Here is a 56,734-nt window from a genome sequence, read left to right on the forward strand (position 1 = left end):
AGTAGGGCTTGGATTGCCCAGCCATGCAGCCCTGGGCTGGGGAAGAGCCTCTTCAGCCTTCCAGGCTGAGCCACAGCCTCAGCCTGGCACCCCCTGCGCTTTTTGTGGGACGGTCACTGGATCCCACGGAACAGGGATCTGCAGGAGCGAGGTCTGCCCCCCCAGAAGCAGCTGCACCTGCATTCCGCAGCCTCACCTCCCCCAGGTGGGACGTACCGAAGTCCAGGTGCTCGGCGAGCTCTGCGGGGACAGTGTAGGGCAGTGGGGACCGCACCAGGCTGTGCTGGCCCTGCACGTACCGGTGGAACTCGGCCCCGGGGAGCAGGCGCTCGGCCGTGCTGCAACACAGGGACAGCCACTGTGGGATGGGACAGTGCTAGGACACAGGGACAGCCACCACAGGACAGGACAGGGCTGGGAGAGAGGGACAGCCACTGCCGAGTGGGACAGCACTGCAACACAGGGACAGCCACCATTGGATGGGACAGTAGTGAGACAGAGGGACAGCCACCACAAGGCCAGCAGAGCCAGTTCCAGCCCTCAGAGCTCACCTTGCAGGCAGGTAACACTCTAGAAAGTCAAGGGTGGTGACACTCCGGCAGTCCTCTACACCATGGCCTTGCAGCCACTTCAGAACTGTCATCAGTGTGGCTGGGGAAGGCTGGACCAAGTCCCTGACCTGCTCCAGGGACAGGTACTGCCCTGGGAGGCACAGAGGGTTAGATCCCCTCACAGGCCCCGGGGGTCTAGGGCCTCGGGGCTGTGGCCGTTACCGTATCGCGGGGACCGAGGGTCCGAGACGGCCTGGACCAGGCGGGCGAGCTGGGCAGTGCCGCGCTGCCGCAGGGCGAAGGTCAGCTGCACCGGGTGCCCGGCATCCACACGGCCGGCGTGGGCCCAGCCGGGGGGCACGCTGCAGGGCGGGTGGTGAGCGGGGCCAGCACCGGCACCTCAGGCTGGCCCGGCCCGGCCCGGCCCCCGCCCCGGACCTACCGGAACGGCTGATCCCGCTCCAGCGCCAGCCCCGAGGCGCAGCTCCAGGCGGCCGCACACAGCGCCAGCACGGCGGGGATCCCCCAACACCTGCAAAGGGCTCAGGGGAGCACAGGCAATGGCACAGCCGTGGGGAACCGGGACCGACCGGGGACCGAGCCCGAAGCCCGTCTGACTACGCCTTAGCCCGGGTCTGGGGAGCCCCTCCGGAGCTCCCCGAGTCCCAGCACCGGGAGCCTGTCCGAGCCTGTTACCCTGCCACTGGGGAGCCCCGCCTGACCCGCGAGCCCACACTACCGGGGAACCCCGCCTGACCCCCGGCCACCGTCCCCACCGCCACCCGGGAGCCCCACGGACACCCTGAGCCTCCGTCACCCTGCGGTCCCCATCGCCGCCGGGGCCGGAAGGCCCCCCCGCCCCGCTACCGCCCCCACCGAGGGGTGTCCCGGTGTCCCCGTGCCCCCGGGCCGGGGTGCCCCGCTCGGTGCCCGTTACCCCCGCGCCATGCCGCCGTGCCGCCCGGTCACGTGTGCTGCGAGCGCGTGACTCCCGCCACGTGGGGACACCAAAACAGCGGCCACGTGATGAACGTCACGTGGTGGGCGGAGCCGCGGCCGCGGCACCGGCCCCGGCGGGGACTCGGGGTGGCACCGGACCGGACCGGCACCCGCACCCGCACCTGCACCTGCACCCGCACCCGCTCCCGCTCCGGCGGGGACTCGGGGCGGCGGGGCGAGACCGTGCCGGCACCGGCGGGGACTCGCTGCTTGCCGGCCGCCCCGAGAGGCGGCTCACGCACGGCCCTGGCCGCCCCCCGTTCTCTCCGCCCGTCTCCCGGCGCGGTGCGCACTGGCACCCGCACCCGCACCCGCACCCGCACCCGCTCCCGCTCCCGCTCCGGCGGGGACTCGGGGCGGCGGGGCGAGACCGTGCCGGCACCGGCGGGGACTCGCTGCTTGCCGGCCGCCCCGAGAGGCGGCTCACGCACGGCCCTGGCCGCCCCCCGTTCTCTCCGCCCGTCTCCCGGCGCGGTGCGCACATTTCCCGGCGGAAGGGCTCGGACGGGGGGTTCCGTGTCGGGCTCCCTGCGGGGCTGGGGGTCCCGGGCTGCAGGGGCGGGCGGAGAGGCCCTCTGAGGCTGGGGGTCCCGGGCCGGGCGCGGGTCAGGGGTCCGTGCAGGACGGGCTGCTGGCAGCAGCGCAGTCGATACACAAAAGTTAACAACCATTAGCGAACGTCAACTCCAGACACCACCCCTCGAACAGCAGACCAGGCACTAAGAACTTCGACACTTGGGACCAATGAACAGTGAACCAATGAATTTCTATGTGTTTTGACTGTATAAAATATATGGAAAATCTAGTAAAATTCATGTGTCATGGAATGATTTTCTCCGCACAACGCAGGACATATGTGGATGAAACGATTTCTGTTGCACATCCTGGCCAGAACAAAATCCTGGCCAGAATAAAGTAATGCCTTGATTCTCTAACAGTAAAAACGTTGTTGGAGAGTTTTTTGGTTTTCCTGCAGTTTCGGTGACAAGCCCAGTCACAAGGCTCATCCCACGGCTCCAGCAGTTCCCAGCTGTTTTCCTGCTGCTGCAGAGCGGGGTGCAGGCCAGGAGGAGACAGGCAATAGGAAAACCACCTGCCCGGCCGTGGCTCCATCCCCCGCGCTGGAGCAATGCCAGAGGCGGCTGCTCCTGCTCCAGCCCCAGGGCTGCCTGGCCTGGCAGCCCCGGCCTCCTCCTGCTGGCACAGACAGAGGGGGAGCCGGCTGGGGCTGGGCTGCTCTCGGGGCTGCATGCCCCGTGCCCGGTTTGGGGATGGACTCTAAGTGGGATGGGATTTGCAGGGGATGCTGTCTGGGTCTGTCGGGACAGCCGGGATTAGGGTGGCCGGGCAGAGCTAATCGCGTTAAGGAGCATCTGCTGCTGGGCGGGAGCCGGGAGGTCAGGGCCCCTCGGCGTGCCCTGGCTCCCCGGGACCCTCGTGCGCAGCTCCCACGGGTGGGGTGAAGCGAGTCCCTGCTGCGGGCAGTTGGTGTTCCCGAGGCCAGGAGCACCAGAGGAGCACAGTGGCACTGGGGGCAGCCAGCATGGCCTCTGTGCCCCAACAGGGAGCTGGAAGGGGTCGGGCTGGGGCACGAAGGAGCAGAGGGAGCCCCAGGGACACCCTCAGGGAGGGGGTGGCCCTTCCCCCTCTGCCCCTGCTGGCTTATGCTTACCCCTGGAGTGCGAGGAGCCCTGTCAGAGCGGGGGGACAGGAGTGCTCCCCTGGTCCCAGAGCGCTGCCAGCAGGGCTGGGTGTGCCTGGGGGGCTGTGCAGAACAGGCTGGGGCTGTGCAGGACTCGCTGTGGGGTGCTGGAATCTGAGAGCTGAGGACAGCGAGTAAACAGGTTGGTTTGGGGAACAACAAAAAAAAAGCAAGCAGGGAAGGCAGGATGGAAGTGGCTGATCATATGTAGGTGGTTGATGGTGGCTGCGTGGGTCTGGCCACATCCAACACCTGACAGCTGCACAGCCACTCCTGGTTGTCCAACTCTGTTTCCCGGGGTTGGGGGGCACTGTTTGGTGAGGGGAGCCCGTGTGGTGTCAGGTCACAGTGTCTGGAGATCAGCAAAGAGCCCTGGGCATGTCTGTGTCGCCCAACGGGATAAGCAGAGCCAAAGCTGCTGGGCAGACTGGTGGGATCACTGGGATCCCCAGGGCAGGTCTGTGTGTGCTGGCGGCTGTGATGAGGCTGTGGCTTGGGGAAGCTGTGTGTGGAGGTGTCCTCAGTGGGGATCCTGGGAATGTGCGGTACCTGCTGGGCAGATGATGTGTCCAGGTGTGGCTGCTGCAGCCCTGGGGGCCTGCACAGCCCTGCTTGCAGCCCTCACCACAGCGAGGGTACCGGATGGGATAGGGATGCCTGTGGCATGTGGGACCAGCTGTGTGCACATGTGGAGACATGCCTTCCGTGTATACCCAGCCTCACTGCTGGACAGCCCCGAGGCCCCTGCTGCAGCTTCACTGCCCTCTCTGGAAAAGGACTTGGCAGGATGCAGCCAAGGATGTGGGTGCCAGAACCTGGCCAGGCCCACGTGAGCCCTGCATGGGGCAGGTCCAGTATCCCCCCTCCCGTCAGTCCCTGGGAACATGGTGCCAGCCTGGCAGGAGCCCACGGCAGCAGGGATGGGGCAGTGTCTGTACAAACGTGTGGTTTATTAAGGCATTTTTGAGACGTTGGCACTTGGGTTCAGGCTGCACCGAGTGGCCCCTGCGCGGCCGTGGGCAGCGCTGGTACATGCAGCTCCACGAGACACAATACAAAAGGTACAAACGAGTAAAAACAGGAATTGTAGTACAATGTGTAAAAATAAATAACTGGGGGCTCAGTGACCCCAGCCCAAAGCAGGGTGCATGTGTCTGGCCCTTCCTGTGGCATGCAGGGTGACCCATCTGTGTCCCCATCCCAGATGTGCAGTGGAGCTGGGCTGTGTGGGCAGCCTGGGCAGCACAGGGCTGGGGGGCACGGGGCACCCCAGCATGGGACTGGGGGGCACCGGGTAGCCCTAGAGTGCACCCACAGTCCTGGGGGACACAGGACACCCCCAGAGTGTCCCTACAGGGCCTGGGAACAACAATGTGTCCCCACAGTGCTTGTGAGCAGGACAGAGAGGGGATGGGGGTGCCCATCCCAAGAGCCTCTGTGGGCTGTCCCTGTGCCAAGGCAGAACCATCTCCCCCTCCCAGGGCACCTAGGCCCCTCTGAGTCCCAGGCAGAATGGGCATGGCCCTTGGTGGGGCCCCCTTAGTGCCCCTGTCACTGTTGCAGATGCCTGTTCCCTGTCACTGCCCTGTGCCCAGGACAGCACCTGGGACCAGCAGCATGTGCCAGGACCCCATGGCACCAGGGGGATGAGAGGCTGACTGTGACACACGGAGCTGCAGCCACAGATGGCTCTTCATGGGAAATGGGGGGACGGGCAGAAGTGATGCATTTGTCTGCTGTGACAACACCTTTGCGGCTGGGGCTGCAGCCACGCTGCTCGTGGGCTGGGTCTGTGTGATGGGAAGGAGCTTCCCTGGCTCTGCTCAGGCATGGGGTGTCCCGCTGACCCCCCGACACCTGTGACCAGACTGGGCGTTCAGGGCTGCTGTGGGGCACCCCATGCTGTTCCAGCCCTCGCCCTGCACCCATGGCTGTGCGGGGATCATAGAGCCCAAGGCTGCGCTCCCAGGGCCCGTGACGTGTGAGCCTGTCCCGGTGAGCAGCTCCCCGTGAGCAGCCGGGCCCAGGGAGAGCTCGGTGGGGTAGGTGTGCTGCGAGTGTGATGCTGCCTGCGTGACCGGCCGTGCACAGTGCTGGCAGGAGATGGGGACCGGCCCCATGGCAGGGGCTCCGTCCAGGCTCACAGCATGCAAAACAGGGGTGCACAGCAGCTCCGCACAGGGGCTGGGGCCAGGAGCAGGGTGTTCTGGCACCTTGACCATGTTCTGGAGGTGGCCCAGACTGTCCTGGGAAGCAGTCATGCAACAGGGCCCCAGGAAAGGCCAGATGCCCAGTGTCCCCACTGTGGCTAAGAGAACATGTTGGGTGACGTGGCTTTTTGGGGCACCCAACAACCTGCGCCCCTGCAGCTGCAGGCTGCCTGCTGGGCCTGAGGCGGGTGCGGGTCACAGCAGCCATCACCGCTCTGCTGAGGCTGGGCTGTCCCTGTCAGGCACACACAGCTCTGCCAGCCCCACTGTGCTGCCTGTGCCTGGGCACTGTCCCTGCCTGGGACCCTTGCCCAGAGAGGCACTGGTCCCAGGAACAGGATTCCCACACTGAGCATGGCAGGCGCCTCCCTCCCAAGAACACAGGAACCATCCTGAAGTTCTGGGCAGGAGATTCCCTGGATCTGTCACCTGCAGTGGGTAGCCAAAGGGTTGGAGAGACCTCAAAGGCTCTCCTGTCCCTTCCTAGCCACAGACAGGCAGCAAGATGTGGGCACGGCTGCCTTCTGCTGCAGCCAGCCCGGTGAGTGTCCCCTCCTGGCCGGGGGCAGGCTCATTCCCAGAGGCAGTGTCCGTGCTCTGGCGCATCGTGCCCTGCCCCGGGACATCACCCCCAGCCATGGGGCATCGCCCCCTGCCCTGAGGGCTCCTAGGGTCACAAGGGAAAGCTCGGGGTCCTCCTGCACCCAGGCTGCTGCATGGCACCCAGAGCTCGGTAGGGCAGGGTCTGGGCCTCCAGCCGCCCTCAGCTCCCCGTCGCTCCCAGAGCACCAAGTACCGTGAAGCACCATCCTTCCCAGCACCAATCTGAGCCACTGAAAGCAGCACATGGACCATCACCCCGGGGTGCCAGCACTGGGGTCAGCAGTCCACAGGGCACCAGCCAGCACAGGATCTGCCAAGCTGTGGGGAGGGACAGGGGCCACAGCCTCCAAGGGCATCGGCAGTCCCAGGGCCCAGGCCAGGCACAGCGCTGGGAGTGGGATGAGCACCCATTTTAGCAGCCCTGGGCTGGGCCCCGCTCCGGCCCCATGGCTGCGGGCTGGGGCAGAGGAGTCCAGGGGCCCAGCTCTAAATCCTGAGCTCGGCCTCCTCAGGGGGCTCCAGCGAGTGCTCAGCACTGATGGTGGAGGCGGATGGCCCCTGTGAGATGCCGAAGGGCGAGACCACAGGGGAGCGGGCGGCCAGGGGGGACAGCGACGGGGAGAAGCTGGGCGACATGGCGGAGGACGAAATGGAACCCTCGTGGCTAATAGGCGAGCGGCGCAGGGAGGATGGGTGCGGGAAGGTCCTGCCTGGTGGTGGCTTGGGGGGCACAGACTTGGCACCTGGATGGGCCACCGAGGTGATGAGGGGTGGGGGATCAATGCGGGGCTTGGGCTCTGCCTTGGGCTTGGCTGGGAAGGGCTTGCGCAGGGAGCTCTCATCCTTGAGGCGGGCGATCTCTGTGAAGACACTGGCCAGTGGCTGGAACTGGGGACACCAATTCAGCAGGTAATCCCAGTTGTAGCTGCCGCGGAGCTCCTCATCGCTGGCCACAATGGCGGTGAGCGAGCCCTCCACGGAGGGCTTGCCGTCCTCTGGGAAGGCGTAGTCCTGGGGCTGTGAGGAGACGCTGAGGCCGCAGCGGACGCCCAGGAAGGCACTACCCCCCCCGTCCTCACGGTACAGCTGCAGGGGTGGCCCCGGCAGCAGCAGCCCAGAGCCCTTCTTGCTCTTGAACCACTGGGCACTCTCCAACGCAGCTGGCTCACAGGAGATGTCGGAGAGCTGGTCAGCATCCTGCTGGATGCCAGAGTCAGGGCCACGGGCAGCGATGTGCTCCTGCATGGAGGCTGTGATGCTGGCCACGCGTGGGTACTCATTGATCATCCGTATCTCGTCATCCTCAGCGGCTTCAGCAGAGCCACGGCCACTGGAATGTGAGGGGTCCAGGGAGCCGCCCCGTGTGTAGGGCCCCGCCGGCTCAGTCCCATACCCTGGCAGCGCCTGGTGGTAGATGTGCTCAGCCCCAGGCAGCGCTGGCTCCTCACGGCCCAGCTTCTGCAAGGACCCGCTCTGTGCACGGGCCAGTGTCCCCTCTCCCTCTGCCTTCTTGTGGCCCCGGCGCTGCCGGGAGCGCACCAGGGCCAGCACGATGGCCACGGCGGCCAGGACCACCACAACACCCAGCGAGGCAGCCACGGCCACCAGCAGGAGGTTGAGGTCAGGTGCCAGGCCAAAGGAGGTGTGTGTGACGTCAATGGTGACCTGCGCAGAGGCCACACGGGAAGCAGGCAGTGGGCTGCGTGCCTGCACCTCCAGGCTCATCTCCCGTGGCTCCCTCTTGGCGCGCCCAGCCCCAGCTTGGGGCTGGCTGTCCACACGCAGGTAGATGGAGCCTGTAGTCTGGTTGATGGCAAAGTATGGCGAGGGCTTTGCCAGGGTGTACAACACAACACCGTCAACCCCCTCATCCTCATCCGTGGCCAGCACCCGCCCAATGCTCTGCCCTTTGCGCGCGCCCTCAGGCACCTCAAAGTTGAAGGAGGGGCTCAGGAAGATGGGATCATACTCATCTTCCCCTGTCACCAGCACCCGCACAGTCACAGTGGCCGAGGCATTGCCAGCGTCGGTGGCCCGAACCAGGAGCTGGAAGGCTTTGGCTCGCTCATAGTCAAAGGTGAGGCGGGAGCGCAGCTCCCCAGAGCTCCCATTGACAGCAAAGGCGTCCCGGCCATCCCCCGTGCTGGGGTCCCCCACTGCCTGCTCCAGCACCACGTACCGCAGCTCCCCAAAGGCGCCGGTGTCAGCATCGACAGCACGCAGCGTGGTGACCAGTGTGCCGGGGGGCAAGTTCTCCCGGATGCTGGCGCTCAGCACCTCCACCGGGAAGTACGGCTTGTTGTCGTTGATGTCCTTCACCTCAATGGCCACGGGGACCAGCGCAAAGTGCCCGCCCGGTGTGTCCGTGGCCCGCACCACCAGTGTGTGCAGCGCCTGCGCCTCCCGATCCAGTGGCCGCGCCAGGCTCAGGGCCCCTGTGCTCTCATGCAGCTGGAACAGCCCGTGCTGGTCACCTGAGCTGATGGTGTAGTGAACGCGGCCGCGCGGCCCCGAGTCGGCATCGTGGGCTGCCACGCGCAGCAGCTCGGTGCCAGGCAGCGCGGCCTCGCTCACCGCGGCACGGTACTCGGCCCGGCTGAACACGGGCGGGTTGTCATTGACGTCCTGCACGGTGATCAGCACGGGCACGGTGGCACTGCGCTGCGGCAGGCCCCGGTCCGAGGCTGCCACCGTCAAGTTGTACACTGGGATGGCCTCGAAGTCCAGGGACTCCACAAGCACCAGGGCTCCCTGCATGCGGAGCTGCCCCCCGGCCCGGGCCACCCGGCTCTCCACCTGGAAGGCGTTGCCGCCGTTCCCGCTGACGATGGTGTAATCAAAGCCAGCATTCTCCCGGGAGAGGTCGGCGTCACCCGCCTCCAGCATTAGCACCGTGGTGCCTGGGCGCAGGTCCTCGGGAACGCTGGCATTGTAGCACGGCTCCTGGAAGCGGGGGCTGTGGTCGTTAACATCCAGAACCTGGAGCTGCACTGTGGCCCAGGATGAGAGGCTGGGAGAGCCGTGATCACGGGCCTCCACCACCAGGTCCAGGGTGGGCTGGCTGGCGTTGAACTCCACCTGCCGGGTGGTGAAGAGGGTCCCTGTGGAGCACAAAGCCAGGGTCAGCATGGGAACCAGTGGGAGCTGGGAAGGGTATCAACTGGAGGAGCATTTGATGGTCACCCTGCTGTGTCTGCTTCACCAGCCACACCAGAAAGTGACCTTGTGAGGGTTTGAACACAGGCAGGACAGTGGTACTCCCCCCCACAGGCAACCTTAGATTGACCCATGAGAGAGGCACACAGAGCACCAAGCCCACGCACCATTGCTGGGGTCGATGGCAACATCAGGGCTAGGCACAGCCAGGTGGAAGGTGATGTCCCCATTACTCCCTGAGTCAGGATCAGTTGCACTCACAGTGAGGATGACACTGCCAGCAGGTGTGTGCTCTGGGAGCAGCACCTGGAAGAGGAGGAAACCCTAGTCAGCATCTGGTTCCCCCCCCCCGCTCAGAGCCCCCAGCATCCCTGGGATGGGGGTCTGGGGCTGGCCAGGCAACCAAAGCCTAGGGCGCCCAGCCTCTCACTGGCCAGGGAAACCACACGCAAGGGGTTTGTGCTCCTGGACCCTTCAAGTATTCCTGGGGCTCCCTAGCCCCTTGCCTGGGCTTCAGTGCTGCAGCACACACTGCCCAAGCCAGCCTTCAACAAGCATCTACCCAGGTCTCGCCACAAATACTTGTCTGGACTGTGACCCATTTCCCACCTTCTCTGGCCTCCCCACTGTGCTCATCCATTTCTGCTGGACCTTCTGCATCCAGCTGTGCCCCTTGCAGGGGCTGGTCCCAGGGTCACTCCTTCTGTGCCACAATGACAGCATGAGGGATGCCAGGATGAGGGTCAGAAAGTGGGACCAGAAGGGGCTCAGACCCATCCTCTGCTTTGTAAGGGCAGGTGGGCCAGGCAGGAGCTGCAGAGGGCTTGCGGGGGATGGCTGGCACACCTGGTGCATGTACCTGATAGAAAACCTGGGTGAAGGTGGGCACATTGTCGTTCACATCCTCCACAAGGACGGTGAGGTTGGCCTCAGTCTCGTGGCGAGTGTCAGAGGCGCGCAGGGTGAGGGTGTAGCGGCTGCGCTGTTCATGGTCCAGTGGCCCTGTCAGGGCAATGTGGCCACCGTAGCGCAGCACCCCAAAGGTGTCTGCCACGTCCCCCTCCAGCAGCAGCGTGTAGGAGAGTGCAGGGCCCGAGTCCACATCGTTCCCAGTCAGCTGGGCTATCTGGGTGCCCAGCAGTGTGTCTGTGGGGAGCAGACAGGTGGGTGAGCAGACCCATCCCTGCCCAGCATACCTGGCTCACTGGTGGGAAACCAGTTCAATTCAGAGCCTGAGCACCAGGAAGAGGGGAAGATGCCACAGGAGAGGGGGATGCCGGGGGAAAGACGAAAGTCTTGGGGGCTTGGCAGGACAGGTGGAGGTATGGCATGGGCACAGGGCATACTGGCTGAGGCCTGTGAGCAGGGAGGGCACGTGTCTGCAGCCAGAGTCCCAGACATGGGGCAGGGGCCAGGGCTGAGTTGGTAATTCAGGTTGCTCCCTCAGGACACAGCAGCAGCACAAGGGTCATGCTGGAGAGCTCAGTGGGTCAGTGTGACCTATCCCCTGACAGGGACTGGCCTGGCCTCCCTGGGGCTCCTCCCCACCCCATGGTGCCCATTGTACCCCAGCTCTGGCCCTCAGTGCTATGGCACTCACTCTCAGGGACACGGATCTCCCAGGGGATCGGGATGGTAGGGCTATTGTCATTGATGTCCATCACCACCACGGTCAGCGTGGCTGAGCCCATCAGCGGTGGTGTTCCTCGGTCCATCGCTGTCACCACCAAGCTGTGGGCAGGCATGAGGGTCAGATGTGTGTCCACACATGTGAGGGAGCACCTCACCTGTGTACAGTTCCTGGGACATGCACTGTACACCTGCATGGCGCCTGGGACGTGAACTGCAGGTGTGCACGGGCCTGGAGCATGTGGGTGTGGTGGGGAAATGCACAGCAGCTCAGACTCTGGGGTGATGGATCTGTGCAGTGCATCCTCTGGAGGTGTTTAGGGAAAGACTGGATGTGACATTCAGTGCTCTAGTCTAGCTGACAAGATGGTGACCAGTCACAGGACGGAGTCAATAATCTCAGTGGTTCCGTGACTTGGACAGCACATGTGGGGCAGTGGGTACATGGAGAGCATGGTGGGGCACAGCAGCAGGTTTTTGCACACCTAAGGCAAGTGTTGAGGTCTGGAAGGTGTGTGGGTGCATGCAGAGCACCCTGAGGGGTGCAGGCAGGTGTCTGGGGCTCTCTGGCTGCTGGGGAACAACTGGAGCCTCTCTGGAATGGCAAGGGGGTGTGTGGATGGAAGGAATACCCCAGTCTCCTCCCATGGGAAAGAGGGCAGAGGAACCCCCAGCCATGGGGGCACATGTGGAGGGGGAGAACACGAACTGGGGGTCCTCATCTGAGCAAGGTGTGTGGGAAAGGGCAGAAGCCTCATATTCATGGCAGGGTGTTCGCCAGCATTTCACATACGTGTGGATGGACATGTCCAGAGCACGCACATATGGTGAGGGGCCCAGAGGACCTGTCTGGATGCAAGGGGACATCTGGGCGAGCTAGTGCAGGGGTCTGCAGCCATGTGGAAGGACACAAGGGTCCTGTGCTTGGAAGTGGAAGAAATTGAGCAGATGCAGTGCGGATTAAGGAGGCAGGAAGGGGAATGGATGAACCTAGGGCCCTCTCACAATCTCCTCAGCTCTGCAGAGACTCGACTGAGCCATATGCAGGCTCATCTTGGCCATCTGGCTCCTGTGTCCTTCACTCCCACTGACCCTCAGCTGTGCTGCTTGATAGAGCCATTTCACAGCCAGGCTGGGACAGCTTTGGGAGCACCAAGAACAGTGTTCCCCATGCCCCAGAGTTGTGCTCCACAGCTCTGTTCCTGTCCTGGCATCCCCTAGCTTGGCTGCACTCACCGGGTCTGGGACCAGATCTCTCTGTCCAGGATGGCAGCAGTGGTAATGGTGCCAGTCTGAGGGTCAATGTGGTACAAGCCCGGCATTGGCAGGGACTGGTTGATGGCATAAGTCACCTGCCCATTCACTCCCTGGTCCAGGTCATCTGCCAGCACCTGCAAAGCCACATGAGATTCAGCTGTGGAGCCCCTGAGGCAGGACTTGTGTGCTGGTGCCAACCCCAGGCCCATGCAGCCCCCATCCCATAACTCCAGCCAGGCCAGGCCTCAGGTGTCCCTGTTTGTGCCCCACCATACCTGGATGACAGGTGAGTCGTAGCTCTGTGACTCCCAGATGAATGCCACATAGTTCTGCAGCTGGAAGCGGGGCAGGTTGTCGTTCACATCCTGGAGGTTGAGGTTTATGGCCATAAAGCCAAAGGAAGCTGCAGTCTCTGCCTGGATCACCAGGCGCAGCCGGGGGCTGGCCTCGAAGTCCAGGCTACTGGAGTCCTGCACTGAGATGGCACCTGGGAGGGGGAACGGAGGGAAGGGGGAGTGATGTACCAGCACCATCCATCATCCATCCATCCATCCATCCATCCATCCATCCATCCATCCATCCATCCATCCGTCCGTCCATCCATCCACCATCCACCATCCATCCATCATCCATCCATCCATCCATCCATCCGTCCGTCCATCCATCCACCATCCACCATCCATCCATCATCCATCCATCCATCCATCCATCCATCCATCCATCCATCCATCCTTTCTCAGCTGGACAGGACCCAGTGATCTCTTCCAAGCCCTCCCCACACTGCCAGTTTCTCATCACTCTCAAGAGCTGTCCTGAGTGATAACACCCACATCTTGCTGGGGACAGGTTCCTGCTGCAGTGGGTAGTCCTGTGACAGTCCTTCCATCTGGGGACCCCCCCAAAGGTGTGGAGAAGCAAGAGCTGTTCCTACCATGACATAAGCTCATCCAGCTCCAAGCCAGAGACACCTCACTGCAGCTTTGAGTCCAGCCAGAGCCTTACAAAGTGCTCTGAGGACAGACCCCCACGGCCACCAACCTGAACTGTGGGCAGCTCGGCTGCTGGAGTGACCTGAGGTCGCTGCTGTCCCATCTGAGGAGGAGGAGGAGGGCAGCCAGCAGGATGTACTGAACTAATTGACAATATTCCTATGGGCACGTAGGGACAACTTCCATTATCCCAGGTTGCTCCAAGCCCTGTCCAACCTGGCCTTGGACACTTCCAAGGATGAGGCAGCCACAGCTTCTCAGGGCAACCTGTGCCAGAGCTTCACCACACTCACAGGGAAGAATGTCTTCCCAAAATCCCATCTAACCCTGCTCTCTGAGGTTTTGGGAAAAGGTCTAATTATGGGGGACCACAATTGCACTGGGAGAAGTGCTAACAGCCTCTGGCCAGTGACAGGGCAGTGTCCACATTCCAGTACTAACACCTCTTACCTAACTGGTACACAGTGTGGACAGTGCTCCTGTGCCCTGGGGGCCTTGAGCACCTGAGCAGGCATGAGCAGAGCTCCCCAAGTGTCCCTGGAGCTGTACCTGAGCTGGGCTGGATCAGGAAGGTGTTCTTCTCGTTGCCACTGATGATGCTGTAGGTGATGTGCCCCGAGGAGCCCCCCGTGTGCATGGCCTGGACACTGGCCACCTCAGTGCCTGGGAGAGGAAAAGGGTATGAAGACACAGAGGAGCCTGGGAGCACGTGGCAAAGGGTCAGGGTGATGCAGGGCAGTATGTGCTGTACCACAGAAGCACTGCTCTGCCTGAGGACACTGTGACAGGGGACTGAAGATCTAAGGTTAATGTCGGGCTGGGAGCCTGGTGTCATGGTGCCTATCCATGGCTCCTCAGTGGTCTCACTGTGACCCTGGAGACCTTCTGGGAGCTCTTAGACACCTGTGGCTGCCTACAGTGATCTGAACACACTCAGGCCAGCCTACAGGGACACCACCCTGACCAGCCTGGGCACCACTCAGACCCTGCAGTTCCTTGGGTCTGCCCAAAGCATAACAGGACTTCCCCAGAGCCCACAGTGCTCTCCGGTCTGAGTTCCCCACAGTGCTGCTCCCACCTCCCCTTGGCCTATCCCATTCCATCACAGCACTTTCTGGTCACTGCCGGTGGGTACCTGGGGCGGCATTTTCGGCCAGGGCCACATCGCTGGTGCTGCGAGGGAAGCGCAGCCCCCGGTAGGGCTCCTCCTGCACGTGGATCACCACCACCCCTGTGGAGGAGAGCGCTGGCTGCCCCAGGTCCATGGCCAGCACAAAGAGCGTGCGCTGGCGCTGGCTGAGGGAGCCCAGGGGCTGCAGCAGCTGGATGTCCCCCGTGTAGGAGTTGATGGCAAAGGCGGAGCTGGGGGTGGCAAAGCGGTACAGGATGGAGGCATTGGCACCCGCGTCCCTGTCCTCGGCCCTCATGGTGGCCACCACCTGCTTGAGCGGCGTGTGGCGGGACAGGTTGACGGTGAGCGGGCTGTGCAGGAAGGCCGGGACGTGGTCGTTGACATCTCGCACCACGACAGTGACACGCACAGCCGCGCTCTTGGGCTCCCACGGCGCCGAGTCCACCGCCTTGGCCAGGAAGCTGTAGGTGGGCTGGCGCTCCCGGTCCAGTGCCTGGGCGCTCCGGATGCGCCCGCTCTCCGGCTCCACCTGGAACATGCCCAGCGACTCATTGCCCAGGTAGTAGGAGACCTGCCCATTGGTGCCCTCATCTGGGTCTTCAGCCACCAGCTGCAGCACCAGGGCACCGACTGGCAAGTCCTCTGGCACCTCCACCGTGTAGCTGGCCTGAGCAAAACTGGGTGCGTTGTCATTGAGGTCCAACACCTGCACAGTCACTGACATGGTGGCACTGCGTGGGGGAGAGCCATGGTCCTGCACCACTACAATGAGGCTGTAGGAAGCAGTTTGCTCTCGGTCCAGGGCATGTGCAGTGGAGAGAACACCAGAGACGGGGTCTAGGCTGAAATCCTGCCCAGGGTCTCCACCTAAAAGAGAAGAGAGGGAGTAACAATGCAGAATGCCTGTAACTGGAATGAGAAAGGCCCCGGAGAGCATGAAGCCCGCCACCATGGGATCTGGCAGGGTGGGTAGAGTAAACCCCAGTGGGAGCAAACTCCTTGGGCTAGCTCCATATGAAGAGCTGACTCTAAGCACTCACAGGCTAGTGCTGCTGCCTGGGGCAGCCTGTGACAGGATACAGCTTGCTGCCAGGCAGCCTGTGACAGGATACAGCAAAAATCTGACTTGGCAGCCCGTGAATTAACAGGTTAGAGCATCCAGGAGAGGTATGGAACTGGTCTGAGCCTGGGGAACTAGACACAAGCCTGGGGAATGAGCAGTGCAGCAGTCCAGATGTTAGGGTGCTCTTCACTGGGAGCAGAGAGCTGAGAGATGACAGCAATGCTGTGCAGTTTGGAGCAGGAGAGAACTAACAAGGAATGGGACTGCTGCAGTTGATGTCCCCAGATCCAGGGAAGCCCAGGGAGAAGTCCTTGGCCAGTCCCACACTCCCTGTGCATCTCACCTGCCACCCGGTATTCCAGGCGTCCGTTCTCCCCGCCATCAGGATCAGTGGCCCGCAGGGTGTAGAGTGCCACACGACTCTGGTTCTCAGGAACCTCCACGGAGCAGGACTCACTCTCCAGGTGGGGTGCATGGTCGTTCTCATCCCCCACCGTGACCCACACTGTGGCCTTGGTGAGGCTGGGCGGCAGGCCAGCGTCCCGAGCATAGACTGCAGGACAGTGAGAGCACCAGAGGCTGCCTTGACTGGGAGCTACAGCCACAGCGCCTGTGTGCCAACACCCAGGCACCCACAGGGGCAGCCAGGCATGTGAGCATCAGCATTCCTGCAGCCCCAAACCAGCCCTGCCGTGCCCCACAGCCCCTCCTCCCTCCCTCCCCATGGCCTGCCCTCTGCAACACTCTCCACGCCAGCAGCAGGGAGTCCCTGTGTATCCCCACTGACCCCCTGCCCGCTGCCTCCCCTTGCTTACCTGTCAGCACGTGCTGCTCCTGCTCCTCCCGGTCCAGGGGACGTGTGGTGACAATGAGCCCCGTCTGTGGGTGGATGGAGAACGGCCCCCCGGAGAGACCCCCATAGGACACCTGCCCGTTGGCACCTGTGGGCACAAAGGTGCTCTGAAGGCAGCCCAGCAGCAGCCCCAGCGCCTCGTTTGGCTCCGTCCTGCACCTCCCGCTCTCACCCGGGGCTCACAGGCTGCGTGAGAGGGTGGGCTTGCTCCCTGGTGGCAGAGGTGTGTGTGGGAGTCCCAGCCTAACCCAGCTGCTGGGAGGCCAGATGGGCCAAGGAGAGCCCACAGAACAAAGGCCACGGGCCAGGGGACTAGAGGGAACCACAGTCCCAGTTCCATTCCCACCCTCTCCCAGGATTCAGCCCACCTCCCACCTCCAGACCAGGTGCTGATCCTTCCCTCTGGTCAGCCAGGCTCTCCAGACTGGCAGAAGGGAGCAGGGAATGGCCAGACCTGGGGCTGCATTTCCAGACAGGCCCTGACTGAAGTGGGCAGCTCACCCTCGCCTGCATCCTCACCCAGATCCCGGTCCGTGGCCAGCACCTGCAGCACTGGGCTGCCGGCTGGCAGGTTCTCCATGATGTGGGCTTCATACTCGGGTTTCTCAAAGACAGGAGACTCATCATTGACGTCCAGCACCAGCACGGACAGCAGCTGTGTGGCCGAGAGGCGTGGGAAGCCGTGGTCCGTGGCCACCACTGTCAGGTTGTGCTGTGCCACCTCCTCCCGGTTCAGAGCCCGCACGATGGAGAGTGCACCTGTGGGCACAGGAGAGGGGCAAGCTGGCACCAGTGGCACTGGACCTTATGCCTCGGGACTAATATGTGGCTGCAGGCACTGGGTTTCAGGAGACAGCAACACAGTGCCAACAACAGTGCCAACCAGATGCTGTGCTTGGGACTCCATGCACCCCAGTCTCCCTCCTCTGGGCTCCCCAGCCCACACCCTCCTCCCACACACCGTGCAACATCCTTGCGTACCCCTGCACCCTCCTCAGCCTCCAGTTCCCAGGATCCCTGCCACCACCTCTGCACCCCCCAGCCCTCACCAGTGCTGGGGTTGAGGTGGAAGCGGCCATCAGCGTTGCCTGCTCGCAAGGAGTAGCTCACACGGCCGTTCTCTCCCAGATCGCTGTCCTGGGCCACCACGTGCAGTGCCACAAAGCCTGTGGGCTGGTCCTCCATGACGCTGACGGTGGCCGGGGACAGGAAGACGGGCACATTGTCATTCTCATCAGTGACGAACACGCGGGCTGTGACGGCGGCCGAGCGGCGCTGGCTGACGTTGCGGGCCTGGTCTGTGGCCTCCACCACCAGCAGGAAGGAGGCAGCGGCCTCCCGGTCGAGGCCCTGGCGCAGGGTCAGCTGCCCCGAGCGGCCGTCCAGCTGGAAGGGGGCTCCAGGTGGCTCCAGGTGCAGCAGAGCATAGCGCACCTGGCTGTTGGGGCCCACTCCATCCCCATCCAGCGCCTGGAAGGTGAAGATGGAGGAGCCAGCCTGGGCATTCTCAGGCACCACAATGGTAATGGGGTCTTCGGGGAAGGTGGGTGCCTGGTCATTGCAGTCCTGCACGTGGATGTGGACCAGCACCAACCTGCTGGAGGGATAGCCGTGCTGCGTGTCCTCAGCACTCACCTGGAGCACGTGCCGTGCCCCAGCTTCATAGTCCAGCTCACGGGCAGCGTAAATGTCCCCTGTCACACTATCAACCACAAAGGTGCCATCCCCACCACCTCCTACCACCGTGTAGGTCAGCTGTCCTCGTGCAGGGGCGTCCAGGGGGGCCACTGAACCAATCACAGACCCCGGCTTGACCCCCTCGAGAGGATGCAGGGTCAACACGGTGGCATCAGGCCGTGGCAGCACACGGGAGGATGGCAACACCTGTGAGGAGAGGAAGGAGTGAGGGGCACGCACAAGGGGCTGTGTGCCAGGGCACACGCTGGAACACAGGAGGGGTCCCTCTGCTCCTCAGAATACACTTGTCACTGGGAGGGTGCCTGAGCCCTGGCACAAGTTGCCGACAGGTGATGGAGTCTCCAGCCTTGGAGACAGCCAGAAGTCACCCAGACAACCCCATCTGAGCAGGAGGCTGGAGAAGGAGACCTTCCCAGGTGCCTTCCCTCAGCCACTCCTGGGCTCTGTGACTGGGCCCGATCCTGCAAAGCCAACAGACGGCAGCAGAAACAATTCTGCAAACATAAGCAAGAGTGAATAAGAAGAGAGGTCATGCTCACCTGATGGGAGGTACAGAAAGAGAACCCAGTATGACCCCAAGATAAATAAATACTATCACTAGTTTTATTAAAGATATTGGAGTTAATATGGGCATGAGGTGCACTTGCAGATGGGAGAGAGGATGCTGTAAAGGCCACCACAGTATGACCTGAAGGGAAAACCCACTGAAGAAGCACATTCCTGTCAAGGAGCTGAGGAAAACAGGAGTAACAACAAACCTGTCAGCCCAGACGGGATCAAACCCAGTGACTGTCAAGCAAATATCTATTACAGAGATGCAAACCAGCATGATGGACATGGCCAGCCTAGCCTCAGTGCTCTGGAGGCTGCAGAACAGCTCTGATGACAAGAACAGTTACAGACACAGTGTAAAAAGAAAATGGTATAAAACATGTTGCTGGTGGCTGAAGGCAGTTGTGGCAGGCTAACACCAGGCTCCACTCCTCAAGAGAACGTGGTATATCACACCCAGCTGGGCTAGAACCCATCTCTGGAGCTCCCACACTAGCAAGGGACAGGCACAGGGTGGGGCTGGCTGTGTTACAAAGGACTGAGAGATCAGCTGGCTCAAGGGAGCAATGGGCAGGGCTGGTGCAGGTGGCACAGCAAGGACAGTCAAATGGCCTTGGCAACTGCAAGGACATGGACGAGAAGATGTAAAACAATGTTCACTGGGAGTGCCCTGGTGAGGGAAACTGGAGCCTCTGCTGTAAAAGGAAGCTCATTACTAACAGTAAAGAAAGGATGTAGATGTGTGGGCAGCACCAGGCAGGGAGTACCAAAGTGACACAGACATGAGGGACACCCTGCAGGTCAGAATAAACAACCTGCAGGTCAGAACACTGGTTTTAGCAGATGCTGGGAAGAGTGAAAGTCTCTGTGCAGGGAACCCCTGACGTCTTTCCTGCACCAGGGTATCTAGGACAGGGTTGGCTGTCTAAAGCCTGGAGAAGGCAGAACTGCAGTTGGCAGTTCTTTGAACATGAGAACAGGTGCAGGGTCATCCCTTCCCGTCCAGGTCCTCCCTGTGGATTATAGGGCTGGATCAACAGCTAAGCAGGAGCAGAGGGTGCCCAGGGATGAAGGTGGTAGGGGATGAGGAGGTGGGGAGAAAGGCTGCCCACTAGCTGGATGGTGTCCTCCAAGAGGCACGTGCTGGGCAGATGGCACAGGGACAGGAGGAGCTCGGGTACCTGGACGCGGACGATGGCTGACGTGCTGCGAGGCGCCGCGGCGCGGTCGCTGGCTGTCACCGTGAAGATGTACTCGGCCCGCTCCGCCCGCCGCAGAACCGTGGCCGTCCGCAGCTCTCCGGTAGCCACGTGCAGGGTGAAACGCTCTGCCCAGGCTCCTGCAGAGAGAGGGGAGCGTGGCTGGGGGGAGCATGGCAGAGGGGGATCTGGGAGGTGCCAAGGAGGGGAGCGTGGTGTGGGGATCCCGGGCAGCGGGCACCCATCTGCCTGGGTGAGGGCGCCGGGCAGAGCAGCACGGGTTTGCCAGTTCTGGAGCTCGTACCTATCAGGGAGTAGATGATAGTCCCGTTCTCCCCCTCGTCAGGGTCCTTGGCCTGCAGGGAGGCGACCAGGAGTCCCGATGGCTTCTCTTCCAGCACCTGCAGCATGGCCCAGGGAGTAGTTGAGTGGCACAGGGAACCTCTCAATCACCCCACAGCCCCCCAAGCATGGCATGAGGTCTGCACCATCTGCACCAGCCCTACACCTTACCCACAACACAGACTCACCGCAGGACCCACACGCTGTGCCTGAGGCTGGGAACACAGAGGAGCCCACAGCAATTGGCCAGCGGAGGTTCTGCCTCACCAGCCCTCCTCCCCTTCTGTCCCGTTTAAGAACTCACTCGGCAGGTGGGGGCACACTGGGGGAGGGCACTGCTTCACCCCTGGTACACCCAGAGCCTCTGCAGGCAGGTAAGTGCAGAGCTCCACAACAGTCCTGGTCCTCCCTGCCCCAAGAGACACCTTCAGCTGGAAATGCCAATGTGTGAGCCCTGACAGCCCAGTGCCAGCCTCCCTGGCCACAGCCACGGATCTTCTCAGTTCCCACAGTTAGCCAGGGAGGTTTCCCACCTCTGCAAGTGCACCTGGCAGATCTTCTGGGGCTCAGGTACCTCAGCCTGGGGCTTTTCACTTCTCTCCTTTGTTCCTGTGTAGCACTGCCTGTCTGTAGGTACTTTAGACCCTCAATTTATGCCAGTGCAGCACAAGACCATTGAGACATCAATCACACGTGCTCAGATAACCTCATCCTGAGGGAAGCTGCCTCCTTTGCCATCAATACCACACATTACAGCACTGCAGACCTTTACTGGGTAGCTATGGAACTGGATGCACCCCCATCACCGTCCCTCAGCACCTGTCAGGTTTTGGAATCCTACTCAGCAAACATCCCCTCCCTGCTGCAGACCTGCCCCCTCCAGCACACACTCTTTGGTGGAACAGGATTCCCACTTGGCACAGGCTCTGCTGTTCCTCCCACCCCGGCAGATGTCAAATTCCCACCCCAAGGGGACAGACCTCACATTCCCATCCCATCAGCACATCCTGTGGCAGAGACCACCCTCTCAGGCCCAGCTGTGCAGGGTGATCTGTGCCACTTAATGCATTTAGGAAAGGGACAAGTGGAATCCAAGCATGACTCTGGAGAAGAGGATGCAGGTTTCTGGGTAGAGGTGAGGGCCACAGTTATTGCCCAAGCTGCTGGCACTGTGCTGAAGCCCTGGGAGAGGAGACCAGAGGAGCTGGACTCGTTCAGCCAGGCTAGGCAGTGCTGGGACTGTGCTCTGTAAACACTGGGAGAGGGAGGGAAATTCCAGGGAGAGAGGACAGCTTTTTAAGCAAAAACACAATATTGGCACAAGAACAAATGAGTATAAAATGGTCAGAAATTAGTTTAGGCTGGAAATGAAGAGATGTTTTCTAGTACCAGATCAAGGAATCTGGAACAGCCTTTCACAGCAGTGATGGAGGCAACAGACCTAAATATAGCCTGGCCCTTGATGAAAGGAAGGTCTGCGTGGACACCTCGATGTGGGGCCACGCTTCAGAGGCCCCTTCCAACCTCTCCCTGCCACAGGTCGGGGCAACATCTGCCCCCACTGCCCTCAACCCAGACTGGAGAGGCTCAGCAGGCAGGGACACTCTCCCTTCCACGAGGAATCAGAGCCCTTTGGGAAAAGCAGACGTGTCAGAGGAGTTACATGAGCAGCACCCACAAGTACGAATGCCAGTCCCGTCACACAGACAGGAACAAGCAGCAGTGGCAGTGGGCTTGCCCGTGCACACTGGTAAGACAGTGGCCATGTGGGCATATCTGGGTCTGCCCACCCGCCCCGAAGGCTGCTGCAAACACCAGCCTGGTCCCAGGCTTACAGAGCCCTTCTGGCCACAAGCACAGCTCCGGCAGGGCTGGCAGTGGATGTACAGGAATGTGAGAAACATGGTACGTATGGAACAATCCTCCTGTGAACTTCCCCGGCTCCCAGCCCACTGTGGCTCAGACACTTCCTGAGCCACAGATCATATTTGTGTTCATCAGCCTTTGATGGATTTTTTTCTTTCCATGAATTCATCTAGTTTTGAACCCATGCAACTCTGGACAATGATTTCACAATTTAATTACATTCTGCATGAAGAAATGCTGCCAGTGTTTGTTTTAAACCTGCTGCCTGGTCAGTTCCTATGGAGCTGCCCAGCCTTATGTTATGAAAAAAGCAACTTCTCATTTCCCCATGACTCTGTGCACACCTTTTTGATATTCCTGCAGCTTTGTCCATGCCAAAGAATGTTTTATTTATGCTTGGAAACCATTATCTGCCAGAGATTCCATTAACATCCTTTTCTAAACAGTTTCTATCACTTCTGCTCACTTAGAGAATGGAACCAGACAGAGTGTGGGCAGAATCTGAGCTGTGGGTGATGATATTTTCTTTCATTCTGTTTCTTTTCTAATTAAACTCAGCATTTGATTTGCTTTTTTGCCTGCCCTGAGCATGGTGTGGCACATTCACAAAGCTCCAGGCTTCTCCCCAAACTGAAGCAGTAGTTCAGAGCCCACCCCTAAGTGCCATCAGTGTTGCTTTCCAACAACTTGCTTAGCAGCAGTGATTTCACATCCCCTCATCTTCCCTGACCCAACAGTGGAAGATGATCCTTCTACAGTTCTTCACAGGGAGCCCTCACCTTGAATGCTGTAAATAGAACAGTGACATCAACCACCACATCTTTGAGGGGATACAGCAAAACAGCAGCACCAGGGGCACACCCCCTGTGAAAACAGGCACTCTCTTCCTTCCCTTTGCTCCCTCTCCCCTCTCCTAGCAATCATTCTCTGGGAGGATCCAGCACTGCAAACCCTTTCCAAGCACCCCCTGTGCTGCCAGCACATCACCAGTGCTTCATCTCAGCACGCTGCAGCTGGTGCTTGAAGGTGCTGACACAGAGCCCTCCTCTGCTCTGCCTGAAGAGCCCTGACATGAATGCTGCCCTGAGCATGTCTGCAAGAAACCATGGAGCTTTGTGTTATCATCCAGTTTTCACTTCTTCCTCCAAGTCTCTTCTACATCCAAAGCATGGGTAACAGTGGGTTGTTATGGTACTTCACCCTTCTCTATCTCTGCTTCCAGCACCTGCAAACCAAGGTGCCCAAACCAAAGTGCCCAAAGAGGCATTTTCTCAGAGCTGCTGCAGCATTTACCTGCCCTCAGAACTCTGAACCCATCTCAGCCCTGTCCTGTCCCCTGAAGGATGCATCTGCTTTCATGGTCTCTTTGTAAGAGCAGAGCCCTCCCAAGCTCTAGCAGGGCCCTTTCAGCACTTTGTGCCCTCAGGCACTGGGATCAGCTGCAGATCCTGCCGTGTGGTGTGTCACACGTGTCCCCACAAGGGCTCCCGACAGATGCCAGGTGGAGCAATGCCGTATCGCAGAGCCCATCCAGTGCTCCCTCAGCCATGCTATGGCTGGCTAGTCCCTGGCCTGCTCTGGTCCCAGAGCCTTGCACAGAGAGAGGGCAAGACTTACTGTGCCCCCTTCGCCTCCTCTAGGCTCTGGGAGATGTGCTGACCCAGGCCAAGCCCTGCCAACAGCTTTGCCAGCAGAGCAGGGCATGCAAGAAGATGGCTGGGCAAGGAACGACTGTACCCTAGGATGGGAAGGGAAGCAGCAATGAACAGGGAAGGCCTGTCTGGAGCTGCAGAGTGTCCCCAGATCTTGTGTCAGCCAGGTGGCTACCAACACAGTCCTGTCTGCTCTGAGGTGTCTGGGGTGCCCAGCTCGGGCAGGACGTGTGACAGAGGGTGGCTGTCACCATCGTGGTGTTTTTGAACCACTCAGAGCCAGGGGCTTTGAGCACACAGCCTGACGTGCAGCAATGGATGTGCAGAGAGGGCATGGCTGCCCAGCTGCGGGCTGCCCCTGCTCTGTGCTGAGCAGGTGAGGCCAGGGCCCTGGCTGCCCATCCTGCTCTGCTGCTGCCAGGGCCCCTCAGCTGGCTCCCACGAGCCCTCGCTGGGGGCAGGTCCTCACCCAGTTCTCCTGAGCAGTACCCATGCAGCTGGGTCTGCAGCACATGCAGTGCCCAGTGACTGCTGCCACCAGAGCATGCAAGGAAAGCTTGGCTGGCACACACAGCAGATTCACAGGAAACTCTGGTGCATGCCAAGCCCAGCTGGACAACGTTTTCTTGACCTCCCGGAAAGACAAGTGGCTGTAGCCAAAATCCCCACACCTAGAGGGTGACAGCCTCGTGCATCTCCCTGCTCACTACTGTTCACCCCGGCACTTCTCTGAACCTGTGTCAGGTTCAGGGCTCCTTTCACTGTCCCTCCCTACAGGCATGTGTGAGCCAAGAGCTTCTGCCTGCTGGCCACTCCTGGTTGTGCCAGAGAGCCCTCCAGAGTCCCTGCCTGCTCTGTGCACCAGGATTTTTGCCCTGCCCAAGAACATGCCCCTCCTGTGACATCTCAAATTTATGAAACTGTCCTGGCTGCTGCATGGATCCAACTCATGCCTGCTCATCTCCTACCCTGAAGCTCTCCTGGGTCCACCTACCCACCCCCTTTTCCCCAGCAGTACCACCTGCCCCCACATCCAGAGGCCACCAGGCCTCATCGGTGCTCCAGCTGCACCCCTACCTGCACAGTTAGCTCCTGACCACTGCCCACATGGAGGAAAGCAGGAGCGTTGTCATTCTCATCCAGCACAGTGACATAGATGGTTCCGGTGGCACTGCGAGGCGGTGCTCCCCCGTCCTGCACAATCACCAGGAGCTGGAAGTTGGACTGCTGCTCCCGATCCAAGCTGTGCTTGGTGCTGAGCTCTCCTGTGAGGGAGAATCCCAGAAGGGTTTGGGTTGGAAGGGACCTTCAAGCCCATCTTGTTCCACCCTGCTGCCATGGGCAGGGACACCTTCCACTATCCCAGGTTGCTCCAAGCCCTATCCAACATGGCCTTGAATACTTCCAGGAGTGGGGCAGGCACAATAAGTGAGAACACTGATAAGCAGGGACACAGCTCAGCCCACAAGCTGCATTAGAGCAGAGCCTGTGCTCAGCTGTGTTATTCAGGTGTGTTGCTGGAGCCCAGCACTGCGGGGGCAGTAAGGTGAATATTCTGCTGCTGCACTGGCCTGGCTGCCATCACTGCTGCCCTGTCCTGGGCTTTCTCACCAGACAGCCCCACCTAGGAAGCCAGGAGTCTCTCACCTGTCTGTGTGTGGATAAGAAAGTTGGGGTCGTGCTGGAGCAGGCGGTAGGTGAGCCGGCTGTTCTGCCCGGCGTCCCGGTCGCTTGCCATCACCCTTCCCACAGTGCTGCCAGGAGCCTGGTTCTCAGACACGGTGAAGAAGTACCGCTCCTCGCTCAGCCGAGGGCTGTTGTCGTTCTCATCGGTGATGCTGATCCGCACGGTGCTGGTGCCGGTTTTCCGCATGTCTGCCGCAGCCCCGGTGCCTCCCACTGAGGCCAGCACCGTCAGCACGTACAGGTCCCGCGTCTCCCGGTCCAGGGCACTCTTGACGTACAGCCAGCCGCTCTCGGGCACGATGCCGAAGCTGGCAGCGTCCCCATCTGCACGCAGGTGGTAGGTAAGGGCCGTGGACTCCACATCGTGTGCCAGGGCCCTCACCTGGAGGAAGCGGGTGGAGACGGGAACACCCTCCTGCACCTCCACTCGGTAGGTGAGAGTGTCAAAGATGGGGCCGTTGTCATCCTCGGCTTGCACGTGCACCAGCAGCGTGAAGGTGGAGCTGAGCTGGGGAATGCCACCGTCCCGGGCCACGATGGCCAGGCTGTAGGCTGAGGTGGCCTCGTACTGCAGGGCCCCAAGGAGCCGCACTGCCCCTGAGGCACGCTCCACGACGAAGGTGCCCTCACCCCCCGACACCAGCTCAAAGGTCACCTGTCCATTGGCACCACTGTCGCGGTCCTCAGCCTGCAGGGTGTAGACTGTAGTGCCAGGTTCTGTGGCCTCTGGCAGCAGGATGGAGTCAGAGGGAGTTGGGAATGCTGGCATGTTATCATTCACATCTGACACAGAGATCTTCACACGCGTGTTGCTGTAGGCAGGGGGTGAACCGCTCCGGGCCTGGACATCCAGGATGAGAACTGCCTGGGACTCGTGATCCAGGGGCAGGCTGGTGTGGAGCTGCCCCGAGGCAGAGTCGATGGAGAAATAGCCATGAGGGTCCCCCGAGGAGATGGAATAGAAGATGTCATCAGCATGACCTGTGGGCAAGAGGACGGAGACAGAAGGAATGAGTTGCCATCCAGCTTACTACCTCAGCCCCAGGGTCAGGAAGCTGTGGTCCAAGGGGTGCACAGACGCCCAGGTGTGCTTACGCACTTGTGTGAGCACAGGTGCTGAGCTGGGTACGTGCTCAGGTGTGAGTGTGTGGAGCTCTCAGAGCAGAGTCACTCCCTGAGGAAGTGTGGTGGATGCTGGACCTCAAGGGTCAGGGACAGGGAAAGTGGCAACATGCAAAAGGGACAAGGCCATACCTGGCGGGTTCTGGGCCTGGACAGCCCCCACAGTGGCACCCTGTGGCATGTCCTCGGGCACACTGAAGAAGTACTGAGCTTGCTCAAAGACAGGGGGTGAGACTGTGCCCTCCACGATGCTGATGTTTACCCGGGCATTCGGCTGGGCCTGCAGGCCCCCCCCATCCTGAGCAGAGATCACCAGCTGCACCAGGGTGTTGGCTTTGCCACTCAGAGACCATGACAGAGAAATGACACCTGAGGAAGAAAGTCACTGATGCGGCATTGTGCTGCACCCCTGTCACCTGGCACCAGGGGACAGGTCAAACCATAAGATGGAAAAGACAGACCAGAAGGGATAGGAAACAACGTGCAACACAGTGGGAGCCCAGCACGGAGGAGCTGGAGTGAATGAGTGGAGCTCTCCCAGGAAAGCCTTCCCAAATCCTCCGCACTTTGTCTTACACCCAGCTCTGAATTTAGCGGTGGTACAGGCTGTGGGACATGAGCCAGAAGGCAGGTCTTGGGAGAGGGAAAGGTGGGGAGAGGGCTTCCAATCTGGGGCACAGGGTGAGTGTCATAACACAGCAAGCAGGCCCTGGGTTGGCAGAGAGGATCTGGGAGGGGAGGACCATAGTTGATAGGCCTTACAAAGGAGGTGGCCCTGCATTAGGAGGGCTGGTAGGGCTTGTCACCTTCCCAGTCACCTGCTGGGAATTGACAACCAGTGTGCAGATTCCCCAATGCACCTTTCTGTCTTGCTGAGAGTCCCTGGCATACCCATACACCCACTTCCCCAGCAGAAACTGCTCTGGCTTCAAGCAGATGCAGCCAATGAGAACAGTGAGTGTTCTCAAGTGTGACAGAGTTATAGAGGAGTGACAGAGTTATAGAGGAGAGTTAACTGAGATGGAGAAGAGGAGACTTGCAGGGACAAGAAAGGAAGAATACAGCCTGATCATACAGCTGTGGATCAGCACACAAGAGGAAGGGCACAGTGAGTCGGAGATGGGGAATGGGGAGAAAAAGGAAGACAGGACAAATGGAGAACAGAACATGGAGTCAGGGACTGAGTCTGGGAAGGGGTCACCAGAGGCTAAGGAAGTTTAGTGGGGAAAGATGTGGCAGGGAGAGGAACAGACGTACTCTGGAGACAGACTGCACTGCTGAGGTGGCCAAGCAGTGACACTCAGGCTGGTTTTGATACCTTCCACATCACAGTGCTTCAACTGCTGCCTGCTCTGGCTGCCTGAGATCTCACCTGTGTCCTTGTTGAGGGAGAAGAGCGGGGGCGAGTTTCCCAGGACGATGCGGTATGTCACCCTGCCATTCAGCCCCTCGTCCTTGTCATGGGCAGTAACACGCAGCACGGCTGTCCCTGGCATGCTCTGGGTGCTGATGCTGGCAGCATACTCCAGCGGGTAGAACACCGGCCGGTTGTCATTTGTGTCCTCCAGGAACACCTTCACATACACCATGGAGTTGAGGCCGCCCTGAGGAGGCACCAGATCAGAGACAGTGCAAGGACAGCAGCAGCCCCTGCACAGTGCTGGCTCAGCAGCGCTGCGTGCGCAGCCTCGCGAGCACTCACCCCATCCACGGCAGTGATGGTGAAGTCGTAGGCAGACGTGCCCTCATCACGGTCCAGGGGCTGCACTGTGCACAGCTGCCCTGAGTGCTTGTCAATGCTGAACTGGGTGGGGATGATGCTGCCGATGCCAGAGCCAATGGAGTAGGAAAGGGAGCCAAATGCACCACTGTCTGCGTCTGTGGCTGTCACCTGTGTGAGGGAAGGCACCACCTGAACAGAACAGAACCAGCCAGACCCAGCCCAGCACCACCGCCACACCCCAGTGCCACCTTCTGCTCCACGGCCACAGCCACCATGCCACCCTCAGAGCCGGCCATCACAACGCAGTGTGACAGCAAATGTGGCTCTTGTCCCAGACCAGCCATTGCTTCTTCTGCAGGACATGCAGCACTGCAGCAGCAGCAGCCCCTGCACCTCTATTCCTTCTTTTCTGCAAAGACACTCAGGATGGGACAGGAAGAAAGTCACCCCCCTGTCACCATGGCCCTGGCTCTGTCTTGCTCTCAGGGCTCTGTGTCTAGCAGCCCCAGACACGGGGCATGAGGATGGAGGCACTGCCATGTGACAGTCCAGTCTCACGTTGCCTGTAGCACAAGAACTGCACCCACTATGACAGACGTGGCAGGAGGAGGAATGCTGCTCCCTGCTTGTCCTCCCCAGCTCCTCCTTCGGGCTCCTACAGAGCTCAGGTCAGCAGAAACCGACTCCTGACTCCACATCCCTGCCCACAGCTCCTCCACCAGCTGGGAGCTCCTTGGAGAACAAAGCTGGGGGACAGAGCTGGGGGAAGGCAGCTGGGCCAGGCCCGGGTGAAGTGGAGTTCAGGCCTCGTCAGCCACAGCTCCTCCCCGCAGCAGCCATGGGGCCTCGGCTCCGCACGAGGAGCGCAGGAACGCCGCGCCAAGCCAAGCCGAGGGCCCGGCTGGGGGCTGCGAGCCCGCTCACCGGGGATGGAGGAACCAGGGTAGGGGGACACAGGACGGCTGGGCCCGCAGGGAATAGTCAGTGGATAGGGGTGACACCACCCTGTCCTGAGCAGGAACGGGAGGCAGCACCTGCAACACCCCCAGCAGCCCTGCTGCCTGTGGCCTGAGGGGCTGCCTGCCCGGAGAAACTGAGACCACATCTCCAGTGAGCATTAAGCTCCTGTGCAGAGGATCTGCTCCCCAACTTTGCAGCAGCTGCCAGAAGAAGCACCATGGAACAGGATCCCCCCTCCCCACTCCAGCTGCAGAGCACTTGGAAACACAGGTGCTGTGACAGAACTGGGTCAGGAGGCACTTCGGGAAATTGGACCTACCTAGAGCTCACCGTCCCCCTCCCTACTGCCCCAGCCCATCTTCCTGGGGAGCTGCTCAGCAGAGAGCACAAATCTGACTCCGCTGACATCCCTGGAGCTCGTGCACAGGTTACCAGTACAGTGGCTCCATGCTGCGTGTCATCAATGGGGTATAACCTGTACCCACACCCTGTGTGCCTCTGCCCTGTCTGGGATACAGCCCTGTACCCACACCCTGTGTGCCTCTGCCCTGCCTGGGATACAGCCCTGTACCCACACCCTGTGTGCCTCTGCCATTCCTTGGGTCAGCTGCTGGCCTTCACCACTGCAGATGGAAATGCATAACCAGCTGCCACAGTGACTGGAATAGGTACTATATGGTAAACTAAGACTTTTCCTTCCTTCAGAATGAACTGCTTCTCAATCTGAAGGTTATCCAAAATGCACATCAACTGCTTTAATCAGTGTACAGCAACATGCTCTGCAGCAGAGTGAAATAGCAGCTTCAGGCTCCTTAGCCCAGGGGCTCTGATGCTTCCAGAAGAGTCTCCCTTCTCCACCATAACCATCTTCTGATGGGTGCCACCCTTAGGAATACCCAAAGGGGGAATACCCAGCTTCCTGCCACAAGACCTGGGCCAGGTTTCAGGAACAGGGAAGCAATAGATGAGCTCTCACTACTGTGTAGTGCAGCAACATCTCCCTAGCAGCTTCCTGGTACCCAGAGCCATGTTCCAGCATGATAGCTGGTGGAGCCAGCAGTCTGGTATGAGAACCAGCCCTGGCTGTGCAGCCAGGACATGGTATCCCATGTATCTACTGCTTCACTGCCCCATCCTGTGGTGGGACTATCTGCGAACCACTCGTCCAACAAAAAACTCTGCCCAATATGAGCCTACACAGTGCCTAAGAGAGGTCACATTACTGGTGCAACCACAATTGCAGCCCTGCACCTGGTTCTTGTCTCCCTTGGATGGGTGATGCTAAACTGGTGCCTAGAGAGAAGCCACAGCAACAGCCACAGGAACAGCCACAGCCTGCTGGACCAGGTGACGGTGTTGGCTGAGTTTGGGGCCACTGCACACTTTGTGCTCTGCCATTGCGTGCACCCCAGTCCCAGCTCCCCACCTGCAGACTGCTGATATCCCATGCGTGAATCCCATGGGATGGGGCTGGCTGCCTGTGGGCAGCCCACGCTCAGCAAGGCCTGACACGAGACCCAGGGACAGCAGATTCCCTGCTGCAGCTGGGTGATGCCTCCTGGGGACTTCTGAGAGACATCACAGGGACCACCAGCCACCAGGTATGGCAACCACCTCATTTCAGCTGGCATGCACTGCTGCAGACTCAGAGCACACGCAGTTTGAGACAGGGACACATTTTTAGCTGTGAGGGCAATTAGCCACCAAAAGGGCTCATTAAGGCCTGCGGTGAGTTCACCACTTCTGGAAATTTTTAAACCAAGCATGGACATTTTTCCAGGAACTTTGCTAGAAGCTAATGCAGGGCAGCCCCAGGCTCTGTATTTAGCATCTGCCCCAAATCTTGGATCCACAGCTGGTTTTACTGCAGCTCACTCATGAGACTCCTGATGTTTGCCTGAAAAATAGAGGGAAACGGGGTCAAGCTGCCTGTGGAACTGCCCAGGAAACTCTCCACTGGGGCTGTGCCAGTCCTGCTGCTCAAATGTGTGGGAGCAGGAGCCAGGGCTCTGAGCCTGAATGGAGCCCCACTGCCCTCTCACCTCTGACTTCTGAATGGAGCCCGCACAGCCACTAAAGGCTTCAAGCACAAGGACATCAATGCTCTGCCAGGAGATTCCTGACCTGAAGCAGCAGTACCTGAGGAAGGTAGGATCACAGACCCCATGTCTTGCAAAGAATTCCAGTGTCCCTGCAAGAATTCCAGTGTCCCCTGCCATCATCCAGCAGCTGGATCTGCTGTTCCCTAGAAGGGACTACTAAGTGGGGATGTGGCAGTTGGCAGTAGCTGCGACTGCAGTGGCCATGAAGCAGCAGATTCAGGATACTAAAGAGAGTGAGGAAGAAGAGAAGCTGAGTACAGACTCTGGATTGCAAGACAGACTTCAGCTTTTACAGGGAACTGGTCGATGGAAGGGGTCTCATGGGAGGCAGCACTGAAGGCCAAGGCAGCTCAGGAAAGCTGGCAAGCCTTCAGGACAGTACACTCCGGAGCAGCCCATCCCAGTGCTCAGGAAAACACAGAGACCTCAGCAGATGGCCTGGGCTAAGCAGGGGCCTCCAGGCTAAGCTGCCCTGCAAAAGGTGGTGTGTGCTAAGAGAACTGGGACTGTTCAGCCTGCAGAGGAGAAGGCTCTGGAGTGACCTAACTGAGGCCTTTCAGTACCTGAAGGGAGCCAACGAGATGGAGAGGCCTCAAAAGACAGGACAAGGGAGAACTGCTTCATACTGACAGTGAGCAGGTTTAGATTGGATATCGGGAGGAAATTTTTCCCTGTGAGTGTGATGAGGGTGTCCAGAGAAGCTGTGACTGCCCCTAGATCCCTGGGGAGCATCAAGGCCAGGTTGGACAGGGCTTGGAACAACCTGGTCTAGTGGAAGGTGCTCCTGCTCAGGGCAGGGGGTGGAAGGAGATGATATTTAAGGTCCCTACCAACCCAAGCCATTCCACAATCCTTTGAGATGGGCACAGAGGCAAGACACATAGTAGGAATCTATAAACATTGCCAGGCATGTCAGCAGTATGTCAGCAAAGTCAAAGTTCAAGCCTGAGCGTGCCAAGAAGAGCCTCTGCACTGTGCTGGCAGTGGAGGCCTGAAGAAGGGCCCATTTCTGAGTGTGGATTCAGCAGCAGCAGGCACAGGTAAGACTGGGACACTCAGTGCCTCCTCCACCTCGGTCTCCACCAGCCTCCCAGGCCTCCATGCTGTTCAAAAGGCTTCAGAGAGCCTCCAGAGAGGGGTGAAGAGAGAGTCAGTATTTCTTTGAAAAAATTGATCCATGTGAATCCATGGGACTCAACAGGCTGCATCAATGGATGCTGACAGAAATGGATTTGTAGGGCTGCTCTTCACATGTGGGGGCAAACCAGGGGAAATCCCTGACACCTGGAGGAATGCAAGTCTCACATCCCACCTTCAACAAAGGCCAAAAGGATTATCTGAGTGTCTATGTTCTCGTCAGCCACACTTTGGGCTCTAGGAGAATCATGGAGCGAGTCTTCTAGCATGTTTTAGGCCACATGAAAGATCCTGGAAGGTAAGAGCCATCATGGATTGACCATCCTGTTTGCTCTCTGTGGTGATGGGATCTGAGGTCAAATGGCTAACAGCTGTGGGTGACAATTGCCTTGACTTTAGGAAGGATTTTGACACCTTCTCCCACTGTCCTCATATCCAAGGCAGGATGTTCAGTTTGGAGGGCTGGGCAATCAGGTGGGTGAAAGACAGGTTGGGAGACAGGCTCTGGGGAGAGGTTCATGAGCAGTGCTCTGCCTGGGGGCCGCAGTGAGGGAAAGGATCTGGATGAAAGTGACAGAAGAAATACATCTTTTCTGTCAGACAATGGATGCCAATGAAAAGGCATATGCCCTTGAGACCAGAGGATGTGTAAAGGAACCCAGGGATGACCCCGATGCTGTGTTGTGAAGATTTCGTGGATAGGTGTAGAAGAGGCTACTGCCATGGCAGGGTTTTGGGAACACATCTGGGCTACCTTCTGCTGAAATCATTCACTGATCAGTGTAATTGCATGGGAACACAGCTGTTGGCATCCAGTTCCCAGCTGGATTTGAATCTGGCAAGGGATGTCAAAGTCAACAAGAAGGGCTTCTTTGAGTACATTGGTGACAAAAGGAAGGCTGGGTAAAATGTAAGGCCACAGCTGAAGGAGACCTGGTGACACAGGACATGTAAAAGACTGGGGTACCTAATGCCCTCTTTCCCTTACTCTCCACTAGTAAGATGGGTCTTCAGGAGGCTCACATCTCAGAGAACAGGGTGAAAGACATCACTGCCAGGCCCTTCACAATAATCTTTGCTCAATCATCATGTTTGGGAGGTGCCTGAAGACTGTGGGAAGGTAAATATCTCCCATCTTCAAGAGTAAGGCAGGAGGACCCAGGTAGCTACAAAACAATCAATGTCACCTTGATCCCTGCAAAACCGATGGAGCAGCTACTCCTGGAAACCATTTTTATGCAGGGGAAGGACAAGAAAATCATCAGGAGTGGTGAGCACAGCTTCCCCTAAATCATGCTTGATCCACTCGATAAATGACTGGCCTGGTGGATGACAGAAAAGGAGTAGATACTGTCAACCTGAAGTGCACTAAATTCTTTGCCACTCTCCCCCACGAGATCCTCATTCACCTGAAAACCAGCTGAATGCCTCCTGTCCAGATAGTGGTGGGCAGGGGCACAATACCTGCCTGCAGGTCAGTAGCTGGTAGTGTACCCCAGGGGTCAATCCTGCCTCCAGTCCTGTTTGGAATCTTCATTGATGACCTGTTTGATGGTGCAGTGTGTACCCTGAGCACGTTTGCTGATGACTCCAAATTGGGAGGAGTGGCTGATTTGCCAGAGGGTCACACTGCATCTGGAGCAACCTTGAGAGGCTGCAGGGAGGGACGAGAGGCCTCCTGAAGTCATAAGGGACAGTGCAAAGTTCTGTCCCAGGGAAGAAACAGTCGCGTGCAGCAGTAGGTGCTGGGGGCTGCGCCAGTGGAGAGCAGCTCGGCAGAGAGGCCCTCCAGGTCCCATGGGTGCCCAGCTGAAGATGAGACAGCAATGTGCCCTTGCTGCAAGGAAGGAGAATGGTGTTCTGGGCAGCATCAGGGGGAGTGTGGCCAGCAGGTCAAGAAGAGGATCCTGCCCCTCTCCTCAGCAGTGGTGAGGCCACAGCTGGAGGTGTGTACAGTACAGTACTCCTCAGTACTCCTACAGTACAGTACTGGCTCCCCAGTGTGGAGATGGCCATACTGGAGAGGGTCCAGTGAGGGGCCACAAAGATGATGAAGGGACTGGAGCACCTCTCCTGTGACAAAAGACTGAGGGAGTTGGGGTGGTTCAGCCTAGAGAAGGGGTATCATTCATACAGGAAGGAGGACAACAAGAGGATGGATCCAGGCTCCTCCCAGTTGTGCTCAGTGTCAGGACCAGAGGTCATGGGCATACACTGGAACACAGGAGACTCCCTCTGAAGATCAGGAAGCACTTTTCCTTTATGAGGCTTCCCAGGAAAGTGGGGATGTCCAAGGCAACTAACTCTGGACGGTGCTGCTTGTGCATGGGGGGGTTGTACTAGACTATCTCAAGAGGTCCTTTCCAAACTCAACCATTCTGTGATTTCCATCCAAAGACCTCCTGAACACCCCCATTCCCTGTTGAGCTCAAACTTCCCCAAGAGAGCTCATCTGCTCCTCGTCCCTGCAGAGCAGCCTTAACCATACCGGGCAGTAGCATCTGCTACCTGCCCCTCTTTGCCCACAGGTGCGGTGAGAAGGCTTTGCTGGAGTGCCTTGCAGCTGGGCCAAAGAGCATGCAGCAGGAGCACTGTGGCCACCACGGAGCAGAAGAGGACAACAAAGGAGAACAGCAAGATGACTCAGGGTTAGGTAGCAAGAAACCAGAGCATCAGACTTTGAAAAGAAAGTGGCCAAGTGTGCCTCTCCCTACTGCATGGAGAGCTGGGAGGGCAGTAATGGGTATCAAGGCCTTGCAATTTCACACCCTCCTCCCAGTACCCCAGCAAGACAGGAGGAACAAGTGGAGCCAAGGTACAACAGACTTCCTACATTTCCCAGAGATGGGATGGATGAAGTACAGCCCCACACCAAGGTCCTTCACCCTGTGGAAGTCAAAGCTGCCCCTTCCCATAGAGCCATCTCAAGCACATCACCAGAGCCCCTCATACACATCTCCTGCCTACCCGTGCCCCCACCCTGCCCACAGTGCTGTGAAGTGATGGAGCAGTGCTCAGCAGCTCAGGCTCCATTCCTCAGCCATCCTCCCCACTCCAGTCAGCGTAGTCAGCAGGCAGGGAACTCATCTGGAGCCTGGCCATGGCTGGGGCTCTGCTGCGCACATGTTGTGCTGTGGCTTTGGCAAACATCTGGCTCTGGGGCTCCCGCCCCTCTGAGTGACGGCTCTTGGTGGGAGAGGAGGGGAGGCTGGCGCCAGTGTGGTCAGCGATCCCACGCACAGCTCCCTGCGCCTGAGTGCGTGCCAGCGTCCTGCCCTCCCAGCCCTGGCACAGCCACTGACCAGCTAGAAGTGGCCAGGGAGCAGCCACACAGCTATTTCAGGAGCCGTTCCTGTCTCCAGGGCTTTGTCTCAGCCTCCAGCACACTCAGGTCTCAGGGGAGGGAGCAGGGTCAGGGTTTGGCCCAGCGACAGTCCAGCACACGTGGCCAAGGCGAGGGTCAGAGCCCATGGCTACCCGAGCCCCCCGTCCAGGGAACCCCAGCGCAGCTGCCGGCACTGCTGGCTCGCACTGCTGCGTCCCCAAGGCCCCAGGCACGGGCAGGAGTCTGGCTGGTGGTCCCACAGCCAAGCCTCCACCCTGCCCAGAGCAGCTGTGGCTGCCCCAGCCCCGGCATCCAAGGCCAGGGTGGATGGGGCTTGGAGCAGCCTGCTCTAGTGGAAGGTGTCCCTCCCCATGGCAGGGCGTGGAACGAGATGGGCTTTAAGGTCCCTTCCCACCCTTCTGTGATTCTATGACAGACACAGGGCTGCCAGAAACACGTGTAGCTCGGCATGGGGAGCAGGGGCTGCCCTGAGATGGGCTAAAGCCTTCGGTTCAGAGGGTGAGGGGAAGTGGGTTAACCACAGATACTGGCAGGGAGGCAGGATGTGATGCTAGGGCTGGGCAAGAGGTGAGGGAGCCTGGGAGTGCCCAGCACCCTTCTGGGAGCCCAGGGGCCTCCAAGCACAAGGACAGACCAGGGCACAGACAGACAAGGAGCGACATTCTGCACCTGGGTTCCCAGGTGTCCTTGCTAGTGAAATGGCATCTGCAGCCAGGAGCTACAGGGCATAGGGAGCCCATAGAAGGTGCAAGAGCTGGAAGAGTGCTCAGGGTGGGGGGCTTGAATGGAGCAGTCACAGCACAGGGCAGAAATGGCAGGAGCCTGGGAAGCACTGAAACCAGAATGACCACAAACCAGAGTGTGGGGCTAGGTTTCAGCCATATGGAGCTCAGGCAGAGAGTGCTCAGAGAAGGTCTATACAAAAAGATGGGACACAGACCAATAAGATGTACAGGAGAGACTGGGCTGGAGTCAGCACAAGATTGAGCATGCCAGGCAGGGTGAGCCTTGGGAGCAAGGTCAGGATGGGGCCCCCAACATCAGGAGGACATAGAGGTGCTCTGGAAACAGGCTGGGCGAGATAGGGGTGTTCAACTCCAAAAAGGCTCCAGGGAAACCTTGAGTCCCTTCCAGTGCCTAAAAGGGCTCCAAGAGAGCTGGAGGGACTTTGGATAAGGGCCTGGACTGACAGAGCAAGGGGGAATGGCTTCACACGGCCAGAGGACCAGGTTAGATGGCATATTGGGAAGGAGTTCATCCCTGTGAGGGTGGTGAGGCCCTGGCACAGGGTGCCCAGAGCAGCTGTGGCTGCTCCATCCCTGGAAGTGTCCAAGACCAGGACTGGTCTAGTGGAAGGTGCCCCTGCCCACGGCAGGAGGTTGTAACTGGGTGATCTTTAAGGTCCCTTCCCACCTAAAACCATTCTGGGATTCCGCAGGGAGAGGCTGGCATGTCCCAAGGGCTATGCAGGTGGAGGAGAGCTGCCCTGGGTCACAGTGGCAAGGGTCCTGGGGGAGAAGACAACCGTGGCTGGCACTGACTGAGGGGTGTGGGGAGAACAAGAGGGAGCAGAAACTGGGGTCCAGGGGGGGAGCATGCTGGTGACTGGGGCCACAGGAGGGGGGCAGAAGGACTGGCCCTTTGGAGGGCTGCATGTGTGGGTGGGGCTGTGGGTGGACATGGATGAGTGAGCTGTGTGAGCAAGGGCAGTGGTAGGAAAAGGAGTTCTGTGGGGCCTAGAGCTGAAGCAGAGGTAAGGGAAAAGGGGCAGCTGTGAGGGGGCTGGGGATTGCACGGAGGAAGGAGGGAGCTGTTCCAGGGGGTTGGGAGGAGGAGCAGAGGATGGGGGAGAGCAGCGCGAGGGGCTGGGGCCTCTCAGCTGCAGTGGAAAAGCTGCTGCAGCTCCAGGGGAAATGCTACTTGAATTAATCATGGCGCTGGCTGCTGTGCCAAGCCCAGGAGGAGGCTGCTGGCAGCGCAAGGAAATAACTTTCACAGGAATTTGGAACAAATGCAGCTCTTCTGGCGGTAACAACAGCACTCACCTCCCCCCACAACCTCCCCATGTACCAGCATCTCCCCCATGCCCACACTCCTGTGTACCCCCAGATCCCCCCACATGGCAGCCTGCTCCTCAGGACCATGATAATCCCCCTCCCCTTGTTCTTGCCCCCCAGCACGCTCCCAGGCGTCTCCCCATCTTGCTCTGGAAAGCTTGTGTTCTTGTTTCCAAGGAGGGGGAGGCCTGCTCTATGTTGTGCAAAGGTCTGAAAATAGGTTGACACTAAATCCCTTGCCCTAAGAACACAAATGCAGTTAGCAATGCCCCGTTCCCTCCCAGCACTCTCCTTGCCCGCAGCTGGTGAGCACTAGTCCTCGTGCTGCCCCAGGGTCCATGCATGGCTACGCTCCACGTCCCTGCACAGCCCCCTCCAGCTGCACAGCCAAGGCACCAGGAACAGCCCTCCAGACTCTTTTCGGTAACACAGTGTATGTGGCCTGGTGTAGCCTACAGCTCTTCATCCAAATCTTCCTCCCTGAGGCATGGCCCATGGGGTTGTGCCAGTGCTATGCATGTAGCATTGCCCATGAATGTCCCATGAATCACAAACCAGAACCAAAAACTCATCAGACTTGTCCTCAAAACCACAGAGACTCTACATTAGGTGCATTGCTGGTCATCTTTTAACTTCTGATGTTCCCCAACATTTGTGTACGGGTGCAAAGGCAGTATGTGAACCCTGGTTCCAAAATCATCAATACTGGATATATGCAAGAATCAATAATCCACCACTCCATCTCATTCAGGTTGCTGTCCAATCAGCCCATGCTCACCGCATGGGGTTCACAGTTCTCTCTGCCAGAGCACAGACAATACTTGATTTACCATGAAAAGTCAGAAAGTCCCAGAAAAACACTATCTGACCATGCATGCAGTGTGCTGGTACACAGTCAAATGTTTAAAGCAAATTTAAACCAGCAGGGTGAATTTATACCAGAGCAGTGCTTCACATCACGGACCACAGCATTGGAACGGGGTCCGGTGCCCTAAAGCTTCTGCATCATCAGCTCATGGAGGCATAGAGGAGCAGGGCAGCCAGCTGGGGACTGTCTCCTGCTCCATTTTCTGCTGGTCTCATGTTCATTGCTATCCTGGGCTCTGTCTCCACCAGTGCTTCTTTCTCATCTCAGATTTGAACAGGGAGTTTGCTATTTCCTTTGCTTCATGCTCAGTCTGCTACTGTGGGACCTGGCCCATAGTAAACACAACTAATAAACAGAGAAGATGTTATGAGTTCCTTTTTCTTTCTCAGAAGCTCAGGCCAGCAACCTGCTCTGCTCATCCCTGCTCATACTCAGACACAAAGACTGTCCCGCAGACAGAACGGAGTCTGCAAGGGAGCAGATCGTCTGTAGCGATTGTTCAGGTCTCTCCTGCTCACTCACGGGGATTCCTTCCTTCCCCACCTTTCTGTCTGTCCATGGAGAGAAGACATCACTGTCTAGAAACAGGCCTCGTCCTCCCAGGGTTTTCTCCTTAAAAATGGGGCAGACTGACAAAGAAGCACACTGAGTTCTGTGCTGACCCGGGTGACTGTCCTGTGTCCTGTACCTCATCTGGCAGGGCCTGCCCATGACCTGAGCACTCATGACCATTATGTGGGCCTGAACAAAACCCAGGCTTTGACAGAGATGCTTCACTGTCCTGAGGCAGGGTGAGCCCCCGTGCCTGGAAGCCATAGAGAGATTGAGTCAAGCAGGAGCAATGGCACAAAAGGGCTTTGGGGGCAGCACACCTGACAGGGGCAACTTCCTGGGGAACAGTGCTGGGCACTGGCCACCGTGAGCCCTGGCAGCACCTCTGAAGCCTTCCTGTGTGAGGCAACAGGGGTGGCCATGCCAGGCAGCTGTGCTGCAAGCCCAGGGCTCCCTGACCTGGCTCTGCCCAGCTCCCAGACTTGGCTGGCTGCTGCTGCATCCTCGATCAAGCCATGGGCCTGGCCAGCCTCCTTTCCCATCCTCTCACATTTCCTGGCTCAGAGGAAGCAGCAGCAGATGTGTGAGCTGTTTGCTTTGTGCCGAGGCCGCGCGGGAGTTACCTGTGCTCAGCCCAGACGTGCTGTTTCCAAACGAAACACCAGCACTAAGCCAAGACCATCGAAACGCGGCCAAGCCTTGGTCACCGCCGGCTGCCAGGCCAGCCGTGTCCCTGCACAGCGCAGAGCCAGGTAGCCATGCGCTGGGCACTCTTCCGGCTGCGCCCCACAGCCGCAGCTCCTCTGCAGTGCTCTGCCTCCAGCCCGGCCCCACACCCGCAGCCAGGAGCCCAGCCGCCATCTCCGATTGCATTTCCAGAACGCCTTCCCACACGGCGAGCAGCGCTGAGCAGGAAGGCACGGACAAGGAAAGAGGGGGGCCTCCCTTCAGGGGCTGTGCACAGGCCTGGGGCTGCCATGCATCTCTGCTCTGACCCTGGCCCTCACCCCACCCCTGACCCTTTCCCCGTCTCTGTCCCCAGCCCTGCCCCATCCCCACCCACCCTACACTGGGACAGTGTGTAGTGTTGCCCTGCACACACCAAACCCAAATCTCCCCTGACCTACATCTTCCTCCTCATCTCCCACTCACTCCTTCTGCCCGTACTTCCCCCTAATCCTACCCTGAGCTGTCCCCAAGCCCCCTGACCTATGCCATCCTACACTTGTCCCAGCTCCATATGCCTTCTCTATTCCACACCTGGCCCTTGCTCTCACCCAATTCCTCCTTCCTGCCACACTCCTACCCCATCTGCTGCACTCACTCCCCAAGCCTGACTCCAGCACTCCCACTCCACACCATCAGTCACCAGCATGCACACACACACACCCACCCCCACAGCCCACCCTCCCCAGCCCACACTCACACCCCCCATGCCCCTGCAGTGTACCCACAGTGCACCCATTCTTTCTTGCCACCTCCAGGGTGACCTAGGGACCCTTTTTCTTGGCTAAGTCACAGCACCTCCTCCAGCCTTGTCTTATGGACCCAAGAATTTATGTTCTTCCTGTCTCCTTGGGCCCCTCTCACCAACCTGGCAGCAGAGCTTCTCATGGTCCCAGCCAGACATCCTCATGCCCTACACCTCCAGCAAAGAAGTGCCCCCAGTGCCACTGGTGCTTGTCCCAGTGGACAGCCTGGATGCTGCCATGGTTGGCAGTGCCTCACTGCACCCCCACACCTGCCCTCACCCCAACTCAGGCAGGTGGCATCACCTGTCCTAGGAACCAGGACTCCAGGACCTGAGCTGCAGCAGAAACACCAAACACAGGGCACACAGACCACACAGAATCCCAATGGCATCACTAACTCATCACAGAGCTTTTGGAGGGCCAGCAGCTCTCCAGCCTCAGCTGCGACCTCTTGCCACATAAAGGCTGGTGCAGCAGCACGTGTCTCAGCTCATTAGTTCATTACCATAATTAATGCTAATGCTCACAACCAGCCTTACCAACACTGATGAACTTGGGCTAACGACCTCACAGGAGGAGAGGGAAGGTCGAAGCCTGGCTAGAGGCAGTTTCCCAGAGGCAGTATCACATTCCTTAGCCCTGTTTTGAGTGTCCTGGCTGCAAGATAGCTCCACACTGACGCAAGCAAAGCCTGGCACAGCAGGACCCACCTCAACAGAGGCTCACACCATGCTCTGCAGGATGGGCAGCCTTGTGGCGTGCCCAATGGCAGTGGCATTGCCCACTGCTTGCACACAGAAAGGATGTACACGACTTGACCCCATTCCGGACTCACACCAAGGGCGGGGATCTCTGCTCCGGCATTCCTGCTGCAAACACTGCCCACCAAAGCCATGACACCTGCACCAAAAACCCTGCAGTGTCAGGTCTCCCACCCCAGCCCTGGCTGTGCCCCTGCCGAGCTCCGGCCTCAATACCTGTACCTACCTGCAAGAAGCAGGTCCCAACAGGGGTGTTCTCCTTCAGGGACACGTTGTAGAAGTTACTCCTGAACACTGGCTCATTGTCATTGACATCCTGCAAGGCCACGTGCACCACAGCTGAGGAAGAGAGGGCAGGAGTTCCCCGGTCTGTGGCCAGCACAGTGAGCCTAGGCTGAGGATCCTTTTCATAATCCAGTGGGGCAGCAGTGGTGATGATGCCAGTGGCAGGGTCAATGGTAAACCAGCTGGAGTGGGTGTCGCGGCCATGCAGAATGCTGTAGCGCACCTCCCCATTGGGACCTTGGTCCTTGTCACGAGCTGTCACCTGCAGGACAAAACTGCCTGGGTACACCACCTCAGGGATGCTCTGCTTGTACTCCTGCTGGTCAAAGAGCGGGGGATTGTCATTAACATCCATCACCTGCAGCACAAAGGCTGATTCTGCCCGGAGCGGGGGTGTTCCTGAGTCAGTAGCTGTCACCCGCAGATCATAGGAGTCTCTTTCTTCCCGATCCAGAAGTTGGTCCACACAGATCAGATAGATTATGTTGTCCTTGGTAGTGAGGGCAAACTTGCCATCTCCTCCCTCCAGTGTGACATTGACATTGGAATACTCTCCATAGTCAGGATCGGAAACAGAAATGCGTGCCACATACTGTCCGGGCTGGGCTCCCTCGGAGATCTGTGGGGAGCCATCCTCACTCAGAAAGATGATGGTCATGGTGGGCTGGTTGTCATTGTAGTCACGCACATGGATAGTGACAAAGGCTGTGGTGACCTCAGGATGGACAGCCTTATCCCTTGCCTGCACCACCAGCTCATGAACCTTCCTCACTTCATAGTCCAGACCCTTGTTGAGCTTGATGACTCCAGTCCGGGCATCAATGGTGAAGTACTGGTCAGGATCGCTCTGCCGTCGGTTGATCTCGTAAATCACATCCCCATTGTCACCTTCATCTGCGTCAGAGGCAAAGACCTGCAGGATGCTGCTGCCAGGTTTCAGATTCTCTGAAATGAGCGTATGATAGCGGCTCTGGTTGAAGCTGGGGGCATTGTCGTTGATGTCCTGAATGGACACATCCAGTGTCATCTGGGTGCTCCGGGGCGGAGAACCCCCATCGTAGGCTTCCAGCAGCAGTGAGTACGATGAACGGTTCTCCCGATCCAGAACGTTGCTGACCACCAGGTCCAAATACAGGACCCCATTGGGCCCTCGACGCGTTTCCAGGCGGAAGGCCTGCCCCACATTCCCTCCCTTAATCATGTAGCCTTGTGTGTTCAGGAGGCCACTGTCAGCATCAAAGGCCGGGTCCAAGGGAAACCTGCTGCCAATGGGGGTGTGCTCTGGGATCTGAAAGGTGCTGTGCTGTTTGGGAAACGCTGGGGCATGGTCATTGATGTCATTCACTTGGATGTTCACTTCTACCGTGATGCCCTCTGGGGTGACAGCAATGAAGCTGTAGCGGTCCCGAGTCTCCCGGTCCAGGACACGAGCTGTTTTGATGATCCCTGTATTCTCATCTATCCCCAAGTCAGTGGAGACGCCACTGCCCTCCTGTGCTGAGATGAAATACATGTAGGCACTTGTTTCAGGGGGTAGGCCAGCACTGATGTCCCCAATGATAGTGCCAGCCGGCTGCTCCTCATCTATTTGTAGATCCAGGGTGCCCAGGACAGCAGAGCCCATCCCTGCTCTCAGGCCCCCAAGAATAAGCAGCTCCAGCAGAAGCATTGTTGACCTCTTCATTTGCTCCATGGCTGGCAACTAGCAGAGCAGAGGGTGGCTTGATCTCCTTTGCAGAGTTCGCTTTAATCCTGCCTGGAATGCAGACCAGAGGACACTGGTTAAGAGGGAGCAAAGGAAGGACAGAAAACAGCCTGGAGAGGGAAGGCCTGCCAGGTACCTGCTGCCTGATCACTATGTAACGCCTGTCCCTCACAAGAAGCAAATGTGACAATATGTGTCAGAGCCTGCCCAGAACAAAAGCCTGGGACAGCACCTGGAAGCAGCTCACACCTGAGAGTGCACCGAGGGGAGCAGCTAGGACCCTGTCACAGAGGTGCTTCCTACATCCTCAAGAGCTCTTTCCAACCACTGCCCACCTGGCATTACTGGCATCAGCTGCCCCAGAGCAGCATGCTCCTGTGTCTTTAACAGCTGAATGCTTCCTGTGAGGTTCAGAGCCTGTCTGCAAGAGGACAGAGGTTTTTGGGCAAACAGCAGCCTTGCATCTCTCCACCCTGAAAAAAGCTGGTCTCAAATTACGAGATAGCTCAGCCAGTCACTGGTTGAGACCCTAGCCCCCACCCCCCTCTCTCCCCAGCAGTGCGCCTTTCAGGACCTCAGGGACATAGGTGCCAAAAACCCATGAAGTGCAAGTCTGGTGTCCCTGGGAAGGAGCACAAACTGGAGTGGGCTTCCATCCAGTGAACAATAAATCAAAAAGGATGTATTGCAAAGGATGTGCCCACAGCTGGGAATGCCCGGGATAGAATCAGACCGTGCTCATTGTTTGGGCTGGCACGGAGATCTGTGGTGCCCCAAGCCGGTACCATGGAGGGCGGTGGCAGTGCCGTAGGAACGCAGCGACTCCCTCGGAGCTGCCAGCTGCTCCGTCCCACACCCTCCGCCGCTCACTCCCCTCCTTTGTCTCCTTCTCGCTGCTCCTTGCTGGCTCCGGCTCCTTCCCTCCCTTTCCCCGTAACTGCATTTCATTGCAGCAGTGGGGGAGGGCGGCAGCCAGCCGCAGCTCCTGCAGCGCTGCAGCCGGACACGGCGGAGCCGCCGGACTGCCGCGCTGTGCCCGCGGGCTGCCAGCCCTGCCCTGCCCTGCCCTGCCCTCCCGACAACCGCCGGGGAACAGCGGCCACCGAGCTGCTGAGCAGCACCGACCCCAACACCCGCTCGGCCCCAGCGAACGAGGCTTCGTGGTCTGCGGGGATGGCGGCAGCATGAGCTCACACTTGGACTCTCTTGAAAGCGTTTGCTGCTGGGCCCATAACCACACTCAGGAGCTGCTCGTGTCAGATGCGGGAGCAAGAACCTCCCTGTCTTGGGGGATGGAGTGGCTGGCAATGCCTAGTTTGGGGACTAAGAATATCAGCCCTTGACCAAAGAACTCCATGGCGGTGTTAACCCTTTCCACGGCACATGTGATGGTATTCTTGCGTCCCCTTTCCCATCTCGGATCAGCTGTCTAGATTTTTTTTTTTCCCTGTGTAAATCCTGGGTTAGTGACAGAAACAAAATAATTTAAAAGTATTTTCTACTCATAAAGAAATGTTTACTTCAGTGGACATCCAGTCTGAGGCCTATCCACACAGTCTGAGGTAAATCCACATGCTCTTCTTGCACCCAGCAGGTGAGAACCTTCACAATGTCCTAGGACTTGAAGTCAAAATAAAATACTTTTGCATGCTGTGATTTGGGAATCTGCACGAACTCAGTGGTCCTAGACAGGTCTGCCTCTCTGTTGGAGCTAGTTTTAATTCCCCAGATGGAGGGGTAACTGCCTACCCTCAGAACATGCAGTGCTGGAGGAATGGGGTTTGAGGTAGCTTCTGTGATGAGATTGCACCATTCCAATGGTGCTTCAGATGCTCAGGTCATGGAAAGGGCCCGGGCAGAGAGTTTAAAGCCTTGGTAGGAGCTTAGACCGGAAAACAAAACAAAACAAAACAAAACAAAACAAAAAACCAAAAAAACAAACAAAAACAAAACAAAAAAAAAATTGTAGAAAAAAGCAAGTAGAGGGCCAAAATTCCCTGGGGCAACCTAAGCTAGGTTTGGACTAAGGACAGGATAGAGCTAACAGTTCTTGGGTAGTGTCTGGAAGAAATCAGGGCAGAGACATGGGGAAAAGCCCACCTGGTTCCATTACTAATGTTGCCTTGAGAAGCCAGTGAGGCTTTATGGACTGCTGGAGGGGAGAAGAGAGATTTGGGGAGCGTGAAGAGCAGCTGAGAGCACTAGCACAAGCAGGGAACAAAAATTAGGGTCCCTGGGCTGGAAAACTGGTGATGAAAGCCTGTATAAGCTTCTTCAGTTCCATCCTCCCTGGATGCAACTGAGTAGTTTCACAGCAAGCCTATCTTTCAGCAAAAGGTGGAACTGAACATTACTAGACTGCACCAGTCAGAGGTATCAGCCATCCTTGGTACCAGCAGACCCCTGTTACAATGAGGTCTGCAGGTTTGGGTCAGAGGGAAACAGCAGTGACCTCAGTGGGTGCAGAGTCACAAAATCTGAACAGCTGCTTTCAGTTAGCAGAGAGCTCAGTGCAGGGCTGGCTTGGCCGGGCTGTGTAATGTGAGCCACACTGCCCCGCTCCCTCTCTGTCCCTCCCACCGCCGGGCACCCTTGTGAAGGAAGAACGGCAGCAGGAGTCTCTGAAGAAAACTGCCAGGATGAGATTCTCTTCACATAGGTCTTTGAGGTCCAGAGCCATGGTGAGGAGGTTGAGAGGAAGGGCAGCTAAAATGGAGCGAGCTGCAACATCCATCTAAGCCTAGAGCTGGCAGGCTGGGGCACCAGGAGAGCCCAGCCTACATGTAGCAGTTGTGTGATATTTTGAAAGAAAAAAGATATGGAATTACATTGGGACCACTGTGTGCACCCTTGCCAGCGGCAGCTTGCGCCTTCTGTCAGCCACGAGAAAGGGGAAGTGGGCTCCCAGCAGCCCCAGCAGAGGAGCTGGAAAGACGGCACCCACTGTGCATGCCACAAACAGATGTCAGAGTGCTTGCTGTGCAAAGGCTCCATGAAAGCTGCAGATGCTGCTGATGCCATACCCTAGGTCTGACATGAGAGGCCATGGCTCGTGTAGTGATGTTTTTGAGACTCCAGTCCAGAAGAGGAAGCCTGTTTAATCTTTGCTGAGCACTGACCTGGAATATGCTTTCCTCTTGTATATTCACAGAGATTCTCTAGTTTCAGATGATCTGCCCTCGAAACCATGCACAGCCCCGACTTGCCTGCAGTGCAGCCTTGGGCTAACAACTCACTTCCAGCCTCTACTCAGCCTACCACTACCTACAGCCACCTCCGTGCCTCCCGGCTCTCCTCCCATCTCCCAGCCCGGCCACACATCCTCATGACCCTCTGACACGGCCCCGAGCAGGCAGAGCGGCGGTGGCACTCCTTTCCTGCGGGTGCAGTCAAGTCCCTACTGCATCCTTGTGAATCCCATTTTTTGTGCCACACTGGGGCTCCCCGCGGGCTCTCCTGTCTCTCAGCACGCATCCCTCACAAAGGAAAGTCTAATGAAATATTTCCGCGCCGGAGCCAATACCCACAGTCTCTGTCTCGGGACATCCCCGCTGCATCGGCCCCGGCCAGACTGTGCCCGCCGCCAAGGCGCTGCGGGGCCTCGCCTGCTCCCTGTACGCTGGAGCCCCCGGCTCTTGGGGCTCGCTCTCCCCCGAGCTCCGGCCTCCCGGGGCTCCCCAGCTGCCGGGCCCAGCGGCCGCTGCCGCTCCCTGTCCCCGTCCCCGGCGCTCCCGGACGTCCCGCACCGGGCGGCCTCGGTGCCGGCGTTCTGCCAGCCCCGCTCCCCGCTCCGCCCGGGCTCGCAGCCCCCGCCCGGCGCCTCCACGGTTCCGCTGAGCGCCCTCCCCTCGGCGGCTCTGCCCTGCAGCGGCACCGTGAGCGCCCGGTCCCGTGCCGTGCCGTGCCGTGCCGTGCCGTGCCGTGCCGTGCCGTGCCGTGCCGTCACGTCCCGTCCCGTCCCGTCCCGTCCCGCCCGGCAGCCGGAGCGCCGGGGCCGCCAGCGAGCCCGGTCCGGCCGCGGCTCCGCGGTGTTGCGCCGCCTCGGGCGCGTCCCCCCGTTCTCTCCCGCCCCCCCGCCCCCAGCTCCATTGTCTCCGCGGCGGAGGCAGAACAAAGCGCCTGGTCCCGGTCCCGGTCCGGTCCCACCGTGCGACGATGCCACCGTGCGGGGCTCCGGCAGGGGCCGAGCCCCGGCGCTAGGACTTACACTGCGCGTCCCGTGCCGGCGGCGTTCACATCCCGCAGGGTCCGGCCCCGCCACGACGTCCCGCAGCCTCCCCGCTGCTCCGGCGCCAAGGTCTCTCCAGCACCGCCGGCCGCTCCAGTGCCCCGAGCGCTCCGGCGCTCCCCCGGTGCCGCGGCCGCCCCGGTGCGGCTGTGGCCCCGCGGAGCGCTCGGCGGCGGGTCGGCGCTGGCTCGGAGCTGGCTCGGCGCGAAGGCTCCTGCTGAAACCCGACCCAGCGCCGCCCTCAGCCCCCCGCTCCCTCCGCCGCCCCCCTCCCCGCCCCGCACCGGAGCGCGCCGGCGGAGCGCGGCCTCGAGGCGGCCCCGGACGGGCGAGCGGGGGTGCGGGCGGTGCGCCGGTATGGCCGGGCTCCAAGGGGCCGGGGAGCAGGATCGGCACGGAGAAGGAGAAAGGGCTGGACCCGGGGTACAGAAGGATGGAAGGAAGCGGTGGGTGCCGGGAGCCCAGGAAAATGGGAAGGGGTTGGCAGGAGCCGGAGCAGGAGTGGGACGGGACCGGGCAGGGAGAGGGCTGGGCAGGGGATGAAATGAGGCTGTGGGCAACGCTGGGGGCATGTGGGGACGTGATCACAGACCATTCTTTCCTCTCTACCGCAGTTGCTTCTTCATCACATAACCCAGAGCTCAAGTACCTGTGACCTCCCAACACCTTGACTCACATCAGGGCTCCTAAGGTCCAGCCTGGTCCAGGCTCACTCAAAGCGCCTGTGCTACAAGGGACTGGGGCTCCACCAGTCTATGCCAGGGAAAAAAACAAGACTGATGACTGTCCAGGCATCACCACCAGCAGTTGGCACCTCAGCTTGGCTTGGCCACTCAGGCAGCTTTTCCCTGCTCCAGACAGGTCTCAGCAGTCTGTGTGTCTGTTGGAGCCATGCAGCCTCTAGGGCCAGCAACCACTGCTGGACCTTCTTTGATTTCTTAGTGGAGAAACTGCTGTTGACTAGGGTCTGTTGCTAAGATCATCTGCTGAAGGCCATGGCTCAGTGTGCTCTGAGATGGTCAGATGGTCCTTGCAATCTTGTGCCTGTTCCAGTTCCAACAACTTCAGCCTTGACTTAGCTATCACGCCTCTTATTTCTCTGACAGACCTTTAATGACATTTTGTGTAGAGTACAACAGTTCTCAATCCCCATGTGTAAGAAATTAGTCAAGGAAGGTGAGAGACTGGCACAGCCGAGTCAGGACCTGCTGGTCAAACTAAACAGCAAGATGGAAACACACAGGCAGTGGAAACAGGAACAGATATCCCAAAAGGAGCATAGGGACCTTGCCCAGCTGTGTAGGGAAATTGTGAGGAAGGCTGAGGCACAAGTGGAGCTGACCTTGGTGAGAAATACAAAGAATTATAAAAAGAGTTTCTACAGGAATGTCAGCCAGAAAAGAAACATCAAAGACAGTGTACCCTGCTGATAAACCTGACTGGCAAACTGGTAACAAGGGACAGGGAGCATGCTGATGGGTTCAGCCACACTGGACAGGATCTTTGATCTGCTGGAGCATAGGCTCTGCAGAGGGGTCTGGACAGGCTGGATTGATGGGCTGATCAGCTGATGTATGACGTTCAACAAGGCCAAGTGCTGGGTCCTGGACTTGAATCACCACAATCTCAGGCAGCACTCCAGGCTGGGAACAGAGTGGCTGGGAAGCTGGAAAAGGAGCTGGGGGTGCTGGTTGACAGTGGCTAAACATGAGACAGTATGTGCCCAGGTGGGCAAGAAGGCTAAGGGCACCTGGCTTCTGTCAGCAATAGTGTAGCCAGCAGGACCGGGGCAATAATTCCTCCCCTCTACTCCACTCTGGAAAGGCTCCACCTGGAGCACTGCTCCCAGCTCTGGAGTCCTCAGTACAGGAAAGACACAGACCTGTTGGACTGATCCAGAGAAGAGCCCCAAACATGATCAGAGATCTGGAGAACCTCTCCTGTGATAACATGTTGGAAGAGTTGGGGTTCTTAATCCTGGAGAGAGTGGGCTCTGGGGAGATCTTAGAGCCCATTGCAGAACTTAAAGGGACATTATGACAAAGATGGGGACAGGCTTTTTAGCAGGGCCTCTGATGACAGGACATGATGGTTTCTAAAAAAACCTCTAGATTCAGACTAGGTATAAGGAAGAAATGTTTATGGTGAGGGTGGGGAAACATTCAAGGTCAAGTTGAATGGGGCTCTGAGTCACCTGATGCAATAGAAGATGTCCTTGCTCATTGCAGGGGGGTTGGAGTAGGTGACCCTTAAACGTTCCTCCAATCCATCCCGTGCTATGATTCTATTATTCAAACATTACACTCATCTTTAAGAAAGGGAATAAGGAACTCAGAGAACCACCAGTTTGTGAAGGTCATCACCACACCTGGAAAACTCAGGGACTGCATGATGTCTCAGAATCCATTTCTGACCATATGGAGAACAAAGAGGCAATCAGGAATAGTCAGCACAGATCATGCCTGAGCAGCCCAATTAGCTTCTCTGACAAAATGATTGGCTGTATGGATAAAGGGAAAGCAGTAGATGCAAAGTGCCTTGACAGCATTGGCAGCTGCTCCCACTGAGTTTTAGTTTACAACCTGAGGACATATGGTCTGAGTGACTGGAACACTGGGTGGGCTGAACACTGGTTGCACCTCTGGGCTGTAAGGGTAGTGATCAGTGACTCAATACAGAGATGGTGCCTAGCAGCCAACAAAATATACGAAGCACTGATTTAGGAGCCAGTATAGTTCAGTCTTTCTTGATACTCTGTGATGACAATGGAGTACAAGACTCCAGGCGATGACACTAGGAGGGGTCACTGATATGTGGCTTTTTAGTCCAAAGAGGTATCTAGAAACTCACAGAAAGAAATTAGCAGAAACCTCATGAAGTTCAGTAAGGAGAAGTACAAAGTTCAGCATCTGAGTCAGAATAACCCCAAAATTGCTACAGGTTGGGAACCATCTGACTAAGTCTCAGTTCTGCTGAAAGGAAGATGAGAGTAGGGATGAGCATGGAATTAAGAGTCAGTAGGATGCCCTCATTGCAAATCAGGCAAAAAAATTCTCCACTGCATTAGGAGAATGGTCAGCAGCAGACTGAGGGAAACAATCATCCCCCTTCAACTGGGATATTGTGAAGCCACAGCTGCAATCCTCTGTACATTTTTGTCTCTCCCTGTTCATGAGGGATATTGAAAAGCTGTAGGAGGTAGGTAGTGGTCTGGGACATCCGATCAGTTTATAACAAGACACTGAAGAAGCTGGGCTCTCTTGGTCTGGTGATGCTTGAGCAGTGGGGCTGTTTAACAGCATCCTGCTGCTGCCTCAAGGACAGCTTACAAAGATGATGGAAGCAAAAGCAGACAGTAGCACAATAACAATGACCACACTTACACCTTGAGACATTCAGAATGAAGATTAGAGACTGGGTTTTTTTTCGCTGGGAGCGTAGTGTAGCACTGGAAAAAGCTACTCATAGAGTAGTGAATCTCATCCCCTTGCAAGTTTCCAAGGCTGATCTGATCCATTATTGCTGATTGTCTTCACATGAGAGGTTGGGTTATGCAATTCTGGACACCCCTGTTAACCACAGGACTGTCTACTACGAACTGATGAATTTCATTCCATTTCTGTTATGCTACTCCTTAATAATAGCTTTTTGCTTTTATGATGTCCCAGTCACCCTCTATACTCACAATGCCTCTTGAGGTTGTGTCACCAAGCTACCTTATCCATGTACTTTTTTTTTTTTCTGAGATCTTTACTGAAAAAAATTGAAATAGAGGAGCTCTAAAACTGACCTTGAAAAGACTGTGCGTTTCATCAAGCATAAAACTCTTAACTTACTCTTTTTTTTTTTTTTGCCAGTCTTCCACATTTTAAGAGTTTTCATATTAATATCTGTCTTCCTCAGTTGAGTAAATAATTTCTCATGTATTACAATAGCACTGCAGTTCAGATAGTCTGCTCAACTGAAAGGTTGATCCTGGCCCCAAAAAAGCCACTTATCAAGGTGTCTAATGTGCTATTGTGGCATAATTTGGCAAAATGACAGAATCACAGAACATGCTGAGTTGGAAAGCATCCACAAGGACTATCGAGACCCACTGCTAGGCTTGCACAGCATCATCCCCAGGAGCCACGCCATGTGCCTGAGAGTATTATCCAAATGCTCCTTGAAGCCTCTGTTAGGCTTGGTGCTATGCCCACCACCCTGGTTCCAGTTCCCAACCACCCTCTGGCTGAAGGACCTTTTCCTAATATCCAACCTAAACCTCTCCTGACACAACTTCAGGCCATTCCCTTGGGTCCTGTCACCACAGTGTCTGCCCCTCCTCTGCCCCTCATGAGGAAGTTGTAGACAGCTTTGAGCTCTCTTCTCCAGCTGTGCAGACCAAGTGCCCTTAGCTGCTCCTCACACGGCCCCAAGGCCCTTCACCATCCTATGCCCACCACCCTGGTTCCAGTTCCCAACCACCCTCTGGCTGAAGGACCTTTTCCTAATATCCAACCTAAACCTCTCCTGACACAACTTCAGGCCATTCCCTTGGGTCCTGTCACCACAGTGTCTGCCCCTCCTCTGCCCCTCATGAGGAAGTTGTAGACAGCTTTGAGCTCTCTTCTCCAGCTGCGCAGACCAAGTGCCCTTAGCTGCTCCTCACACGGCCCCAAGGCCCTTCACCATCTCTTGCCCTCCTTTGGAGGTTCTCTAATAGTTTAACATCTCTTACCTTGCAGTGCCCACCTGCACACAATATTCCAGGCGAGGCCTCCCCCGTGCAGAGCAGAGCGGGACAATCCCTCCCTGGCCTGGTTGGACGTGCTGGGCCTGCTGCCCCCAGGACAGGGATGTCCCCCCTGGCTGCCAGGGCACTGCTGACTCAGATTCCCCTTTCTGCTGACCAGGACTCCCACGTCTCCTTCCACAGCTCTCCTTTCCACCATCTAATTTCCCAGTCTGTGCGTACATCCAGGATGCCCCATCCCAGGTGCAGAACTTGGCACTTTCCCTTGTTGAACTTCATCTGGTTGGTGACTGTCCTATCCTCTAATTTGTCCAGGTCTCTTTGCAAGGCCTCCCTGCCTTCCAGAGAGTCAACAGCTCCTCCCAGTTTTATATCAACAGCCAACTTGCTCAGTATCCCTTCCATTCCTGCATCCAAGTAATTTATGAAGATGCTGAAGAGCACAGGGCCTATCAGATTACTGACATGTTTTCAAATTATCATTTTCCTTTAAAATCTGCTTTGAATCCTTTATACTACTGCAAGCACTCTGCATTTTCCAAGGTCATTCCCTTCAGTCCTTCCTTCAATACCAATGAGTTTGTTAGTCCTCAGCCCCACAGCATTACCCCAGATCATCAAACAACCCTCCTCTCAGACTTGGTTCTCAAGTGCTCCCTCTACTCAAAGATAGAAATGAGCGGATTCCTTTTGGTCTTCTAGTAAATTGTAGTTTACTAGATATTCTGGGAGCAACTTTGCAAGAGAGGGGAGAGCAGAGCCATATTATGTGCTTGGACATTCAGAGAGGCCTTCCACAGTCATTCTGACATGCATACATGGACTGGTAGAAAGCGGTTAAGCCGAGCTGTGCTTTGTGAGAGCAGCTATGACACAGAAGCAAGAGCAAAAATACATTATTCACCTACTCAGGGCAGACCATTACTGGTAGTCACATTTAATCAGTGCTTTGTTGAACTCCCAAAAGTGAAATAATGTAGGAGGTGATAAAACATGGCAAACTGAGCCCAAGCTCAGCTGAGATGAGCACAGAAAACACACTCTCTGCAGGCTCCAAGAGTGCAGGCAACCACAGTGGGATGCCGTGATACCACCCCTCACAATGCTGCTCTGCCACACCACGCCAACCCTGAGCCCTGAATCAGGTACATCCCTCCCCAGCCTGGACTTGCATGTTCCTGTCCTCATCCCTAGCAGGTGGGAAGTGCTTGGGCAGTTTGGCACCTTCCTGCTCGATGGCAGCTTGCTCCCAAAGCAGGCAGTGGTCACCTGGCCCATGGCATGGCAGGACTGAGGCTCAGAGGCTTCTGCTTGTGCAGGCTGAAGCCTGGCTCCAAGTCCCAAACAGGAAATCCTTCTAGGACGTCCTTAGGCTCCGATTCCCGGATGTTTGCAGCAAGCAAAGGCTTCCTCCATGCAGAATGGAGGTTAAAAATAAAATAAGGCACCTGCTAGGAACATACATGGCTGGGGCTGGAGGAAAGTGAGGGGACAGCTCTCCCTGAGACAGAGAAAGTCTTTTTCATGCGAGATCCCAAGTTTGCCTCTGCCATTTAGAATTCCCTTAAAAACCGTGAAAGAGAATCCATTAAATTCATGAACAGAGAAAGAGCTGCAGGATCATTTCACCTAAAAATGGAGCTGGTACCTCAGCTGTTCAGCTCCGTATTCACAGTCAGGACAAAAGGAAATGCTCCTGTGAGCTGCTTCTGGATCCAACCCAACTAGAGAGATTTGAACCTCACAGTGGAAGAGTTCTTCTGCATTCCCTGCTTGTCTGGATGGACACAGAGCTCCTGTCACACAAAGTTCTCTCAACAGGCATATATTCCTGTGACATTGGGGCTGTTCTTGAAGCCCTGAATGTAAGGTGCTCTCCCTGGGCTGCATGTGATGGATGCTTTTAAGGTACAGCAGGTAGAATTCAATTTGTTGAAGAGAATGTTTACACTCTTGGAAATTTGGTGAAGCTCTGGCAGGTATTTTTAAAATAGGATAGTAGAGGCAGGTTTTAAAAAGAAGAAGAAAGATCTAGGGCTGTCAGATGATTCATTCCCTCACCTCAAAGAGGCTTCAGTTGAACCTAGGAGCACCTGCCGCACCTCAGAGATGTGCACCTAGCTAGTTCTAAAAGTCCACCCATAATGAAGATTTCATAAACCTGCCAGTCAATCTATTCAGTGCTAATTTTTCTTTACTATTATTTAACATTATTTCTTGTACTACCTGTCATGAACACTGGAAGTAGATTGTTCTCTTTGCAACTGTCCTTTACAAATCAAGGTGGTCATCCTATCTTTTCACTCTTCTCTAACCTAAATTACCCAGAGCATTTGATCTTTTCATATTGCATTTTCTGAACCTCTCATTGTTCCCTCTGGATGTTCACAAATTTTTCTGCATTCTCTGGGGTGCACTGGCACACAGTACTGGACATGGTCTGGCTGTGGGCCTGATCACAGCAAAGCAGAGCCAGAAATGTTAGTTCATGCATCCTGCAAGTCATATTCCTGTTTATACCATCTCATATGATGTTATTTTTTTTTACAATATGCCCTCAGCTGATTAATATCCAACCTACAGGTCCCTATAAACCAAACCGTACAGATGGGTTCTATCTGTACAGTATACTGTTCCTATTAAGCACATAAACTTCCTACCAAGGAATAATAATACTACTTACATTAATTTTTAAATTTCTGACAATGTTTTTAGTATCTTGACTAATGATCTTCAAGGAAATATAAACTGACTAAACAGAAGGATACAGAACAACAGGGAAATTCTGTTACTGCAGGTTCAGTGATGCAAACTTAATGTTCAATATTTATAACAACTGCAGAAAACTCAAAATGGTCAGAGAAGAGTCATAAGAATGAGTCAAGATCCAAGGAACAAGGTTCCATGTGAAGACCTTTAGTAAGATTAAAAAAAGTAATGATTTCTAAGGATCTCTAAGAATGAAAATTTTTAATTGTTTCAATAATAATAATGTTTCAATCTAGCAAATAAAGGTGTAACAGGAGATATACTGTGGAACTGAAGTTATGCAAATGGAAAGAGCAGTAGTTCAGTGGAAGGAGGAATTAATCACTAGAATAATCATGAAAAACACATAACAGATTCCTAGCAGTCAAAGCTGTACATCTTGGCTAATAAGGGTACTGGGCCAGCTCATATGGACCATGCTTTTGCCCAGAAAACTTGTACCACATGACCCCTGAGATCAGTTCCAACCTGGTATTCTCCAATTCTACAAGTCTGTGGCCTTTCTCAGGAGGTGGAGTCTGTCCCAGGGCTTCTGTGACCTTTGTGATTCCCAAAGGACGCGGACAGTGCCATCCAGTCATGGTGTCTGACCTGAACCTGCGTGCTGCCTGCCCCGTGGAACCCTTCCCAGAGCAATGGCTGAACTGTGTCACACCAAGGAGTCGGTGTATGAGGAAAGGAATGAGATAATGATGAGAAGGAAGCCGTCTAATACATGTCCATCTGTGGGCCAAGACAAAACTGAAATCAACATTTCCAGAGGGTGAGCGGACTGAGCCGAGCCCTGTGCTACTGACTGCTCCACTTCCTGTACTGGCTCCTTGCACTCTCCTCCTCCGAGATCTCTCCATCCACGTCTGCAGCAGGGTGACCTCATTTGGCAGCAGTTCTGCCAGGGAGCGCTGGCTGAAGCGCACCGCTCTCACCGGTGCCTCTTAGAAAGCTGCTTGCTAAGGCCTGGACTTCCTCCCTGGTAGCAAACAAGTCTCCTTCTGTTCCCCTGAAAATCAGCTGGGAGGAAGCAAGATGGGGGGGTGGTTTCCGAAATGCCGTGGATTGTGATTACAGACACAGCCTCGGAATCCGCGGGCTGGGGGCAGGAGCAGGGGAAATGCAGGGTATTTCTGCATGAGGTGACACATGCCTTTGGTGTGCACACACAGGTACAAGCCCGAGGGCAAAGGACCCATTGGTTCCGGTGAAAGGAACAAAACAATTTGTGAATTATCCCTTCCTAAAGAACATGGCTTTTGCTTTGGAGGAGTTTTCTATATATAGTGAGGTGATTATTTCAGAATGGAAAATGTTTGTTCAGGAAGGAAAGGCTCTGAGATCAGTAGAGTCAAATCTCACCCACATGCTGCCGACTCCATTGGACTCTCCTGCCCAGCAGCAGGGACTCGGGAGAATTCTGCAGCGATGAGGGTACTGTCCAGGAATTGCCCACTTGCACCAAATTTGTCTATGCTTAAGCTTTGGTTCAAGCTCTGGTCTGCCATGCAGTGGCAGGTCTGAAGTAAGATCTGATGATTTCTCCAGGGAAAAAAATGCAAATGGCTTGACCTTCTTTTTCCCTGTGACAAACCAAGTTTATCATCCACAACTGTTGTGCCCTGGGATGCAACGACATCCCACAAATCCTGTGGACTGCAGATGCCAACAGCAAACGGGAGCAGTGCCACACCGGGCGGGCAGTCTGTGCAGAATGTGCTGGATGCATGCATCAGATACCACAAATAGGGTGGGGAGTTGTCTGTGGAGAGGATCACTCGC

General features: G+C 57.3%; 3 protein-coding genes across 3 annotated transcripts in view; 1 reads left to right on the forward strand and 2 right to left on the reverse strand.

Moving 5' to 3' along the window:
• TPP1 (tripeptidyl peptidase 1) overlaps positions 1 to 1,592 on the reverse strand; it is a 5,592-nt gene extending 4,000 nt beyond the window's left edge. Inside the window, exons 1-5 of the mRNA XM_041470349.1 lie at positions 1,489 to 1,592; positions 994 to 1,083; positions 774 to 913; positions 552 to 702; positions 217 to 338 (exon numbers count right to left, since the gene is read on the reverse strand). Coding sequence (XP_041326283.1) covers positions 217 to 338; positions 552 to 702; positions 774 to 913; positions 994 to 1,083; positions 1,489 to 1,499 — 514 coding nt within the window. The 5' untranslated portion in view covers positions 1,500 to 1,592. The remainder of the gene's footprint in view (positions 1 to 216; positions 339 to 551; positions 703 to 773; positions 914 to 993; positions 1,084 to 1,488) is intronic.
• A 2,591-nt stretch (positions 1,593 to 4,183) lies between these two features.
• DCHS1 (dachsous cadherin-related 1) lies at positions 4,184 to 47,874 on the reverse strand. Its single transcript, XM_041470340.1, has 21 exons — positions 47,437 to 47,874; positions 41,466 to 43,280; positions 27,964 to 28,152; positions 27,634 to 27,865; positions 26,394 to 26,630; positions 25,101 to 26,120; positions 24,531 to 24,718; positions 19,898 to 19,994; positions 19,576 to 19,733; positions 17,194 to 18,028; positions 16,664 to 16,903; positions 16,107 to 16,232; positions 15,635 to 15,844; positions 14,232 to 15,095; positions 13,646 to 13,759; positions 12,383 to 12,594; positions 12,087 to 12,241; positions 10,822 to 10,952; positions 10,081 to 10,367; positions 9,389 to 9,527; positions 4,184 to 9,166 (listed from the first exon to the last, which is right to left on the reverse strand). The coding sequence occupies exons 2-21, from the start codon at positions 43,215 to 43,217 to the stop codon at positions 6,552 to 6,554; spliced, it is 9,801 nt and encodes a 3,266-aa protein (XP_041326274.1). The 5' UTR covers positions 43,218 to 43,280; positions 47,437 to 47,874; the 3' UTR covers positions 4,184 to 6,551.
• Positions 44,802 to 48,112, forward strand: LOC121355129 (basic proline-rich protein-like). Its single transcript, XM_041470325.1, has 4 exons — positions 44,802 to 44,823; positions 46,887 to 47,104; positions 47,210 to 47,903; positions 48,072 to 48,112. Exons 1-4 carry the CDS (start codon positions 44,802 to 44,804, stop codon positions 48,110 to 48,112), a joined length of 975 nt encoding a protein of 324 aa, XP_041326259.1.
• The last annotated feature ends 8,622 nt before the right edge of the window (positions 48,113 to 56,734 follow it).

The sequence above is a fragment of the Pyrgilauda ruficollis genome, unplaced genomic scaffold (genome assembly GCF_017590135.1).
Source record: "Pyrgilauda ruficollis isolate IOZ18807 unplaced genomic scaffold, ASM1759013v1 scaffold244, whole genome shotgun sequence".
NCBI classification, from domain to species: Eukaryota; Metazoa; Chordata; class Aves; order Passeriformes; family Passeridae; genus Pyrgilauda; species Pyrgilauda ruficollis.

Bases quoted from the DNA above. Each gene is read 5' to 3' on its own strand.
- DCHS1 (XM_041470340.1), bottom strand. From the start codon at position 43,217: ATGGAGCAAATGAAGAGGTCAACAATGCTTCTGCTGGAGCTGCTTATT. The intron at 10,953-12,086 runs GTGAGTGCAGCC...GCCTGCCCACAG, and splicing joins GAGATCTGGTCCCAGACCCG to CTTGGTGGTGACAGCGATGG. The intron at 9,528-10,080 runs GTACATGCACCA...CTCCTCTTCCAG, and splicing joins TCACCCAGGTTTTCTATCAG to GTGCTGCTCCCAGAGCACAC.
- LOC121355129 (XM_041470325.1), top strand. From the start codon at position 44,802: ATGCTCTTCTTGCACCCAGCAG. The intron at 47,105-47,209 runs GTGAGCGCCCGG...CCCGCCCGGCAG, and splicing joins CTCTGCCCTGCAGCGGCACC to CCGGAGCGCCGGGGCCGCCA. The intron at 47,904-48,071 runs GTGGGTGCCGGG...TCTCTACCGCAG, and splicing joins CAGAAGGATGGAAGGAAGCG to TTGCTTCTTCATCACATAAC.